General features: G+C 45.5%; 1 protein-coding gene across 1 annotated transcript; it reads right to left on the bottom strand.

Moving 5' to 3' along the window:
* Positions 1 to 17312: 17312 nt before the first annotated feature.
* LOC144497553 (prostaglandin F2-alpha receptor-like) lies at positions 17313 to 61532 on the bottom strand. Its single transcript, XM_078218973.1, has 3 exons — positions 61463 to 61532; positions 53819 to 54654; positions 17313 to 17615 (listed from the first exon to the last, which is right to left on the bottom strand). Exons 2-3 carry the CDS (start codon positions 54623 to 54625, stop codon positions 17313 to 17315), a joined length of 1110 nt encoding a protein of 369 aa, XP_078075099.1. The 5' UTR covers positions 54626 to 54654; positions 61463 to 61532.
* Positions 61533 to 72089: the final 10557 nt, after the last annotated feature.

Below are 72089 nucleotides of genomic sequence, written 5' to 3'. Positions count from 1 at the left end.
CGGGGATAGTACCCACTGCACCACAAGACCCCCATGTCCCTGGTCTAGGAATGAGAAAAGTCACTGAGGGTTATTCCGCACTCGATCGCTATCCAGTGACCCTTGCTAGAAAGTGTGCGTTACACTGGAATAAAAGGAGGCCATTCAGCCCCTCAAGCAAGCTGCACCATTCATAATCGGATCAGTCTAATTCACCTACCTTTACCCCTTTTATACCATTACCTAAAACAAATCTCAGTCTTGAAAGCTGTTCATACAGGTTCGGAAAATCTAAATAAAATAAACATTAAAGCTCAAATTCTCCCAGCATCTTCAGTCTATTTAACGGGGGAGAGGCAGGTGGGAGGTAGTTTTAAGAGATTTCCACTATCCTTTGTGCAAAAAAGCGCTTCCTAATTTCTCAATATGCACGAAGTTGCTATTTATTTTTATTTGTTGAACTGAGTTCTTGCTGGGCCATCCCTGAGGGCATTTTAGGAGCCAACCACAGTGCTGTGGCTTTGGAGTCACATGTAGGCCAGACCATGTAAGGACAGCAGATTTCCTTCCCGACAGGACATCAGTGAACCAGATGGGTTTTTACAGTTAATGGTTTCATTGTCATCATTAGACTTTTAATTCCTGATTTTTATGTTGAGTACAAATTTCACCATCTGCCGTGGTGGGATTCGAGCCCAGGTCCCCAGAACGTCGCTCTGAGTCTCTGGGTTACCGGTCCAGTAACAATACCACTACACCACTGCCTTCCCATAGGCCATACCATTAACAGGAAGAAGGTTACACTTATACGCTGGAATACACAATGATAGGCTGGTCTTCTCTGCACCAAAATGCTGATCTGAAACCGTGTGAAGAGGCAATCTTCTGGCTCTGAAGCAGAAATCAGCAAGCTAGAAATCATAGAAACGCTACAGTGCAGAAGGAGGCCATTCGGCCCATCAAGTCTGCACCGACCACAATCCCACCCAGGCCCTACCCCCACATATTTACCCGCTAATCCCTCTAACCTACACATCTTAGGATTCTAAGGGGCAATTTTTAACCTGGCCAATCAACCTAACCCGCACATCTTTGGACTGTGGGAGGAAACCGGAGCACCCGGAGGAAACCCACACAGACACGAGGAGAATGTGCAAACTCCACACAGACAGTGACCCGAGCCAGGAATCAAACCTGGCACCCTGGAGCTGTGAAGCAGCAGTGCTAACCACTGTGCTACCGCGCCGCAGAGGGTTTTGTCATTTCAACATCAATGCGTAATGACGCAGAAAATATTTCTGCTCCAGCGACATGCCCCATTCGAGGATGAGGAAACTAACTGAGCGCACATCTATGGGTGGCACGGTGGCACAATGGTTAGCACTGCTGCCTCACAGTGCCAGGAACCCCAGTTCAATTCCTGGCTTGGGTCACTGTCTGTGCAGAGTCTGCACATTCTCCCCGTGTCTGCGTGGGTTTCCTGCGGGTGCTCCGGTTTCCTCCCACACTCCAAAAAAAATACACAGGTTGGGTGGATTGGTCAAGCTAAATTGCCCCTTACTGTCAGAAGAATTAGTAGGATAAACATGTGGGGTTACGGGGATAGGGCCTGAGTGGGATTGTTGTCAGTGCAGACTCAATGGGCCGAATGGTTTCCTTCTGCACTGTAGGTATTCTATAATTCTCTGTTAAATTCTCCCTCAGTGTACCTGAACAGGCGCTGGAGTGTGGCAACTAAGCGATTTTGCAGTAACATCATTGCTGTGTTAACGTAAGCCTACTTGTGACACTAATAAATAAACTTTAAAATTCTTTAAGGATCTAAGGGTTTGCAGAGGCAACAGGCAAGTGTGTAATATCAGAGACTGCAGACAGATGTTAGGTTGCATGTTTCCCAAACCATGTGTCTCTCAGCTTCCATAGCATTGTAAACCAAATGAACTTTTAAAGTTATTTTTTCTTGGAAGAGAATACCTTGAAAAAAGATTAAAAACAAAGTTTTGGAATGCCAGAGACCAGAAGCGACCTTTCTGTGGCAACCGCAGTAACTGATCAGGGAAATAACAAACTAGTCCGATTTATTGGAACTGAAGACCAGCAGAAAAGGCTTCAGGCACTGTATGGAGTCCTGCACTGAAGTGGTCAACTGTAACAGCAAAAATAAAAGAATGTAAAGGTTGTCACATCGTGGGCTAGTTAACGAGTTCGTGGAAGCTTTAATAGATAGGTTAAAAGCAAATTACTGCCGATGCTGGAATCTGAAACCTAAGAGAAAATGCTGGAAAATCTCTGCAGGTCTGGCAGCAGCTGTAAGGAGAGAAAAGAGCTGATGTTTCGAGTCCAGATGGTCCTTTGTCAGAACTCCCACAAAGGGCCATCCGGACTCGAAACGTCAGATCTTTTCTCTCCTTACAGATGCTGCCAGACCTGCTGAGATTTTCCAGCATTTTCTCTTTATGTTTATTAGACAGGTGTTGCTTGCTTACATTCCAGGATGGAAGAGAAAGAAAATCTCCCAAGTGCTCCTGAATATGTCACCATGTAATCATGTGATACACTACACAGAGACGCATTGGTTCACAAGACATAACACATAGCACTCAGAACAATCAGAAGAACACTCATAAAATCAGAAGAATGAGGGGAGATCTTATAGAAACAAATAAAATTATGAAGAGAATAGATAAAATGGAAGCAGGAAGGTTGTTTCCTCTGTCAGGTGAAACTAGAACTAGGGGGCATGGCCTCAAAATAAGGGGGAGCAGATTTAGGACTGAGTTGAGGAGGAACTTCTTCACCCAAAGGTTTGTGAATCAGTGGAATTCCCTGCCCAGTGAAGCAGTTGAGGCTACCTCATTGAATGTTTTTAAGGCGAGGATAGATAAATTTTTGAACAGTAAAGGAATTAAGGGTTATGGTGAGCGGGCGGGTAAGTGGAGCCGAGTCCACGAAAAGATCAGCCATGATCTTATTGAATGGCGGAGCAGGTTCGAGGGGCCAGATGGCCTACTCCTGCTCCTAGTTCTTATGTTCTAACACATCAAATGTTCTTATTCCTTGTGCACTTTTTGACACTCTCAATGTAAATGGTCAATGACGCTGTCAATGTGTAATGTTGTTTTGCATGAATAAAAGAAATGGGAACCAGAAGCATAAACATTTTCTCTTTCACGATGTGCCTAATTCCAGCCCGCAAAATATGTGCTTGTAATTTTGTGCATTGTGCAACAATCCCATATATTGCCATGAGACTACCATATGCAATTCGGACACCAAGTGAGTTGCAAATTAGGTTCACATGAGAATTTGGTGCACCAGTAAAAGTCTCAGTTAATTAAGTGAGCAATTAAGTTGAGTTACCTATATAACGTAAGTAACAATGGCAGGATAGGTGCTTTGTTGTAGCTGGTGAGTGGGGTTTATCTTTGAATACTAAGGTGATCCAGGACAAACACATCTATAGAAAGTGTAAGGAGCTACAGGCCTTCTGGATCACATTCATTGATCTCGAAGCTGAACTGAAGACACTGCGCAACATTAGGGAGGGGGAGGATTACCAGGCCATTTTGTTCCTAAAGGCAGCCACACCTTTTAGGATAGGGTCCTCTGCTTTGGCCAACAGTGCGGGGCAGGAGGATGTGACTATGAGTGAGGCAGGTGAAGGGATCGAGTGGACAGTATTCGAGGAGCCTCATATTTTGTGGGTTTCAAACAGGTTTGAGGTGCTGACAAACTGTGTGGATGAAAGCAAGATCTGCAAGGTGGGTGGACAGGCTGGCCATGGCATCAGCTCTACAAGGTCTTGTCTCTAAAGAATTAAATCTGGTTAAATCTAAAGACTTAAAACTTATCAGCAGTCCACCTCTTTGCCAAAGAGTGTACAGGGATGGGATTTACGAGTTAGTGATGCAGAATACTGTGAGAAGCAATACAAGTTCTAAATTATATCGAAGTTAGAAGTACCAAGCATGCAAGTCACAGTAGATGAGGCCATCAATTATAAGAACAAATATAGCACAGGAACAGGCCCTTCAGTCCTCCAAGCCTGCACGGACCATGCTGCACGACAGAACTAAAACCCCCTACCCTTCCGGGGACCATATCCCTCTATTCCCATCCTATTCATGTATTTGTCAAGACGCCCCTTAAAAGTCACTACCGTATCCACTTCCACTACCTCCCCTGGCAACGAGTCCCAGGCACCCACCACCCTCTGTGTAAAAAACTTGCCTCATACATCTCCTTTAAACCTTGCCCCTCGCACCTTAAACCTATGCCGTCTAGTAATTGACTCTTCCACTCTGGGAAAAAGCTTCTGACTATCCACTCTGTCCATGCTCCTTATAATCTTGCAGACGTCTATCAGGTCGCCCCTCAATCTCTGTCGCTCCAGTGAGAACAAAACAAGTTTCTCCAACCTCTCCTCATAGTTAATGCAATATCAGGCAACATCCTGGTAAATCTTTTCTCTACCCTCTCCAAAGCCTCCACATCCTTCTGGTAGTGTGGCGACCAGAATTGAACACTATATTCCAAGTACGGCCTAGCTAAGGTTCTATAAAGCTACAACATGACTTGCCAATTTTTAAACTCAATGCCCCGGCCAATGAAGGCAAGCATGCTGTATGCCTTCTTGACTACCTTCTCCACCTGCGTTGCCACTTTCAGTGACCTGTGTACCTGTATACCAGATCCCTCTTAAGGGTTCTGCCATTTACTGTATATTTCCTATCTGTATTAGACCTTCCAAAATACATTACCTCACATTTGTCCATATTAAACTCCATCTGCCACCTCGCCACCCAAGTCTCCAACCGATCTATACCCTGCTGTATCCTCTCATCGCTATCTGCAAATCCACCAACCTTAAACATAATAACTTAATAACATATAACTTAAACAGTTCTTTAGAAAATATAAAAATATGCATTTTCTTTTAAATAAAGAGACATGCTGTCAAAGCTTTTCATCTTTCACTCATCAGGACAGATGCAAAATACAAAATTTCAAAGGGAGAATAATTTATACTACATAGTACAGGAAGCCATTCAAGCTGGGTGGGTGGGGAGAAACAGCAATGTAGTGATAGTAGTGAACAGTATAGTGAGCAGGGTGGACACTATTCTCTGCAGCAGAAAAACGAGAGTCCAGAAGGCTGTGATGCCTGCCTGGTGCCAGGGTTCGGGACATCTGCTCAGGGCTGGACATAACTTGCACTGGGAGGGAGGAGGATCCATTCGTCGTGATCCATTTAAGTACTAACAACATAGACAGGGCAAGGAGAGAATCTCTGCATAATCAGTGTAAGATGCTAGGTGCCAAATCAAGGCAGGTGACCATAATCTGGGAAATGAGGTTCATAGAATAGCAGGAAGGGACAGAGATGTAAAATCTAAGAATACACTCATAACTGGATGCTACAAAAATAACAAAAGGACAAAACTAAAGGCCCTGTATCTGAATGCTCATAGCGCTCATAATAAAGTAAATGAACTGATAGTGAACACTGGAGTAAATATTTGCACTGGAGTGCTACTTTGGCCTGCAGTAGCGCGTTTAAGTTGGAGTTTGGTAACTGAGGAAGTTCGGTGAGGAGGGAGCAAGATTTGATTTGATTTGATTTATTATTGTCGCATGTATTAGTATACAGTGAAAAGTATTGTTTCTTGCGTGCTATTCAGACAAAACATACTGTTCATAGAGAAGGAAACGAGAGAGTGCAGAATGTACAGTCATAGCTAGGGTGTGAGGTAGGTCCATTCAAAAGTCTGACAGCAGCAGGGAAGAAGCTGTTCTTGAGTCGGCTGTTACGTGACCTCAGACTTTTGTATCTTTTTCCCAATGAAAGAAAGCGGAAGAGAGAATGTCCAAGATGTGTGGGGTCCTTAATTATGCTGGCTGCTTTGCTGAGGCAACGGGAAGTGTAGACAGAGTCAATGGATGGGAGGCTGGTTTGTGTGATGGATTGGGCTACATTCACAATCTTTTGTAGTTCCTTGTGGTCTTGGGCAGAGCAGGAGCCATACCAAGCTGTGATACAACCAGAAAGAATGCTTTCTATGGTGCATCTGTAAAAGTTGGTGAGAGTCATAGCTGACATGCCAAATTTCCTTAATCTTCTGAGAAAGTAGAGGTGTTGGTGGGCTTTCTTAACTATAGTGCCAGCATGGGAGGACCAGGACAGGTTGTTGGTGATCTGGACACTAAAAACCTGAAGCCCTCGACTCTTTCTACTCCGTGGTGAGCGGCAGCCTTGAAACGGGGGACCATTATTTCTGTCTCCATATTCACAAAGGAAAGGGATGATATGGATAAAATAATCCAAGAGCAGTGAGAAATCTTGGATAAAATAACCACGAGAGAGGAAGTGTTAGAGGATTTGGAATCCTTGAAAGTGGATATGTCGCCAGGGCACCTGGGTGTCAAATAAACCTGTTGGACTTTAACCTGGTGTTGTTAGACATCTTACTGTGTTTACCCCCATCCAACGCCGGCATCTCCACATCATGTCTTTGAGTTGCCATGGACAAGATGGGTCGATTGGCCACCTTCTATGCTGTATCAGTTCAATGGTTCTATGATCTGATAGCCATTTTGGATCAAGGGATATGGGGGTGGGGAAGGCGGAATCAGGGTGTTGAATTTGATGATCAGCCGTGATCATAATGAATGGCAGAGCAGGCTCGAAGGGCCGAATGGCCTACTTCTGCTTCTATTTTCTATGTATATTTAGAGACATGACTATCGGATGATAAGGTTTAAGTCCTGAATATTGAGGGTATATGATGTTGAAGAAAATAGGAAGCTAGGTAAAGGTGGAGGGATTGCACTGTTAATCAAGGGTGGCACTGGTGTCGTAGGGATTACCTTAGTTCAGGAGATCAAGTTGGAGAATTGATCTTTTTTTATTCATTCATGGGATGTGGGCCTGGCTGGGCCAGCATTTGTTGTCCATCCCTGAGGGCAATTAAGAGACAGCCACATTGCTGTGGATCTGGGGTCACATGTAGGCCAGACCAGGTAAGGACATAAGATGGGTTTTTACAACAATTAACAATGGTTTCATGGTCATCAGTAGATTCTTAACCAAATTTCACCCTCTACTACGGTGGGATTCAAACCTGGGTCCCCAGCGCATTACCCTGAGTCGCTGGATTACTATTCCAGCAGCAATACCACTGCACCACTGCCTCTCATTTAGGTGGAGATGAGGAATGGTAGGGGAAAGAAGTCTCAACAGGGAGTGGTCTACAGGCCCCCGAACAGTAACCACAATGTAGGGCAAATAATGCGAGAAAAAATATTGGGAGCCTGTGATAAAGGGACAGCAATAATCATGGGAGATTTCAATCTACATATAAACTGGAAGAATCAAATTGGCAATAGCAGCCTGGATGAAGAGTTCATCGACTGGTGTCCAAGACGGTTTCTAAGAGAAGCTCATTCTGGAATCAAATGTAGAGCAGGTTATATTAAACTTGGTATTGTGCACCGTATATGGACTAATGAATGACCTCAGAGTAAAGGTAGCAGCGACCACAATATGATTGAATTTTACATCCAGTTTGAAAGGGAGAAGAGTGGGTCTAAGACAAGTATTTTAAACATAAATAAGGGTAACCATGTGGGCATGAAAACTGAGCTAGCTGAAGTGAACTGGGCCATTAAGCTGTGGAAGAGAGAAGCAGTTGTTACATTTAAGGGGATATTTCAGAATACTCAGAATAGCTATATTCCGACCAGAAAGAAAAATTCTGAGGATCCATCATCATGGTCAGCTAAAGAAATATGGAGAGCATCAAACTGAAGGATATCACTGCATAAGGACGAGTGGCAAAGGAGCTCAGTTGGAATTTTAGGATTACTGCCATAGAATGTTTACAGTGCAGAAGGAGGCCATTTGGCCAACTCTCTGAAACAGCATCTCACCCAGGCCCACCACCCGAGGCTGGAATTGAAATCAGGTCCCTGGCATTGTGAGATAGAAGTGCTACCCACTGTGCCACCGTGCCGCCCTTATCTCCTCTCATTCTTGATTCATCCACCAGAGGAAATAATTTTATTGTACTTGTATTAGCGAATTCTTTTAACATTTTATCCCCACATGTAAATCACTCTTCAATCTACTTGGTTGATGTCTGGTTAGAGATTGACTGCAGGATCCTCTGCTGAAACTCACTGGGCGAAACTGTCACCTTCACTGTTTGAGCAGTAAAATGACAGAGTGGATGCCCACCTGGTGTGGTGTCCACCCGGTATAGTACCTATCCAGTATAGTACCCACCCAGTATAGTACCCGCCCAGTATAGTACCCACCCAGTATAGTACCCACCCAGTATAGTACCCACCCAGTATAGTACCCACCCAGTATAGTATCTACCCAGTATAGTACCCACCCAGTATAGTACCCACCCAGTATAGTACCTGCCTAGTATAGTACCTGCCCAGTAGAACACCCCCCCAGTATAGTACCCATCCAGTATAGTATCTACCCAGTATAGTACCCACCCAGTATAGTACCCACCCAGTATAGTACCTGCCCAGTATAGTACCTGCCCAGTAGAACACCCCCCCAGTATAGTACCCACCCAGTATAGTACCCGCCCAGTATTGTATCCACCCAGTATAGTCCCCGCCCAGTATAGTACCCATCCAGTATAGTACCCACCCGATATAGTACCCCCCCCCATATAGTACCCACCCAGTATAGTACCTACCCGGTATAATACCCACCCGGTATAGTACCCACCCAGTATAGTACCCATCCAGTCTAGTACCCACCTGATATAGTACCCACCCAGTATAGTACCCACCCAGTATAGTACCTACTCAGTATAGTACCCACCCGGTATAGTACCCACCCAGTGTAGAACCTACCCAGTATAGTACCCACCCGGCATAGTGCCCATCCAGTATAGTACCCACCCGATATAGTACCCATCCAGTATAGTACCCACCCGATATAGTACCCATCCAGTATAGTACCCACCCGATATAGTACCCATCCAGTATAGTACCCACCCGATATAGTACCCATCCAGTATAGTACCCACCCGATATAGTACCTATCCAGTATAGTACCCACCCGATATAGTACCCATCCAGTATAGTACCCACCCGGCATAGTACCCATTCAGTATAGTACCCACCCGGCATAGTACCCATTCAGTATAGTACCCACCCGGCATAGTACCCATCCAGTATAGTACCCACCCATATAGTACCCATCCAGTATAGTACCCACCCGGCATAGTACCCATCCAGTATAGTACCCACCCGGCATAGTACCCATCCAGTATAGTACCCACCCGATATAGTACCCATCCAGTATAGTACCCACCCAATATAGTACCTATCCAGTATAGTACCCACCTGATATAGTACCCATCCAGTATAGTACCCACCCGATATAGTACCCATCCAGTATAGTACCCACCTGATATAGTACCTATCCAGTATAGTACCCACCCAATATAGTACCCATCCAGTATAGTACCCACCCGATATAGTACCCATCCAGTATAGTACCCACCCAATATAGTACCTATCCAATATAGTACCCACCTGATATAGTACCCATCCAGTATAGTACCCACCTGATATAGTACCCTTCCAGTATAGTACCTGCCCAGTAGAACACCCGCCCAGTATGGTGCCCACTCAGTATAGTACCTGCCCAGTATAGTACCCACCCAGTATACTACCCACCCAATATAGTACCCTTCCAGTATAGTACCTGCCCAGTAGAATACCCGCCCGGTATAGTACCCACTCAGTATAGTACCTGCACAGTATAGTACCTGCCCAGTAGAACACCCGCCCAGTATAGAACCCACCCAGTATAGTAGCCACTCAGAATTGTACCCACCCGGTATAGTACCCACCCGATATAGTACCCATCCAGTATCGTACCCACCCGATATAGTACCCATCTAGTATCGTACCCACCCGATATAGTACCCATCCAGTATCGTACCCACCCGATATAGTACCTATCCAGTATAGTACCCACCCAGTGTAGAACCTACCCAGTATAGTACCCACCCGGCATAGTACCCATCCAGTATAGTACCCACCCGATATAGTGCCCATCCAGTATAGTACCCAGCCGATATAGTACCCATCCAGTATAGTACCCACCCGATATAGTACCCATCCAGTATAGTACCCACCCGGCATAGTACCCATCCAGTATAGTACCCAGCCGATATAGTACCCATCCAGTATAGTACCCACCCGATATAGTACCCATCCAGTATAGTACCCAGCCGATATAGTACCCATCCAGTATAGTACCCACCCGGCATAGTACCCATCCAGTATAGTACCCACACGATATAGTACCCATCCAGTATAGTACCCACCCGATATAGTACCCATCCAGTATAGTACCCAGCCGATATAGTACCCATCCAGTATAGTACCCACCCGGCATAGTACCCATCCAGTATAGTACCCACACGATATAGTACCCATCCAGTATAGTACCCACCCGATATAGTACCTATCCAGTATAGTACCCACCCGATATAGTACCTATCCAGTATAGTACCCACCCGGCATAGTACCCATCCAGTATAGTACCCACCCGGCATAGTACCCATCCAGTATAGTACCCACTCAATATAGTACCCATCCAGTAGAGTACCCACCTGATATAGTACCCTTCCAGTATAGCACCCACCCGATATAGTACCTATCCAGTATAGTACCCACCCAATATAGTACCCATCCAGTATAGTACCTGCCCAGTAGAACACCCGCCCAGTATGGTACCCACTCAGTATAGTACCTGCCCAGTATAGTACCCACCCTGTATAGTACCCATCCAGTATACTACCCACCCAATATAGTACCCTTCCAGTATAGTACCCACCCAATATAGTACCCATCCAGTATAGTACCTGCCCAGTAGAATACCCGCCCGGTATAGTACCCACTCAGTATAGTACCTGCCCAGTATAGTACCTGCCCAGTAGAACACCCGCCCAGTATAGAACCCACCCAGTATAGTAGCCACTCAGAATTGTACCCACCCGGTATAGTACCCACCCGATATAGTACCCATCTAGTATCGTACCCACCCGATATAGTACCCATCCAGTATCGTACCCACCTGATATAGTAACCAACCAGTACAGTACCTGCCCAGAAGAACACCCACCCAGTGTAGTACCTACCCAGTAGAGTACCCACCCGGTATAGTACCCACCCGTTATAGTACCCACCCGTTATAGTACCCACCCAGTGTAGTACCTGCTCAGTAGAACACCCACCCAGTGTAGTACATACCCAGTATAGTACCCACCCAGTATAGTGCCCACCCGGTATGGTACCTACTCAGTATAGTACCCACCCAATATAGTACCCACCCGTTATAGTACCCACCCAGCATAGAAAATAGAAAAGCTACAGCACAAACAGGCCCTTCGGCCCACAAGTTGCGCCGAACATGTCCCTACCTACTTGGCTTACCTATAACTCTCTATCTTGCTAGAAGGGCCTGTTTGTGCTGTAGCTTTTCCATGAACTTATCCAAAAGTCTCTTAAAAGACCCTATCGAATCCGCCTCCCCCACTACCGGCAGCCGATTCCATGCACCCACCACCCTCTGAGTGAAAAGATTACCCGAACATCTCCTCTGTACCTACTCCCCAGCACCCTAAACCTGTGACCTCTTGTGGCAACCATTTTAGCCCTGGGTATAAGCCTCTGAGAATCCACTCTATCAATACCCCTCAACATCTTATACACCTCCATCAGGTCACCTCTCATCCTTCGCCTCTCCAAGGAGAAAAGACATGGCTCGCTCAACCTATCCTCATAAGGCATGCCTCCTAATCCAGGCAACAGCCTTGTAAATCTCCTCTGCACCCTTTCTATGGCTTCCACGTCCTTTCTGTAATGAGGTGACCAGAACTGGGCACAGTACTCCAGGTGGGGTCAGAACAGGGTCCTATACAGCTGCAGCATTATCTCCCGATTTCTAAACTCAATTCCTCTATTGATGAAGGCCAGTATTCCATATGTCTTCTTAACCACAGCCTCTTTTGCTGCTTTGAGCCCAATATAGTACCCACCCAGTATAGTACCCACCCAGTATAGTACCTGCCCAGTATAGTGCCTGCCCAGTATAGTACCTGCCCAGTATAGTGCCTGCCCAGTATAGTACCTGCCCAGTATAGTGCCTGCCCAGTATAGTACCTGCCCAGTATAGTGCCTGCCCAGTATAGTACCTGCCCAGTATAGTGCCTGCCCAGTATAGTACCTGCCCAGTATAGTGCCTGCCCAGTATAGTACCTGCCCAGTATAGTGCCTGCCCAGTATAGTACCTGCCCAGTATAGTGCCTGCCCAGTATAGTACCTGCCCAGTATAGTACCTGCCCAGTATAGTGCCTGCCCAGTAGAATACCCAGCCAGTATAGTACCTGCCCAGTATAGTGCCTGCCCAGTAGAATACCCAGCCAGTATAGTACCTGCCCAGTAGAATACCAGCCCAGTACAGTACCCGGCCTGTATAGTATCCACTCAGTATACTACTTGCCCTATTATACCCTCAAATTATGGCAGCTAACCAATGTACTGCCCATCCAGTATAGACCCTGCCTGGTCTAGTGCCGGTCTGGTATAGTGTCTGCTCAGTGGACTGTCCAGTTAGTACAGTGCCTGTCCGGTACAGTCCCCGCCTGTTATAGAGCCTGCCCTGTTTGGTGACCATTTAATATAGTACCACTTGATATACTGCCACCTGGTATGGTACCTGTTTGGTATAGTATCCACCTGGCATGTTGCCTGCCCAATACATTGGCTGGCCAGTATAATACTCACCTAGCAGAGTACCTGCCCAGTATGGTACGCACTCAGTATATTTATCTGGTACAATACCTGTCTGGTATAATATCGGCCCAATATAGTGCCCACCTATATAGTCCAAAAATGTGCGGGTTAGATTGATTGGCCATGCTAAATTGATCCTAGTGTGGGGGGGACTAGCAGGGCAAATGTGTGGGGTTATGGGAATAGGGCCGTATTGTGGTCGGTACAGACTCGATGGGCCGAATGGCCTCCTTCTGTACTGTAGGGATTCTATCGTTCTATGACCTGGTGTAGTATCCAGCCACTGTCATACCCATCTGGTATAGTGCCCATCCAGTGCAGTAGCTACCCAGTATAGTGTCCACCCAGTGTGGCACCCATCCGATGTAGTACCCGCCTGTAATAGTGCCCGTGCAGAATGGTATGCTACCCACCTGGTATACAACCTCTCTGGTATACCGCCCATCCAGCGTAGTAGCTGCCTGGAATAGTGTCCACTTAATATAGTATCCACCCGATATAGTGCCCATCCGTTTTGTATCCACCTGGTGTAGTATGATCTGGTACAGCACAGGCTGGTACAATGCCCATTCAGTATAGTATCCATCCCGTGTAGTACCCACCTGGGATAGCACTGCCCAAAGTACTACCCACCTGTTTCACAGTGCTGTGGAAATATAACAGTTTTATAATGGATGGACAATCTACTCTGTCAGTCTAGTGTCCAAGTGGTGCAGCAAACAATCACTATGCCAGCTCAGACTGGCTACTTGTGGAAGGTACTGGGGATGGTGCAAAACTGGACGTTGGGGAGGGTGCTTGAAACCGGGGGAAAGGTAACCAGTGCCCATGGAACCATACCTGAGCAAGAATCAGTGCCGATCAGCCAAGAGCAGACAAAATAGGTAGCACGGTGGCACAGTGGTTCGCACTTTTGCCTCACAGCGCCAGGGACCCGGGTTCGATTCCTGGCTTGGGCCACTATTTGTGCGGAGTCTGCACATTCTCCCCGTGTCTGCGTGGGTTCCTCCGGGTGCTCCGGTTTCCTCCCATAATCTGACAGACGTGCTGGTTAGGTACATTGGCCATGCTAAAATTCTCCCTCAGTGTTACCCGAACAGGCGCCGGAATGTGGTGACTAGAGGATTTTCACAGTAACTTCATTACAGTGTCAATGTAAGCCTACTTGTGACACTAATAAATAAACTTAAATTGGGTATCCATCAATAATGATCACCATCTCATTCATGTAATCTTTCCTTCAGTAAATGTTATACTCAGGTGGAGGAATGTTCAGGTTAGACCAGCATGCAAGACCTTAACAATAAGAATGGACAATCTGTAGATTGTTTCCAGGTAACTTGGAAATATATTTTCATTGTATATAACATTCTGGACAGGCGCGGGGAAATATGAACAGAAATACATCTGAAACGTTCACAATATCAGCCACTTTTAATATAAAAAATAATTCACATTAGCCCTCTATACAGAAGCACTGGAGGGGAAATTGGCCAAGTCCAGCGAAGCAGAACATATCCAAATCAGTTCAGACTGTTCACGATGTGTACACTCGCCCTTCGCACTTGGTTCTGACTCAAAGGCTGTGGGTTCCTGTCCCACTCCAGAGAGCTGAGCGCAAAATCTAAGCTGGCACTCCGGTGCAATACTGAGGGAGTGCCGTTCTGTTGGAGGTGCAGATGAGATGATAACCTCAGCCCGACCTGCCCTCTTGGGTGGGTGTAAAATACCCCGTGATGCTATCTTGCGGGGGAGCAGTAGGGGGGCCGGGGGGGGTTTCTTCTTGCTGTCCTGGGCAATATTTGCCCTTCCAAACCACATCTCTAAAGCGGTTTATCTGGATATAATCTCACTGCAGCTGGCCGTGTGCAGATTGTGGCATTTTCTGTGTCGCAACTTCAAAAAGTACTTCATTTGCTGTAAAGTGCTTTGGAAGGTCAGGAGGTTGTAGAGCTGCAAGCCATTCCATCGAGATTAAAGTCAGACATGACTTGATATGAGTGGCCAACTCAACTCCCACCAGTGGCACTGCCCGGCTTCACCCCTGTTTGTTTAGGCTCAGCCTTTACCTTCACAAAAATAAATAAATACATCCAAACAAGAATATTGAGCGAATATTTACAAAAGAGAAAACAATGCACAATCTGGAACAAATACCGTGTGCCCAATTCTACAAGAGCAGGGATGTCAACAGAGAGCGCCATCCCCCCCCCCCCCCCCCCCCCCCCCCCGCTCCCCCCACCGGCTAGACACATCAGAAAACTGCGGGTAAACTGACAGTGATGCCCTTACACACAAGAGGAGCTTTCCTTAAAGTTTCAGGGGTGGTTGACTTTCCTTCATTCTTCAACAACTGTTTGGACGAATGGGGCGGCACAGTGGTTGGCACTGCTGCCTCACAGCTCCGGGGACCCAGGTTCAATTCCAGCCTTGGGTTGAAGTTTGCACGTTCGCCCCTTGTTGCGTAGGTTTCCTTTGGATTCTCCAGTTTCCTCCCACAGTCCAAAAATGTGCGGGTCAGGTTGATTGGCCATGCTCAATTGCCCCTTAGTTTCCCAAGATGTGCAGGTTAGATGGATTGGCCATGCTCAATTGCCCCTTAGGGTTCCAAGATGTGTACATCAGGGGGATTAGCGGGGTAAATACGTGGGGTTACAGGGATAGTGCCTGGCTAAGTTGCAGATCGAAGGGCCGAATGGCCATTTGGTGCAGATCGATAGGCTGAATGGCCATTTGGTGCAGATCGATGGGCTGAATGGCCTCCTTCTGCACTGTAGGGATTCTATGACTCAATTTTGCTTTTGCTCTTTCTCCCTCTTGTCTCCTCTCTGCCCAATAGTTTTCTCAGAAAGCATTGACTTTTCTTGGTTGGGTCATGAGCACTGGCCTTTGGAGGTCTGTGTGCTGCCCTCCAGGTGTTGTCCCTCGATGCAGCATGGCACATCATGGAATCACTGCAACCAAAACCCGTCTGAGTGTATCGCATGATCTCAACAAGCAACGTTGGTGGCACAGCCACTGCCTATGGTGTTATCTAAGGCTGTGTGTGGCATGCTTGGGCAGACAAGGTTGATTTTGGACTTAGGGCTCCCAATGCTCTTCATCACGGGGGGCTTTCCTCACCTTGTGCCCAGCTCCATTGTGGACCCGTTGTTGGAGATTGTTTAATGAGCTTCTCCACTACTCGGAAGGCCGAAGTTAAATGAGGTGGCCTTCTTGTTTTAACATAGCGATGTTCACTTGCTTTGAGTTCCTGCCCCACTCCAGGACATGAGCAGATGAAGCTGTTGTGTGGTAACTGTGGCGTGCTGCATTGATAGGGGGGTGGAAATTTTCACATGAAACTGAAGCGCCACCATCTGTTCGGATGGATATAATGAATGCCACTAGCACTGTTTGAAGTAGAACCGACAGGTTTTTCCTACATTACGATCAATATTCTTCCCTTAACCAGCACTGGCAAAACAGATTAATTGGTCATTTATTGAATTTGGCATCACTGGGACCTTTCTGTGGGCAATTGGCTGATGTCTCCATCCATATCGTTTCAAAACTATTCCACTGGTGGTGAAGTGTGTCAGGGGTCCGATAAATGTGAAAAAGCATACGGTAAATCACAGAATTACAGAACAATTACAGCACAGAAGGAGGTCATCCAGCCCAGGCTAACTCCATGTGCCGTTACTTTTGAACAGAAACCAGAAATGATGTCCAGAGGTTTCTGTTTGAAGGTTTCTCTTCCAAAGCCCTGGAACCAGTACAAAAGTGCGCGTACGTTTATGGCAAAATAAATTGGTGTCGGCAGCTCATATGTGCCCGTCTCACAGAGCCAGTTGACATGTTGACCCTTTGGATATGTTATTGCCAACTGTGCAAACACATTACAAAATTAAAAATCACAGGGTTGTCCAATGTTGCTATCTTCACCAACCACAAGGTACCTATCTCATAACCCCAGGGGCCACTTATAAAATGTGAGTTAATGTTTCTGCTCATTAGAATGTACCTTAGGTGGCCTTTCCTAACAGATCTTGGGGTCCTGTTTCACAATTCTCCACTGTATGGAGTTTGCACATTCTCTCTGTGTCTGCGTAGGTTTCCTCCCGGTGCTCCGGTTTCCTCCCACAGTCCAAAGATGTGCGGGCTAGGTTGATTGGCCATTCTAAATTGCCCCTTAGTGTCCCGGGATGCATAGGTTAGAGGGATTAGTGGGTAAATATGTAGGGATATGGGGATAGGGCCTGGGTGGGATTGTTGTCGGTGCAGACTCGATGGGCCGAAAGGCCTCTTTCTGCACTGTAGGATTCTATGATAAGTCTATTTATTAATCAGCTCTTTCCAAACCTCCAGGCCCACAAATTTCAAGTAAATCAAGCCAAGAAGTATGAGTGCCAATGAGGTCAAGCTGTCTGAGGGCTGGATTTGTAGGTCCCATGTGGCCTACCAGTTATGGCTTGGACAGTCCTGATGTAACACGTGCATCAAACTATTAACTATCACTGGCTTTCATTTGTCCTGGATATCTGTGACTGTCTTTTAGCAGAAGAGATTGATCGTTCCAATGCGGCGGTTTTAATGGTGTTCTGGAGTGAGCTACAGTTCCAGCTGTGGAGCCTAATGTCTTCTCTTCCCAAACAGAGGCGAGTAATTTTCCAAATCTTCTTCAGAACTGATTTCCGAAGCAGGATGTAAACCCAGGGATCTAAGATCTGATTCCAGGCTGCCAGTCGCACGCTGAAGAGGAGTAAAGTAGTGGCTTGTGGGTCTGCATTTAAGCTGCCTATCCTTGCCACGATTACCTGAATGAAACAAAAACCCCAAAAAATATTACTTATCAACAGAAACACCAATTAATGTTCAACTATCCATCTCAGTTTCATTCCTCTAGTCAATGTAGACATTTAAAATTCTGAGAGGTTTATAAATCATGAGGGGCGTAGATAAGGTGAATAGCCGAGGTCTTTTCTCCAGGGTAGGGGGAGTCCAAAACAAGAGGGCATAACTTTAAGGTGAGAGGGGAAAGATTTAAAAGGGACCTGAGAGGCAAATTTTCCACACAGAGGGTGGTGCGTACCAATCGACTCAAGAACAGCTTCTTCCCTGCTGCCATCAGACTTTTGAATGGACCTACCTCGCACTAAGTTGATCTTTCCCTCCACCCTAGCTATGACTGTAACACTACATTTTGCACCCTCTCCTTTCCTTCTCTATGAACGGTATGCTTTGTCTGCAAGAAACAATACTTTTCACTGTATACTAGTACATGTGACAACAATAAATCAAATCAAAGTATATGGAATGAGCTGCCAGAGTGGGTGGCAGAGACGGGCACAATTACAGCATTTAAAAGACATTTGGACAGGTACATGGATGGGAAAGGTTTAGAGGGATGTGGGCCAAATGTAGGCAAATGAGACTAGTTCTGTTTAGGAAGCCTGGTCAGCATGGACAAGTAGGGCTGAAGGTCCGTGCTGTATATCTCGATGACTCTACTAAATTAAGGGATTTTGAAATCACAATTTGGAATATTCGGAGTGTAAGCCAACGTACTGTTTACCTTTTTAATGTATGATCACTTTTTAACTATGTAACCGTCTCCATATTTCTTTTATGTTAATCAATGTTGTGATGTTGACCCCTGTGTGTGAGGTGGAGTCTGTTTCATTGTGGTGACAGGGAACATCGAGATAAAAGATACAGTGGCTGAAGATACGTAAAGAACTGGACTGAACTGAATTGGGGGCTCAAAACACAAAGCATCTGTCCAGTTTTGGTCTCCTTATTTGAGGAAGGATGTGGTGGCATTGGAGGCAGTTCAGAGGAGGTCCATCACAGTGATTCCGGGAATGAAAGGGTTGAGGTGTGAGGAGAGGTTAAACAGTTTGGGTTTATACTCGCTGGGGTTTAGAAGGATGAGAGGGGATCTGATTGGGGTAATTAAAATTTTAAAAGGGATTGATAAAGTAAATGGAGACCAAATGTTCCCTCTTATGGACAATCTAAAACAAGAGGTCACAGGTATAGTTTGAGAGGCGGTAGGTTTAAAACTGAGATGAGGAGGAGCTACTTCTCGCAGAGGGTGGTGAATTTGTGGAACTCGCTGCCCCATAGCGCGGTGGAGCCTGAATCGTTGAATGGTTTCAAGAAGGAGATAGACATAGTTCTAATTTTTAAAAAGGGATAAAGGGACATAGGGAAGAGGAGGGGAGGTGGATTTGAGACCAGGGAGAGATCAGCCATGATCTGATTGAATGGCGGAGCAGGCTCGAAGGGCTGAATTTGCCGATTTCTGCTCCTGTGTTCCTATAATGGTCAATTTAGTCAAGTCAAAGGTTTGTTTGCATCAACAGAGCTCCACAGAGCGACTTAAGCTGCAGGAGGACTTGTATCAGGGGAGATAAGCAGACAGATTAAGGGCAGTAAATGTCACGCTATCTCCTAGTTTTAAGATTGATAACAGTGTCAGAGATAACAAAGCAAAGTCAAACTGACTTCAGTATTTCAGCGTGACCTTCAAATGGGACCTACCAGGGAACATCTGTGAAGACATGTTTCTAAGACATGGAAATGAGCACTGATGTAATCGAAAACACATTAAATGGAACAAAGAACGGGTTTTATACCTTATATAGCAAAGTATAAAAGTCCAATAGAACCATCGAGGTTGCAGCGGATGGGGAAATGTTGCGAATTGCTCAGAGAACACACATAGAGGACTTTGTTGTCGGATTGACCAGTAAGACAGATCTCCGTACGTGAGGAACTAAGATAATGCTGTGAATATGTACTTGCAATAATTCTTGTCCACCAGTTAAGGGCAAAACAACATTTATTAAGGGAAAAGCACATTTATTTACAGGTAAAGGCCACACAGAGGCTTGTGGCCTTGTGGCGGCAGCCAGTTCCTCAGATGGTTCTGGTTACCTGGGTGAACCACCCTACCTGGTCCCTGATTGGTTTCCCAGACGATGTGTGATACAAAGTCATATATGCAAATTTGCTAACATAAAGTTAGGCGGCATTGTAGCATAAGATTACAAAGGGATCTTGATAGACTAGGTGAGTGGGCAAAACTGTGGCAGATGGATTTCAATCTAAGCAAGTGTGAGGTTATCCATTTTGGACTGAAAAAGATTAGATCAGGTTACTTTCTAGATGGTGTGAAGTTAAATACAGTAGATTTCCAAAGAGACATAGAAGAAGATAGGAGCAGGAGGAGGCCATTTGGCCCTTCGAGCCTGCCCCACCGTTCATCATGATCATAGCTGATCATCCAACTCAATAGCCCAATCCTGCTTTATCCTTTGATCCCATTCGCCCCAAGTGCGATATCCAGCCGCCTCTTGAATATATTCAATGTTTTGGCATCAACTACTTCCTGTGGTAATGAATTCCACAGGCTCACCACTCTTTGGGTGAAGAAATGTCTCCTCATCTCCGTCCTAAATGGTCTACCTTGAATCCTCAGACTGTGACCCCTGGTTCTGGACTCCCCCTCAATCGGGAACATCCTTCCTGCATCTCCCCTGCCTAGACCTGTTAGAATTTTATAAGTCTCTATGAGATCCCCCCCTCATTCGTCTGAACTCCAGCAAAAACAATCCTAACCTAGTCAATCTCTCCTCATGCACCAGTCCCGCCATCCCCGGAATCAGCCTGGTAAACATTCGCTGCACTCCCTTGAGAGCAAGAACATCCTTCCTTGGAAAAAGGGAGACTTAGGAGTTCAGGTGCATAGATCTTTAAGATGCCACAAACAGGTACTGAAAATAATCAAGCAGGCGAATGGAATGCTGGCCTTTGTATCGAGAGGAATGGAGTATATAGATGCAGAAGTTATGCTGCAGCTATACAAAACCTTGGTTAGATCCTATTTGGAGTAACTCAGCAGATGTAGACACCACACCTTTGGAAGTGTATATTGGCCTTGGAGGGAGCACAGCATAGGTTTATAAGAATGATAGCTGGACTTCAGGGGTTTAATTATGAGGAAGATTAATTTTATTTATTAGCGTCATAAGAAGGCTTACATTGTCACTGCAATGAAGTTACTGTGAAAATCCCCTAGTCACCACACTCTGGCGCCTGTTCGAGTACACTGAGGGAGAATTTAGCATGGCCAATGCACCTAACCAGCACGTCTTTCAGACTCTGGGAGGAAACCGGAGCACCCGGAGGCAATCCATGCAGACACAGGGAGAACGTGCAGACTCCGCACACACAGTGACCCAAGCTGGGAATCGAACCCGGATCCCTGGCGCTTTGAGGCAGCAGTGCTAACCACTGTGCCACCGTGCCACCATAATTCAAATTAGGCTTGTTTTCTCTAGAATTTAGAAGGTTAAGGGGTGATCTGATTGAAGTCTTCAAAATACTAACAGAAAAGAAAGGGTGGATAAAGATAAACTATTTCCACTGGTTGGAGATTCTAGAACTAGTGGGCATGGTCTAAAAATTAGGACAGGACAGTTCAGGAAAGATGTTAGGAAGCACTTCAACGCACATAGGGTGGTAAACATTTGGAACTCTCTTCCACGAAGGGCAGTTGATGCTAGATCAGTTGCTAATTTTAAATTTGAGATAGATACATTTTTGTTAAGCAAAGACGTTTAGGATACGGGCCAAAGGCAGGTATATGGTGTTCCTTCACTGTCCTGACACTCCCTCCAAACAGCACTGTGGGTGTACCTGCACCACATGGACTGCAGTGGTTTAAGTAGGCGGCTCACCACCACTTTCTCCTGGGTAATGATAAATAAATAGACAAATCACCTCTCATTCTTTTAAAATCAAATCAATTTAAGTTCAACCTTTCCTCACAAGGCAAACCCTCTCATCCCAGGAATCAACTGCATTAACCCTCTCTGAACTATCTCCAACGCAAGTATATCCTTCCTCAAATAAGAGGACCAAATATTGTCAGCAACATTATTGGAGCTGGTCTCACCAAACACCTGTACAGGTGTAGCGAGATTTCCATGATTATATGCTCCTTGTAATAAGGCCTGACATTCCATTTTCGCTTTCTGATCACCTGCTGTACCTGCATGCTAACATTTTGCGATTCACGTGTCAATGATTTATTCCTAACAACAAAATGCAAAACAAATATTGGGCCAATTGTTTGAGTGAACCAGATTGAAGATAGGTTCAGATTCCAGCCTTGTGTAAATATGGACAGAGAAACATCTTGGCTTCCCCTGCCATGAGAATGGAGCAGGTGTCTCCAAACCTATAGAACTGGACCTGCCAGCATTTAAAAACTTACTTTTCAAATGTCTAGGAGACAGTCTGAACAGGCTTGGAATCATAGAATCCCTACACTGCAGAAGGAGGCAGTTTGGCCCATCGATAACAATTTTTAGAATATAACCAATGATAGCATTGGATCTGTTATAATGTAACCAATGGTAACATGCTGTGAAGGTCAGCTGACCAGCTGACCCCAGTAGACAATGTAGCCAATGACAAAATGATGTGGTGGTCAGCTGACCATCTGACCCAGTATAAATAAGAAGCAGATGGGAATTGTGGGGAGCTTGTATGGCCCAGGGTGAGGCCTCAAGTGCTGGAGTAATGAAGTTGCTTTATTTTTTCTTTGATTTTATTTTCTGAAGTAGGTTCCTTTCATTGCTTGCAACTGAAGAATTCCTTCAGCTGGATGAACAACAATCCCACCCAGGCCCTATTCCCGTAACCCCACACATTTACCCTGCTTGTCCCCCTAACACCAACGGTTGATTTAGCATGGCCAATCCACTTAATCCACACATCTTTGAAGTGTGGGAAACCCAGATGAAAGGCACACAGACACGGGGAGAACGTGCAAACTCCGCACAGATAGTGACCGGAGGCTGGAATTGAACCCGGGTCCCTGGTGCTGTGAGGCAACAGTGCCAACCACCGTGCCTCTGTGCCACCTATTTGCTCACTAAGAGACCTGACCTTTGTGCAGGCCACAATTTTACAGTGTCCCAGAGAAGATTGAGCTGGAAATCAATTGGGATGGCAGGGCCTGACGCACCCTTTGCCACCACTGGCATTTTGCTGACAAGGAGGCAGGAGGCAGATGGCATAGCCAGTCTAATTGAGGCCTTTGAGTAAAGGCCACTTAGGAATCTCTTCCTACCTGATTTTATTTGCCATATAGAGAGGCCACCAGGTCATATAGTCTTTTTTTCCTTCTACATCTGAAGAATGGTAAACTGGGGTCTCGGGGTTGAGGGGGGGCCTTCCTGATCATGCACCTTATGACCTGCGTAGGATACTCTGTCAGAGAGTCAGTGCAGACTCGATGGGCCAAATGGCCCCTTCTGCACTGTGGGGATTCTATGGTTCTATGACCTCATGCCAACCAGGATGGGCAAAAAAAAAAATTCATTAGGGATGGAATTTTATGGCCGCACTTGCCCGAAGGTTGGAAAACCCCGCCCAAGATCAACGGACCTTTGCATGGTCCATGTCCTGCCTGCTACAATTACTGCGGCAGGCGGGATGGTAAAATTCCATCCTAGAAGTTGAAATAAGTGAGAATGCCATGGATTCCTTGCCCTGGGAATAATTGATTGATTTATCGGTATCAGCTTTGGTTCAGTGGTAGCAGTCTCACCTCTGAGTTCAGAGGTCCAACTCCAGTAGGCCTGAGCGAATTGTCTAGGCCGAGGCACCAGTGCAATACTGAGGGAGTGTTGCATTGCTGAAGGTGCCATCTTTTGAGTGAGATAATAAACAGCTTTCTTCGGTAAAATCATAAGATCCCACAGCACTATTTGTAGAAGTGGTACATTAGTCCCAACATCAGTAAAATTAATTCTTTGTTATTTGCAGGACCTTGTTGTGCATAAATTGGCTGCACCCCATTTTGTTTTGACTTCAATGGGGTGTTAGAGTCATAGAGGTTTACAGCATGGAAACAGGCCCTTCGGCCCAACTTGTCCATATTTATAAGTTTATTTATTAGTATCACAAGTAGTCTTACATTAACACTGCAATGAAGTTACTGAGAAAATCCCCCAGTCGCCACACTCCGGCGCCTGTTCCGGTACACTGAGGGAGAATTTAGCATGGCCAACGCACCCTAACCAGCACGTCTTTGGATTGTGCGAGGAAACCGGAGCACCCGGAGGAAACCCGCGCAGAGACGGGGAGAACGTGCAAAACTCCACATAGATAGTGACCCAAACCGGGAATCGAACCCGGGTCCCTGGCGCTGTGAGGCAGCAGTGCTAGTCACTGTGATGCAATTGGCAACCTGTTAGTTTCCTGCCAAGGCCCTGTGCTCTTATTCAAACATTAATTTCAAGTTGTAATCTTTAACTACTCTCTGAGGAGTTCAGCCTAAGAAGTTTGCAAGCCCTTAAAATTACTTGTGTGTGCCAGTGCACGTCAGCTGGTGTTTTTTGACAGTGGCACCTTGTATCTGTGCTCCACTTTACCCAGGAGCGATCCCACAGGAGAACCATGAACATTTAAGGCAGATCACCGCCTTCCTGTCTACAATGGAATGCTGGGGAATGCGATTAGCTAAGTGCCCGCCTTTGTCAAAGCAGCAATTTCAAGAGAATGTACAAATAATTGAATTTCTGATGATAGGTGACTGATATGAAATGTTTGCTGTTTCTCCCTCTGCTGATGTTGTCTGACCTGCTGAGTATTTCTATTTTTACATCATAACATTTTGAATAAGTAAACATAAAGCCATCCTAACAAGCTTGCCTGCTTTACAAATGCAGATTAAACAATCATCTCCTGTTCATCACAATATAAACCTGTTAGGTGAGCTTCACACTCCACCCTGAGACTGATAGATGTGGATTGCAGCTGTGTCTGGTGGCACGATCTATCAGGGTTATATCATGGGCATTGCATTCCAGGTCTCGCACTGAATTCAGCCATGCATGCATATAGAAATATTTGCGTCATCTTGTAAGCACGGTGAACCAGTCACATCAATAGTCTCAGCTAAGTGGGGTTGGCGATGGCCTAGTGGTATTATCGCTGGACTATTAATCCAAAAACTCAGCTGATGTTCTGGGGACCCGGGTTCGAATCCCGCCACGGCACAGGGTGGAATTTGAATTCAATGAAAAATATCTGGAATTAAAAGTCTGCCGATGACCGTGAAACCATTGTCAATTGTTGGAAAAACCCATCTGGTTAGGGAAGGAAATCTGCCGTCCTTACCTGGTCTGGCCTACGTGTGACTCCAGAGCCACAGCAACTGCCCTCTGAAATGGCCCAGCAAGCTACTCAGTTCAAGGGCAACTAGAGATGGGCAATAAACCAGCCAGCGATGCCCATGTCCCACAAATAAAAAATCTGACCTTTCCCAAGAAATGATGTTCATACTGCTGACTGAATTGGCTAACCTCGATCCATAGAGACCGAACTGGAAGGAAGAGGTACAATTGCTACCTCTTACCACCTAATTGCTGTCACTGAGGCCTATACTGTTCAATATTGAATACGACCTTCCTTTCGGATGCAGGACTCATTCCCTCCACAACCAAAGGGACCAAATTGAGGTGTTCTCGAATTTCTAGGCCATTGTTTAAAGTAAAATAATAATCATGTTCTTTTGGAAACCTCGTACAATTTTGCTGAAAATTGTGAAAATGAATCAGTGTGATCCAGCAACAAGACAGCATTAAACTTAAACAGAGCTAACATTAAGAGACTAAGCAGCTGTAAGTGTGAAACAAAAAGAGAAAACACTTGAAAATCTCAGCAGGTCTGACAGCATTTGTGGAGAGTGTATCGAGCCAATGTTTTGAGTTCCATTAGCTCTATTCTCTCTACACAGATGCTGTCAGACCTAGAATCGTCAGATCCCTCCAGTGCAAGCGACTCAAGAACAGCTTCTTCCCTGCTGCTGTCAGACTTTTAAATGGAACAGGTTCAAAGGGCCGAATGGCCTCCTCCTCCTCCTATTTTCTATGTTTCATCTTTGGACTTTGGGAGAAAACCGGAGCACCCGGAGGGAACCCGCGCAAATACGGGGAGAATGAGCAAACTCCACACAGATAGTGACCCAAGGCTGGAATTGAACCCAGGTCCCTGAGGCAGCAGTGTTACCCACTGTGCCACCATGCCACCCACCTGCTGAGATTGTCCAGCATTTTCTGTTTTTGTTTCAGATTCCAACATCCGCAGTAATTTGCTTTTAACCAGCTGTAGTGCCAAGGCAGTTTGTAAATTGGCAATCATTAGAAATGGGCCAAATTTCCTATCAGTGGAACCAAAGGAGGCTTTCACTGAACTTTTCTGTTCACTGAACTTTTCTGAACTGGGGCGGCACAGTAGCACAGTGGTTAGCACTGCTGCTTCACAGCTCCAGGGTCCTGGGTTCGATTCCCGGCTCGGGTCACTGTCTGTGTGGAGTTTGCACATTCTCCTCGTGTCTGCGTGGGTTTCCTCCGGGTACTCCGGTTTCCTCCCACAGTCCAAAGATGTGCGGGTTAGGTTGATTGGCCAGGTTAAAAATTGTCCCTGAGATGTGTAGTTAGAGGGATTAGCGGGATAGGGCCTGGGTGGGGTTGTGGTCGGTGCAGACTCGATGGGCCGAATGGCCTCCTTCTGCACTGTAGGGTTTCTATGTTTCTATGTTTTAGAACAAACTGCAAGTTGCGATTTGGGATCGCAAAGTAGAGGGGCGGCACGGTAGCACAGTGGTTAGCACTGTTGCTTCACAGCTCCAGGGTCCCGGGTTCGATTCCCAGCTCGGGTCACTGTCTGTGTGGAGTTTGCACATTCTCCTCGTGTCTGCGTGGGTTTCCTCCGGGTGCTCCGGTTTCCTCCCACATCCAAAGATGTGCAGGTTAGGTTGATTGGCCAGGTTAAAAATTGCCCCTTAGAATCCTAGGATGCGTAGATTAGTGGGTAAATATGTGGGGGTAGGGTCTGGGTGGGATTGTGGTCGGTGCAGACACGATGGGCCGAATGGCCTCCTTCTGCACTGTAGGGTCTCTATGATTTCTATGAAATGTTTTGCTGCAATAGTACAGGGCATTGGTGAGTATTGTGTGCAGGTTTGGTGTCCTTATCTAAGGAAGGATGTCCTTGCTATAGAGGGAGTACAGCGAAGGTTTACCAGGCTGATTCCTGGGATGGCAGGTCTGTCATATGAGGAGAGACTAAGTCGGTTAGGATTATATTCACTGGAGTTTAGAAAAGTGAGAGGTGATCTCATAGAAACTTATAAAATTCTAACAGGGTTAGACAGGGTAGATTCAGAAAGAATGTCCCCGATGGTGGGGGAGTCCGGAACTAGGTGTCATAGTTTGAGGATAAGGGTTAAATCTTTTAGAACTGAGGTGAGGAGAAATTTCTTCACCCAGAGGGTGGTGAATGTGTGGAATTCACTACCACAGAAAGTAGTTGAGACCAAAATGTTGTCTGATTTCAAGAAGAAATGAGATATAGCTCTTGGGGTTAAAGGGATCAAGGAATATGGGAGGAAGAGGGATCAGGATATTGAATTCGATGATCAGCCATGATCAAGATGAATGGTGGAGCAGGCTCGAAGGGCTGAATGGCCTCCTCCTGCTTCCAGTTTCTATGAAAGGAAATTATTCAAACAGTCATATGAATATCTGAAGCAAGAAATAGTCTGAACAATGGTGTGCATTTGTTCAAATTTAAGTGACCATTAAACTTAAAGAAAAGGCGGATATTTGCACATAGACAGGTGACAGGTCAGAAGATTGGTAAGAACATAAAGAACAGCAAAGAATGACAAAAAAATGATAAGGAAGAAAGCTAGCCAGTTTCTAACAAGGGATAGCAAGAGATTCTATAGATAATTAAATAAGGAAAGAGTTAACAAAGTGAATGTTGGTTCTATCGAAAGTGCGTCTGGGATATTGCAGGGCTATGGTGGATGAACTAACCAGGTACCTGCATCGGTCTCCATTGTAGAGGGCACAAGTAACATCCCCTTGTGGGAGAATCTTGGACAAGAGGGCATAGTCTCAGAGTAAGGGGTCACCCATTTAAGACAGCGATGAGGAAGAGTGTAATACATTGGTGGAATCTTTTACTGCAGAGGGCTGTGGAGGCTGGGTCATCAGATATGTTCAAGGCTGAGATGAACAGATTTCTAATCAATAAGGGAATGGAGAGTTCGGGGGACAAGGCGGGAAAGTGCAGTTGAGGATTATCACATCAGATCAATCATGATCTCATTGAATGGCGGAGAGGCTCGATGGGCTGAAAGGCCTATTTCTGCTACGTCTTATGGTTTTATTGTTGTAAACCAGAAAGTAGAAGGGAGGGAGGGCCACAGGATAATGACAATCACCAAGGAAGTGGTTTTGTGCAAATGGCTGGGTCTGCGGCCGACACATTTGGGTAGTGAAGAAGGCTTTTGGCATGCTGGCCTTCATCAGTCAGGGCATTGAGTATAGAAGTTAGGAAGTTATGTTGCAGTTGTACAGGACATCAGTGAGGCCACATCTGGAGTATTGTGTTCAGTTTTGGTCGCCTTGCTATAGGAAAGATGTTATTAAACTGGAGACAGTGCAGAAGAGCTTTACAAGGATGTTGCCAGGACTCAAGGGATTGGGTTATAGGGAGAGATTGGACAGGCTTGGACTCTTTTCTTTGCAGCATGGGAGACTGAGGGGTGATCTTGTAGAGGTGTATAAGGTCATGAGAGGCATGGATAGGGTGAATGCACTCAGTCTTTTTCTCAGAGTTGGGGAATCGAGAACTAGAGGGCATAGGTTTAAGTTAAGAGGGGAAAGAATTAATGGGAACCTGAGGAGCAACTTTTTTACACAGAGGGTGGTGCGTGTGTGGAATGAGCTGCCGGAGGAAGTGGTTGAGGCAGGGACATTGACAACATTTAAAAGGTATTTGGACAGATACATGATCGGAAAGGTTTAGGGGGATATGGACCAAATGCAGGTAAATAGGGTTAGCTTAGATGGGCATTTTGGTCAGCATGGACCCGTTTGGGCCGAAGGGCCTGTCTCCGTGCCGTAGATTCTATGATTCCTCAGTCCAGATGGACTTTGCCCTAAATCTTGAAAGAAGTGACTTGGATGAAGGGACTGAAGGTATCGTTGTAAATTTGAAGATGACAGGAAGGTAGGAAAGTAACTTGCCAGGAGGACATAAGAAGGCTACAAAGGGACATTGCGAGGATACGTGAATGGGCAAAGACCTGGCAAATGGAATATAATGTGGTCAAATGTGAAATTCTCCATTTTGACATGAAGAATAATAAAGAAGCGTATTATCTAAATAGTGAGAGATTGCAGATCTCTGAGATTCAGAGGGATCTTAGAATCTTAGAAACCCTACAGCACAGAAAGAGGCCATTCAGCCCATCGAGTCTGCACTGACCACAATCCCACCCAGGCCCTACCCCCATATCACTACATATTTTACCCACTAATCCCTCTAACCTACGCATCCCAGGACACCAAGGGCAATTTTAGCATGGCCAATCAACCTAACCCGCACATCTTTGGACTGTGGGAGGAAACCGGAGCACCCGGAGGAAACCCACGCAGACACGAGGAGAATGTGCAAACTCCACACAGACAGTGACCCAAGCCGGGAATCGAACTCAGGTCCCTGGAGCTGTGAAGCAGCAGTGCTAACCACTGTGCTACCGTGCCGCCCGTGTCCTAGTGCATGAATCACAAAAAGTAGTATACAAGTACAGCAAGTAATCAGTAAAGCTAATAAAATGTTATTGTTTATTGTGAGAGGAATTGTTTTCAAAGGTAGGGAGGGTATGCTTTAGTTGTACAGGGCGTTGGTGAAACCACATCTGGAATACTGTTCTTTAAGAAGTGTTGTAAGTGCATCAGAAGCAGTTCAGAGAAGGTTTACTAGACTAATACCAGAAATGGGCGGGTTGTCTTATTAGGAAAGGTTGGGGAGGTTAGGGATTGTCGCCACTGGAGTTTAGAAGATTAAGAGGAAACTTGAGCGAAACCTTGAAGATCCTGAGGGGTGGATGTGGAGAGGGCATTTCCTCTGGTCAGAAAATCTACAACTAGTTGTAGATTTTTTAAAAAAATTGAAACCAGAGACAAGGAGAATATTTTCCTCTCAGTAGCTCTGAGTCATAGAACCACAGAATCATAGAATTCTTACAGTGCAGAAGGAGGCCATTCGGCCCATTGAGTCTGCATCAGCTCTCCAAAAGAGCATTTTTATCCCCCTGCCCTATCTCTGTAGCCCCGCACATTCACCATAGCCAATCCACCTAACCTACACATCTTTGGACACTAAGGGGCAATTTAGCATGGCCAATCCCCCTAACTTACACATCTTTGGACACTAAGATGCAATTTAACATGGCCAATGCACCCAACCTACACATCTTTGAAACTAAGGGGCAATTTAGCATGGCCAATCCACATAACCTACATGTCTTTGGACACTAAGGAGCAATTTAGCATGGCCAATCCACCTAACCTTCACATCTTTGGACACCAAGGGGCAATTTAGCATGGCCAATCCCCCTAACCTACGCATCTTTGGAGTGTGGGAGGAAACCAGAGCACCCGGAGGAAGACCATGCAGACACTGGGCGCACGTGCAGACTCCACACAGGCACCCAAGCCGAGAATCCGAACCCGGGTCCCTGGCAGCTGTGCTAACCACTGTATTACTGTGCATTCAGGGTGTGAAGTGATCAAATCAGCCACTCTATAGATTTGCAGAAACAGATAAGATTAAGATGTTGTAATCAAAGGGAGATGTTGCGCCAATCACTAGCACAGATGTGATCTTTATAAGAGACATGCACTTAGGGACAGACCGAAGAACTTACAAGACAAGCATGTGTGGGGTGGATTATTTGCACAGACAGGAACATGTTCCTCTGAGTTTCTGTTATTCTTTCATGGAATGTGGGCATCACTGGCAGGCCTAGTAGTTGTTGCTCATCCCTAATTGCCCTTGAACAGAGTGGCTTGCTAGGGCAGTTAACACTGCCGTGGACCCAGAGTCGCGGGTAGGCCAAACCAGGTAAGGATGGCAGATTTCCTTCCCCGAAAGGCATTAGTGAAGCAGATGGGTTTTTACAACAATCAACGATCATCATAGAAACCCTACAGTACAGAAAGAGGCCATTCGGCCCATCGAGTCTGCACCGACCACAATCCCACCCTGGCCCTACCCCCATATCCCTACATATTTACCCACTAATCCCTCCAACCTACGCATTTCAGGACACTAAGGGCAATTTTTAGCATGGCCAATCAACCTAACCCGCACATCTTTGGACTGTGGGAGGAAACCAGAGTACCCGGAGGAAACCCACGCAGACACGAGGAGAATGTGCAAACTCCACACAGACAGTGACCCAATCCGGGAATCGAACCCAGGTCCCTGGAGCTGTGAAGCAGCAGTGCTAACCACTGTGCTACCGTGCCGATAGTTTCCTGACCACCATTACTGAGACTTGATTTCAATTCCAGATTTTATGAATTGAATTTCCATTCTAGCACTCTTGAACCCATGTCCTCAGGAATGGCACAGTGGCACAGTGGTTAACACTGCTGCCTCACAGCACCAGGGATCCGGGTTCAACTCTGGCCTTGAGTGATTGTCTATGTGGAGTTTGCATGCTCTCCCTGTGTCTGCGTGGGTTTCTTCCGGGTACTCTGGTTTCCTCCCACAGTCCAAAGATGTGCGGGTTAGGTAGATTGGCCATGCTAAATTACTCCTTAGTGTCAGGGGGATTAGCAGGGTTAATATGTGGGCTTACGGGGATAGGGCCTGGGTGGGAGTATTGTCAGTGCAGGCTTGATGGGCCAAATGGCCTCCTTTTGCACTGTAGGGATTCTATGATTTAACCTGGGCCTCTCGATTACAAGTCTAAGTGGCATTGCTGTTATCTACTGTTTGAAATGAACACAAGTCAAGGTAAACAGTGTATATGGATGGTGGTTAAATGGAAGGGAGTTAGAGGACACTGTGCATGAGTTCTGTTTGGAATTAAAGGGAACAGTGTACTGATGTTTGTCTGTTATCTATGCTACAATAAACAGTCAAAAGAACATTGAGTTGTAACTGAGAAATGAACCCCAGGCAGGTTCAGGTTGGAACCTAGAATAAGAGTACAAGATGAAAGATGCTGGTTCACCTACCTCCCACACACATATAAATTCACGATGTACAACGTCCAGAGAAAACCCTATTTAGCTGATTAGCATACAAGACTAAAATGTGCAGCAAGCATTTCAGTGGTATTCTTTTATCTACTCCTTTAGCAAAGATTATAATCTATTTTTTAGAAACGATAGCACAAAAATGGAGAGGCTTTTCATGTATTGAGTTTGAAAGTCTGTTTCTACAAAACTATAGAATCATAGAATCCCTACAGTGCAGAAGGAGGTCATTTGGCCCATCGAGCCTGCACTGACCACAATCCCACTCATCCCCATAACCTCAGGTATTTACCCTACTAATCCTCCTAATATTAAAGGGAAATTTAGCGTGGCCAATTAACCGAGCCCACACATCCAAGCCACTCACCATCCTGACTTGGAAATATATCGCCGTTCCTTCACAATCGTTGGGTCAAAATCCTGGAATTTCCTCCCTAATGGGTGTGTGAGTCAACCCACAGCACCATGGACCTCAGCAATTCAAGAAGACAGCACACCACCACCTTCTCAAGGGCAACTAGGGATGGGCAATAAATGCAGGCCTAACCAGCGATGCCCATGTCCACGAATGAATAAAAAAAAATGGATCACCCAGAGGCACTGGGTGTGTCATCATGGGTTATTTACCCCATCTCTGCAGTGAAACTTGAACCCACTATCTTCTGATCCAATTTTCCCTGGTTTTCTGCCTAACCTTTACCCCTCAGTCACCACAACTAAGACCATCAGAATGTACAAAATGGGAGTTAGATTAGGCCATTCGGCCCTTCAAGCCTGCTCCACTATTCAACAAGATCATCTTCTTCAGAGCCATCTTCCCCACAGTACCCCTAAACCCTTAACCTCCTTAGAACCCAAAATTGTACTGATTTCTGTCTCAAACACAGCCATTGACTGAGCTTCCAATGCACTTTAGATTCCAAAGATTCACAATCCTTCAAATGAAATAATTTCTCCTCACCTCAAACCTAAATGGCAGACCATTTAATCTGAGGGTTGGTGTGACCCTGTGTTATAGGATCTGCAGCCGGGGGAACATTTTCACAGCACTCACCTCAGCATCTTCCTTCAGGCACCTGAAGAACTTCAGCTGGTATGTTGTGTCCAGTTTTGGACACCACAATTTCAGATGGATGTGAAACACATTATTTTGATTTGATTGGATCTGATTTATTATTGTCACATGTATCGGGATACAGTGAAAAGTATTGTTTTTTGCACGCTATACAGACACAGACACACACCAGGGTCTCAATTAATTGTCTCACCAAAAGTATAAGAATGGCAGATGGAGCTTAGTTTAGTTAAATGCGAGATGATGCATTTTGGTTGATCGAACCAGGGCAGGATTCAGTTAATGGTAGGGCGTTGGGGAGAGTTACAGAACAAAGAGATCGAGGGGTACATGTTCATAGCTCCTTGAAAGTGGAGTCACAGGTGGACAAAGTGGTGAAGAAGGTATTCGGCATGCTTGGTTTCATTGGTCAAAACATTGAATACAGGAGTTAGGACGTCTTGCTGAAGTTGTACAAGACATTGGTAAGGCCACACTTGGAATACTGTGCGCAATTCTGGTCACCCTATTATAGAAAGGATATTATTAAACTAGAAAGAGAGCAGGAAAGATTTATTAGGATGCTACCGGGACTTGATGGTTTGAGTTATGAGGAGAGGCTGGATAGACTGGGACTTTTTCCTCTGGAGCATAGGAGGCTGAGGGGTGATCTTATAGAAGTCTATAAAATAATGAGGGGCACAGATCAGCTAGATAGTCAATATCTTTTCCCAAAGGTAGGAGAGTCTAAAACTAGAGGGCACAGGTTTAAGGTGAAAGGGGAGAGATACAAAAGGGTCCAGAGGGACAATTTTTTCACACAGAAGGTGGTGAGTGTTTGGAACAAGCTGCCAGAGATAGTAGTAGAGGCAGGTACAATTTTGTCTTTTAAAAAGCATTTAGACAGTTACATGGGTAAGATGCGTCTGGAGGGATACAGGCCAAACGTGGGCAATTGGGACTAGCTTAGTGGTTAAAAAAAGGGGCGGCATGGACAAGTTGGGCCAAAGGCCCTGTTTCCATGCTGTAAACCTCTATGACTCTATGGCTCTCTGACTCACGCTAGTGCCACAGCACTGTAGTGACAATATGTATAAGTCTCTTTGATGGAGCATAACCTATTGACCTGGAGACAAGCAAACTACAATTAAACCACTTAGAACCATAGAAAATTACAGCTCAGAAACAGGACTTTTGGCCCTTCTTGTCTGTGCCGAACCACTTTTTGCCTAGTCCCACTGACCTGCACTTGGACCATATCCCTCCACACCCCTCTCATCCATGAACCCGTCCAGGTTTTTCTTAAATGTTAAAAGTGACCCCACATTTACCACTTTATCCGGCAGCTCATTCCACACTCCCACCACTCTCTGCGTGTAAAAGCCCCCCCTAATATTCCCTTTAAACTTTTCTCCTTTCACCCTTAACCCATGCCCTCTGGTTTTTTTCTCCCCCAGACTCAGCGGAAAAAGCCTGCTTGCATTCACTCTACCTATACCCATCAAAATCTTATACACCTCTATCAAATCTCCCCTCAATCTTCTACGCTCCAGGGAATAAAGTCCCAACCTATTCAATCTCTCTCTGTAACTCAGCTTCTCAAGTCCTGGCAACATCCTTGTGAACCTTCTCTGCACTCTTTCAACCTTATTTACATCCTTCCTGTAACTAGGTGACCAAAACTGTACACAATACTCCAAATTCGGCCTCACCAATCAATGCCTTATATAACCTTACCATAACACTCCAACTTTTATACTCGATACTCCGATTTATAAAGGCCAATGTACCAAAGGCACTCTTTACGACCCTATCCACCTTGACGTCACTTTTAGGGAATTCTGTACCTGTATTCCCAGATCCCTCTGTTCAACTGCACTCTTCAGAGTCCTACCATTTACCCTGTACGTTCTACTTTGGTTTGTCCTTCCAATGTGCAATATCTCACACTTGTCTGTGTTAAATTCCATTTGCCATTTTTCAGCCCATTTTTCTAGTTGGTCCAAATCCCTCTGCAAGCTTTCAAAAACCTTCCTCACTGTCCACTACACCTCCAATCTTTGTATCATCAGCAAACTTGCTGATCCAATTTACCACATTATCATCCAGATCATTGATATAGATGACAAACAACAATGGACCCAACACCGATCCCTGCGGCACACCACTAGTAAGAAGTCTCACAACACCAGGTTAAAGTCCAACAGGTTTATTTGGTATCCTATCCACTCCATCTGACGAAGGAGCAGTGCTCCAAAAGCTTATGGTATTTGCTACCAAATAAACCTGTTGGACTTTAACCTGGTGTTGTGAGACTTCTTACTGTTCTTACCCCAGTCCAACGCCGGCATCTCCACATCATGCACACCACTAGTCACAGGCCTCCACTCAGAGAAGCAATCCTCCACAATCACTCTCTGGCTTCTTCCATTGAGCCAGTGTCTAATCCAATTTACTACCTCCCCATGTATACCTAGCGACTGAACCTTCCTAACTAACCTCCCATGAGAGACTTTGTCAAAGGCCTTGCTGAAATCCAGGTAGACAACATCCACCGCCTTCTCTTCATCCACTTTCCTGGTAACCTCCTCAAAAAACTCTAATAGATTGGTCAAACATGACCTACCACGCACAAAGCCATGTTGACTCTCCCTGATAAGTCCCTGTCCATCCAAACATTTGTAGATCCTATCCCTTATCACACCTTCCAATAACTTGCCCACCACCGACGTCAAACCTACTGGCCTATAATTTCCCGGATTTCTTTTGGAATCTTTTTTAAACAACGGAACAACATGAGCCACTCTCCAATCATCCGGCACCTCCCCCATGAATACTGACATTTTAAATATGTCTGCCAGGGCCCCTGCAAGTTCAACACTAGCTTCCCTCAAGGTCCATGGGAATACACTGTCCGGTCCTGGGGATTTATCCACTCTGATTTGCCTCAAGACAGCGAGCACCTCCTCCCCTTTAATCTGTAAAGGTTCCATGACCTCCCTACCTGTTTGCCCTATTTCCGTAGACTCCATGCCCGTTTCCTCAGCAAAGAACAAAGAACAAAGAACAATACAGCACAGGAACAGGCCCTTCGGCCCTCCAAGCCCGCGCCGCTCCCCGGTCCAGGATTGAATCCTGAATCCAGGATCCCCGCCCAATTTTCCAGCCTATCTACATACCAATATCCTATCCACCGAGCTGTCCCTCACAGCTACGATGCTTTGTTCATTACAACCTATTAACTCACCCCCACCCCCCCATTCCAGACCATGTGATCTCCAGGGAGAGGCGAAAACCCAGAGTGAAAAACCCCAGGGCCAATATGGGGAAAAGAAAATCTGGGAAATTCCTCTCCGACCCCCTGAGGCGATCGAAACGAGTCCAGGAGATCACAATGGCCCCGATCGGAAAATGCTTCCCAACCCTAGTCATTTCCACTTCCACGAACACCATATGAATTCCCTGCCCCCGAGACAGGTTCCCAACTATCCGCAGTCTCACTCTGTACTGGCACCAGCAAGATGATCGTAGAATGAAGCCTTGAAACGAGAAACCAGGAACAATTAGCCCGCGCCGCTCCCTGGTCCAAACTAGACCACTCTTTTGTATCCCTCCATTCCCACTCCGTTCATATAGCTGTCTAGATAAGTCTTAAACGTTCCCAGTGTGTCCGCCTCCACCACCTTGCCCGGCAACACATTCCAGGCCCCCACGACCCTCTGTGTGAAATATGTCCTTCTGATATCTGTGTTAAACCTCCCCCCCTTCACCTTGAACCTATGACCCCTCGTGAACGTCACCACCGACCCGGGGAAAAGCTTCCCACCGTTCACCCTATCTATGCCTTTCATAATTTTATACACCTCTATTAAGTCTCCCCTCATCCTCCGTCTTTCCAAGGAGAACAACCCCAGTTTCCCCAATCTCTCCTCATAACCAAGCCCCTCCATACCAGGCAACATCCTGGTAAACCTCCTCTGTACTCTCTCCAAAGCCTCCACGTCCTTCTGGTAGTGTGGCGACCAGAACTGGACGCAGTATTCCAAATGCGGCCGAACCAACGTTCTATACATCTGCAACATCAGACCCCAACTTTTATACTCTATGCCCCGTCCTATAAAGGCAAGCATGCCATATGCCTTCTTCACCACCTTCTCCACCTGTGATGTCACCTTCAAAGATCTGTGGACTTGCACACCCAGGTCCCTCTGCGTCTCTACACCCTTTATGGTTCTTCCATTTATCGTGTAGCTCCTCCCTACATTATTCCCACCAAAATGCATCACTTCGCATTTATCAGGATTGAACTCCATCTGCCATTTCCTTGCCCAAATTTCCAGCCTATCTATATCCTTCTGTAGCCTCTGACAATGTTCCTCACTATCTGCAAGTCCTGCCAGTTTTGTGTCGTCCGCAAACTTACTGATCACCCCAGTTACTCCTTCTTCCAGATCATTTATATAAATCACAAACAGCAGAGGTCCCAATACAGAGCCCTGCGGAACACCACTAGTCACAGGCCTCCAGCCGGAAAAAGACCCTTCCACTACCACCCTCTGTCTTCTATGACCAAGCCAGTTCTCCACCCATCTAGCCACCTCCCCCTTTATCCCATGGGATCCAACCTTTTTCACTAGCCTACCATGAGGGACTTTGTCAAATGCTTTACTAAAGTCCATATAGACAACATCCACGGCCCTTCCTTCGTCAACCATTTTGGTCACTTCTTCAAAAAACACCACCAGGTTCGTGAGGCATGACCTCCCCCTCACAAAACCATGTTGACTATCGTTAATGAGTTTATTCCTTTCTAAATGCGCATACATCCTATCTTTAAGAATCTTCTCCAACAACTTCCCCACCACGGACGTCAAGCTCACCGGCCTATAATTACCCGGGTTATCCTTCCTACCCTTCTTAAATAACGGGACCACATTGGCTATCCTCCAATCCTCTGGCAAATACTTGATAACAAATAATCACATCAACTACAAAAAGTGTTTATAAAGAGAAAAAGATTTGCATTTAGATAGCATCCTTTGTGATCTCAAATGAAGAGTGAGTGAGTGAGTTTATGTGTGTGGGTCAGTGTATGTGGGTGACACAGTGTGATTGTGTGTGTGTGTGTGTGCACATGTGTGTGTGTATGCGCGTGTGTGCGTGCGCGGGTGTGTGTGTGTGTGTGTGTGTGTGTGCATACATAGAGAAGGAAAGGAGAGAGTGCAGAATGTAGTGTTACAGTCATAGCTCGGGTGTAGAGAAAGATTAACTTAATGTGAGGTAGGTCTATTCAAAAGTCTGACAGCAGCAGGGAAGAAGCTGTTCTTGAGTCGGTTGGTCCGTGACCTCAGGCTTTTGTATCCTTTTCCCGATGGAAGAAGGTGGAAGAGAGGATGTCCGGGCTGTGTGGAGTCCTTGATTATCACATCCCATGAAAGAATTAACAGAATCTCAGCTGGGGATCTAAATGCATGGCCAAATTGCAAACAGTTGGGTTCAGCCTGAGACAGCGGCCAAGGAGGGGAGTGAAGTTGGTGGCTAAGGTTCGTACTGGGGACCAAGCAGTACTCTCCAGGTTACTGTGACCACACACACACACACACACACACTCCCCCACCTCCTCCCTAACACAGAGTCCCATGGAAACTGTCCACACTCGTGTGCCGAAAGCGCAAGCCACAACCTGACACCTGGCCTGCCTCCCCCAAAGCCTCCTATCCTTGAGGTTCAGTTTATAAATACAACATCATCTTCATGTCAACACAATGGCTCGATCCTTTTGTGCCACAACTTTGAAAGGGTGTCTGCTTTGAATCAGGGTGATAAGCTAAACAGTGGCCTGTCAACATCCCTTATGTCTTCCTTTGGCTACAGTGATAAATTGGGCATCTTCACTGTAAACAGCAACCATCTAAGCAGCCAATGTTTTAGTCATTTGCAAGTTTTGCTGAATTAATAGGCCTTACAATAATAATAGGTTGACATGACCCCTTATATTACAATACGTATATTCTCTGCCAAGCAACAATGAGTCAGAAATAGAGGGACCAGCTGCGTTTTTCTAGAATCTTTGTAGCTCATTGCCTCCCAATTTCTGACAAAGTGTCAACACCAAGGACCGGTGGCACAGTGGTTAGCACTGATGCCTCACAGCGCCAGGGACCCGGGTTCCGTTCCCAGCCAGGGTGACTGTCTGTGCAGAGTCAGCACGTCCTCCCCATGTCTGCGTGTGTTTCCTCCGGTTTCCTTCCACAGTCCGAAAGACGTGCTGGTTAGGGTGCCTTGGCCGCGCTAAATTCTCCCTCAGTGTAACCCGAACAGGCACCGGAGTGTGACGACATGGGGATTTTCACAGTAACTTCATTGCAGTGTTAATATAAGCCTCCTTGTGACACTAATAAATAAACTTTAAACGTGAAGCCTTCTTCCCTGCTTTGTGGACACTGACAGGCCCACTGAATATTTACAGCTTTTTCAGTTCAAGTCTGGAGTTTTTCCGTTTCTGTTTATGTAAAGATGCTGATTGCTTGTTTCCTGGGACCTCTGCCAACAGCCGCTTCTCGAACACCGAGGGACATTTATTGACATTAGAGGCAACAAGAGCAACTTACATTTAAACAGCACCTTTAATGCAGTAACCGACCCTTCGCAGGAGCAACATCAACTAAAGCCCTCTCCAAGTTTATGAGTGCTGGGTCGCTAACTGTTACAGAAAAGCAGTTCGCAACCAGTTTCTTTTTAACCAAGTTGCCACCCTGCATCCATGATTTGAGTCCTGATTCTGCTTTCAGAGGTGGCACGGTGGCACAGTGGTTAACACTGTTGCCTCACAGTGCCAGGGACCCAGGTTCAATTCCAGCCTCGGGTCACCGTCTGTGTGGAGTCTGCACATTCTCCCGGTGTCTACGTGGCTTTCCTGCGGGTGCTCCGGCTTCCTCCCACAGTCCAAAGGTGTGCAGGTTAGATTGATTGGCCATGTTAAATTGACCCTAGTGTCAGAGGGATTAACCGAGTAAATGTGTGGGGTTGTGGGGATAGGGCCTGGCTGGGATGGTGGTCGGTACAGTCTCGATGGGTCAAATGGCCTTCTTCTGTACTGTAGGGATTCTATGATTCTATGAGGAGAGTTCATTAAATCCACGGAACTACAGGAGTTTCACCACAAGAAGAACCTATGGCCCATTGTCCCTCTGCCAGTATCAGATCTTCACATTGGGCTGTCAATCCTAATCCTATTTCCCTGAACGTGCGCAGAAGTGGTGAGTGAATAAACATCCAGGAATTTGCAGAGTTAACCGGTTAGCCAATGACACATTATCACTGACCTTAAGGAGGCACAAAATACTCCAATATGACTCATGAGAAAGCGCTTATCTGTACAGGGTTTATGGAGGTCCTGAGGGAGCTCTATGCTGTCAGACACAAGTAGGCTTACTTTAACACGATGATGAATTTACCATGAAAATCCCCTCGTCGCCACACTCCGGCACTTGTTCGGGTACACTGAGAGAGAATTTAGCATGGCCAATGCACCTAATCAGCGTGTCTTTCCGACTGTGGGAGGAAACCGGAGTACCCGGAGGAAGCCCACGCAGACACGGGAAGAATGTACAGACTCCGCAGAGATTGTGGTCCAAGCCAGGAATCGAACCCAAGTCCCTGGCGTTGTAAGGCAGCAGTGCTAACCACTTGCCACCCAAGTTAAGTTGAGCTCCCCCATTAATCCCATCATGTGGATGTCAATTTATTATTGAAAGGGTTTCCTCCGGGTGCTCCAGTTTCCTCCCACAGTCCAAAGGTGTGCAGGCTAGGTGGATTGGTCATGCTAAATTGCCCCTTGGTGTTCCAAGATGTGTAGATTAGATGGATTAGTCATGGTAAATGTGTGGGGATAGGGGATAGGGCGGGGGAAGATACTCTGGGTAAGATGCTCTTTCAGAGAGTCAGAGCAGACTCAATGGGCCAAATGGCCTCTTCTGCACTGTAGAGATTCTATGATTCTATGAGGTGCCTTCTTCCTTTTGGGAAATAGGTGTAAGGACTCCTGAGCTGATTATGTATGCACCTTCCATAGCCAACAAGTTCTGTCTGGACATAAACCCAGAGTATCTGGTCCAGAGGTAGGGACGCTGCCACTGAGCCACAAGACCTCCCAGATGTCAACAATCCCAGGCACTATTGGGCAAAGGGAATGGGAGATCACCTGGAGTCCGGGCCAACATTCATCCCTTAACATCACTCAAACAGGTTATCTGGTCATTATCCCAATGCTGCTTGTTTAGTGCAATATGGCTGCTGCCATTCTTCAATTTATAGAATCCTACACTGCAGAAGGAGGCCATTTGGCCCAGAGAGTCTGCATCGACCACAATCCCACCCAGACCCTCTCCCCATAACCCCATGCATTTACCCTAGCTAATCCCCCTAACACCAAAGGCCAATTTAGCATGGCCAATCCACCTAACCCGCACATCTTTGGACTGTGGGAGGAAACCGGAGCACTCTGAAGAAACCCACACAGGCACGGGGAGAATGTGCAAACTCCACAAAGACAGTGACCTAAGCTGGAAATCGAACCCAGGTCCCTGATGCTGTGATGCAGTGGTGCTAACCACTGCGCCACTGTGAACATGCCTCCCTTCTGACTTTATGATGCCGCCCATAACACATTAACACAGTGACTGCACTTAAAAAGCACTTCATTAGCTGTACAGCGCTTCGGGACAACGTTGGGTTGCGAAAGATGCTCTCTGAAATGCAAATTCCTTCGCTTCTCTGTAACTTTATATGGGGACTCTGAAACTTGGCGTGGGTTTCCATGTTAGACCACAGGAAAACACTCTAATGATCAAGCAGACAAGAACTGATGTTATCAAACAAAATAGGCTGAATAAAAAACCCAGATAGCTTTTATAGTTTAACATTTCTTTAAAGTGGTCTTCCATCTCTTCAATGCGATGCATTAGATAATATTAAGATAAAAGTCAGATAGAGAGTTGCCAATTTACAGAAATGAATTGGGTCAAGTCCCAATTCACTCTTCTTTAACCCCCAAAAAATTGCATTTCAGAAGCTTGCGTAAAATGACCTGTTATGTGCTTTATTGAATGGCTGCTGAGTTCATGTCATTTTACTATTTTGGACTTTTTAAAGGATTGCTTGCTTTGATGTATTTTGGCATTACACCATTAAAATATCACAAAGTGTTTATCACAGTGAAATACTCGGTGAAGCATTGTGAATGGATACTGGAGCGTTTATCTACCGCCAGCCACATGGTCAATTGACGGCTAATCTGCTGTCTTTGCTGGTATTGATTGAAGGAACAATGTCGGTCTTTCTCCCAATCATACCCATGGGACCTTTTAACCGTTCTGCCTTAAAAGGCAGATCCGAGCTCAGCTCAAAAGCTCATGCGGAGAGGGATGAAAAGACGGAATATGCCTCACTCCGGGCTCAAAATATCACATCATCTGGGAAGAATTAGTCACCCTGAAAATTTATTTACACTGTGCATCAGAGAGGGTGTGGAAACAGATTCAAAAGTCATGCTCAGAAGCAAACTGAAAACAAAGCTATGATAATAGAATCCCTACTGTGCGGGAGGAGGCCATTCGGCCCATTAAGTCTGCACTGGCTCTCTGAAAGAGCATCTTATCCTGGCCCACCCCCTGCCCTATCCCCGTAATCCCGCACATTTATCCCACTAATCCTAATCTTAACCTACACACCTTTGGACATTAAAGGGCAATTTAGCCTGGCCAAACCACCTAACCTGCGCATCTTTGCAGGGCTATGGGGAAAGAGCAGGGCATGGGGCCTAGTCCTTTCAAAGAGGCACAATGGCCAAAAGGACGCCTTCTATGGAGCCTGTATGGTTGTGTGTGCACTTCAGCATTCATTCCCCAGTCAAATATCACTGTCATAGCTGCAAAAACAGGTCAAAGGCTAGAATTCCTGCAGCAAGTAACGCACCTCCCAACCCCCCAAAGCCTGTGCACCATCTACAAGACACAAGTCAAGAGTGTGATGGAATACTCCCCACTTGCCTGGATGGGTGCAGCTCCAACAACACTCAAGAAGCTCGACACCATCCAAGACAAGGCAGCCCACTTGATCGCAATAAGCATTCACTCCGCCCACCACCAACGCGCAGTGGCAGCAATGTGTACATGATTCAGTGCAGCAACTCCCTAAGGCTCCTTTCACTGTACCTTTCAAACCTGCAACCTCTAATACCAAGGAGGACAAGGGCAGTAGATGGATGGGAACACCATCACAAGTTCCCACCAAGCCACACACCATCTTGATTTGAAACTGGATCACCATTCCTTCATTGTCGCTGGGTCAGAATCCTGGAATGCCCTCTCTAACAGCACTGTGGATGTACCTACACCACATGGACTGTAGCGGTACAAGTATACTGCTCAACACTTCCTTCTCAAGAATGTTAAGGGCTAAGCAATGAATGCTGGCCTAGACAGCAATGCTTGTATCCCATGGAAGAATAAAATAGAGAAAGCAGAGACATCCAGGCATATTTGGGTGGCACGGTGGCACAGTGGTTCGCACTCTTGCCTCACAGCTCCGGGGACCTGGGTCCAATTCCAGCCTTGGGCCACTGTCTGTGTGGAGCTTGCATGTCCTTCCCGTGTCTGCGTGGGTTTCCCCCGGGTGCTCCGGATTCCTCCCACAGTCCAAGCGTGTGCAAGTTTGGTGGATTGGCCATGCTAAATTGCCCCTCAGTGTCCCAAAATGTGCAGATTAGATGGGATCAGCAGGGTAAATGTGTGGGATTACAGTGATAGGGTGGGGGTTGGGCCTGGGAACGCTACTGTTTTAGAGAACTGTTGAAGATTTGATGGGCCAAATGGCCTCTTCTGCACTGTAAGGATTCTATGATTAAGCTTTGTAATATTGTGTAGACTATAGAATCGATCTTTTGTGATGTGATGACAGAGCTCTTGCCCTAACTGACTGCCATGGCTCAGCAGTAAAATTCTTGTCTTCTTCATCCAAGTCCTACATCAGATGTTGGACTGCAAAATCCAGGAACATATTCCAGTGCAATGCTGATGGAGTGCTGCCTCACAGCTCAGTCATTAAACTGAGGATCTGTCTGCCCTCGCAGGGATATAACAGGTCCCGATCATTACAAGAGGAGGAGTTATTCTGGTCAATATTTATCCCTTTAGTACATTGTTAAAACGTCGTTGGGGCGAATTTTCCCATTCCGCCCACCACAGGAGTCTTACTGGGCGAGGGATAGAATATGGAAAGTCCCTTTGACCCCGCTTTCAGGGTGAGCATGGCCAGAAAATCATAGAATCACTACAGTGCAGAAGGAGACCATTCAGCCCATCGAGTCTGCGCCGACCACAATCCCACCCAGGCCCTATCCCTTTCACCCCATGCATTTACCCCAGCTAGTCCCTCTGATACTAAGGGGCAATTTAGCATGGCCAATCCCCCTAACCCACACATCTTTGGACTGTGGGAGGAAACCGGAGCACCCGGAGGAAACCCACGCAGACACGGGGACAACGTACAGACTCCACACAGACAGTGACCCAAGCCGGGAATCGAACCTGGGTCCCTGGCACCGTGAGGCAGCAGAGCTAACCTCTGTGCCACCATGCCACCCATTGTTTGAGATCACAATATGCTAGAATTTATTTTCAAAGTGGTATAGCTCATTCTGCGATTTAAATCTGAACAAGGAGATCTCCAAAAGTACAACAGGCACCTCAACTATGGTGGATTGGGAAAAAAAATTAAAAGATTTGATGGCAGACAGATAATAGTCTCGTAATTTTAAAAAATGACATGGTCTATAACATTCCTTTAAGGTTCAAAAACCCAACAGGAAGGATGAATCAACTGTGCCAAACAAAAGAAGCTCGCGCCAGATCAAAGGAAGAGGTTCATAAGGTTGACTGAAAAAGTAAGTCTGAGGCTTTGGAGCGAATCAGAATCCAGCGAAGGGGGATGAGAACGAAAGAGGAAGGAGGATAGGAATGTAAGCCAGAGAAAAACATAAACTTAGACTGCAAAACCTTCTTTAGATCTCTGAAAAGGGGAGGATCAGGAATAAATGTGGGTCCATTTCAAGCAGAGACCAGAGAATTTACGATGGAAAACAGGGAAATGGCAGAGAAATGAAACCATTACTTTAGCTGGAATTTTCCCATATTTTTTCAAAGTGTCAGATTGAAAACCAGTGCCACTCTCCAGCTGCACAGCCCAGCCTTCACTCACAGATCTTGACGTTCACTCCAGGTTGGCACAGGGGCCAACCAGTGCCAGGGGCCAGCGCCGGGGGTGGGCCCTTCTGGGCAGCTCCATGGGAGGGATTCCCCTTACGTGCGTTGGAGAGGGCCAATGCCTGTGAGAATGTAGAGTGTCCCTGAGACTGTGGATGGGGGGAAGGGCCGGGGAGGGTGGGGGAGGTCACCCCATTACCTGCAAAGGGGATGAGTGGATGAGAAGGGATTTCCTGATGCCTGAGAAGGGCAGGGGGGTGGGGGGGAGGTGCCCTGTTATTGGCATTGTGGGGGGAGGGGGTGGTGGGGAGAACCCTGGTTACAGGTATGGTGGTGGTGTGGCGGGGGGGGTCGTGCAGGAGGTATAGTCGCCGATGCAGGGGGGATGGGGGGTGCGTGTGAGGAGTGGGGGTTCTAACATTTATGTTGGGCAGGGATGGTGCTGGGGGGGCATTTATTTTGTGTATCCTTTAAAGATGGTTCCCCGATCTCTGTCGAGCTGGCCTTGCCGACTTCATCAGATCCCACCTGGCCAGAGTGAGCGTAAAGTCAACCCTCTCATTTTTCAATGCAAGCTCAAAATCACCCTGTGATGTCCATTTTCACAGAGGAAGATACATAAAATCTCACAGAAATACTTAGAGTATTGTGCGCAGTTTTGGTGTCCTTATCTGAGGAAGGATGTCCTTGCTATAGGCGGAGTGCGGTGAAGGTTTACCAGGCTGATTCCTAAAATGGCAGGTCTGTCATATGTGGATAGACTAGGTCGGTTAGGATTATATTCATTGGAGTTTAGAAGAGTGAGATGGGATCTCATAGAAACTTATAAAATTCTAACAGGGTTAGACAGGGTAGATTCAGAAAGAATGTTCCCGATGATGGGGGAGTCTAGAACTAGGGGGTCATAGTTTGAGGGTAAGGGGTAAACCTTTTAGAACTGAGGTGGGGAGAAATCTCTTCACCCAGAAGATGGCGAATGTGTGGAATTCACTCCCACAGAATGTAGTTGAGGCCAAAACAATGTTTGATTTCAAAAATAAATTAAATATCGCTCTTGGGGCTAAAAGATTAAGGGATATGGGAGGAAGGGGTGGATCAGGATATTGAATTCGATGATCAGCCTCATGATCAAAATGAATGGTGGAGCAGGCTCGAAGGGCCGAATGGCCTCCTCCTGCTTCTAGTTTCTATGACAGGGGACTTGTGAAATGAGGAATTGAAAGAGGTTAGTATTAATAAAGAGGTGGTACTGAATGAATAAGTGGGGTGATAAAAGCCCAAGAACAGATGAGCTACATCCCAGGGTGTTCCAGATAGTGTATGTATTGATGGTTATCTTTCAGAGTTCTATAGATTCTGAAAAGGTTCTCACAAATGTCGCTTATGTAACCCCGCTAGAGGCAGGGAGAAAACAGAGAACTACAGACGTATTAAATTGACAGTAGTCTGTTGTAGAGGGTGAAGAATGTAGTGTTACAGTCATAGCTAGGGTGTAGAGAAAGATCAACTTAATGCAAGGTAAGTCCATTCAAAAGTCTGACAGCAGCAGGGAAGAAACAGTTCTTGAGTCAGTTGGTACGTGACCTCAGACTTTTGTATCTTTTTCTCAAAGGAAGAAGGTGGAAGAGAGAATGTCCGGGGTGCGTGGGGTCCTTAATTATGCTGGCTGCTTTGCCGAGGCAGTGGGAAGTGTAGACAGAGTCAATGGATGGGAGGTTGGTTTGCGTGATGGACTGGGCTACATTCATGACCTTTTTTAGTTTCTTGTGATCTTGGGCAGAGCAGGAGCCATACCAAGCTGTGATACAACCAGAAAGAATGCTTTCTATGGTGCATCTGTAAAAGTTGTTGAGAGTCGTAGCTGACATGCCAAATTTCCTTAGTCTTCTGAGAAAGTAGAGGTGTTGGTGGGCTTTCTTAACTATAGTGTTGCCATGGGGGAACCAGGACAGGTTGTTGGTGATCTGGACACCTAAAAACTTGAAGCTCTTGACCCTTTCTACTTTGTCCCCATTGATGTAGACAGGGGCATGTTCTCCTTTACGCTTCCTGAAGCCGATGCCAATCTCCTTCGTTTTGTTGACATTGAGGGAGAGATTGTTGTTACTGCACCAGTTCACCACATTCTCTACCTCATTCCTGTACTCTGTCTCATCATTGTTTGAGATCTGACCCATTACGGTGGTGTCGTCAGCAAACTTGAAAATCCCCAAAGCCAAAAATACCACAGCGCAAAAGCGAGCAATGTTCTTCAGGCTGCTGTGTTTTGAGAATTAGCATGGCTCTGCATTTCTTTTTGAACAGTAAGAAGTCTCACAACACCAGGTTAAAGTCCAACAGGTTTATTTGGTAGCACAAGCCATAAGCTTTCGCAGCGCTGCTCCTTCATCACTCACCTGATGAAGGGGCAGTGCTCTGAAAGCTTGTGGCTAGGATGCTACCGGGACTTGATAGTTTGAGTTATAAGGAGAGGCTGGACAGACTGGGACTTTTTTCTCTGAGGCGTAGGAGGCTTAGGGGTGATCTTATAGAGGTCTAGAAAATAATGAGGGGCACAGATCAACTAGATGGTCAATATCTTTTCCCAAAGGTAGAGGAGTCCAAAACTAGAGGGCATAGGTTTAAGGTGAGAGGGGAGAGATACAAAAGGGTCCAGAGGGGCAATTTTTTCACACAGAGGGTGGTGAGTGTCTGAAACGAGTTGCCAGATGCAGTAGTAGAGGCAGATACAATTTTATCTCTTAGAAGTGTTTAGACAGTTACATGGGTAAGATGGTTGAAGAGGGATATAGGTCAAACGTGGGCAGTTGGGACTAGCTTAGGGGTTCAAAAAACGGCGGCATGGACAAGTTGGGTCGAAGGGCCTGTTTCCATGCTGTAAACCTCTATGACTGTATAACTAATTTGCAGCCCAGAAGTAGGCCACTCATCCCATCTAATTCATGCTGGTGTTAATGCCCCTTAAGTCATTGCCAAACTGGCCACTTGCTGGTTGCAATGATCGCTTGAGCTTAAAGAACAGTTAATCCCTTTCTTTCGTGAACCCTTTTATTGTGGATTTGTTCACCCGCACGGATCTATTTGTGTAAGCAAATGTGATTCATGTCCTCAAAAGCTCACTCCATGATTTAGCACATGCCAGTACTTAATTTCAACCACACACACAAATGTAAGTGCACCACTGACTCATTTTACTTGACAGAGAACTAGTGGGACCACATCGGGATCATTGTGTACAGCATTGCTCACCTTATTCAAGGATGTAAATGTGTGGGAAGTAGTTCAGGGAAAGTTTTACCAGACTAACACCTGCAATGGGTGGATTGGCTTGTGAGCAAAGACTGGACGGAATGGGGCATGTGTCTGCTGGAGTTTAGAAGAGTAAGTGGAAAGAAGTGAATGTACTGTAGCCAAGTTTGCAGATCACACAAAAATAGGTGGAAAGGCAAGTTGTGAGAGGGATACAAACAGTTCACAAAGAGATATTGATAGGTTAAGTAAGTGGGAAAAAAGTTTGACAAATGGAGTATAATGTGGGGAAAATGTGAAGTTGTTCATTTTGGCAAGGAGAACAAAAGAGTATTATTTAAATGGAGAAAAACTGCAGAAGGCTGCAATACAAAGGGACTTGGAGGTACTTATGCACAAACACAGAAAGCTAGCTCACAGGTACAGCAGGTAATCAAGTAGGGTAATGGAATGTTGGCTCTTATTTCAAGGGGGGTTGAAGTTTAACAGTAGGGAAGTCGAGCTGCAACTGCACAAGGTAGTGGTGAGACCGCATCTGGAGCACCGTGAGCAGTTTTGGTTCCCTTATTTAAGAAAGATATCATTTCATTGGAGGCAGTTCAGAGAAGGATATCCCCGGAATGGAGGGATTGTCTTATGACGAAAGGTTAAACTCATTGGATTTGGAAGAATGAGAGGTAGTCTCAGTGAAACATATGGGATTCTTAAGGGTCTTCACAGGGTAGATGCTGAGAGGATGTTTTCTCTCATGGGAGAGTCTAGGACCAGAGGGCAAAGTCTCAGAATAAAGGGGCGCCAATTTAAGACTGAGGTGAGGAGGAATTTCTTCTCTCAGAGGGTTGTAAGTCTTTGGAACTCTTTACCAGAGAGAGCGGTGGAGGCAGAGTCTTTGTGTACATTTAAGGATCAGAAAGATAGATTTTTGATCAGTAAGGGAATCAAACATTACGGGGAAAGGGCAGGAAAGTGGACGTGTGAAATGTTGAACTGGTCATGATCCTATTGAATGGCGAAGCACTCTGGCATCTGTTCGGGTACACTGAGGGAGAATTTAGCATGGCCAATGCATCTAACCAGCACGTCTTTGGACTGCGGGAGGAAACCGGAGCACCCGGAGGAAACCCACGCAGACACAAGGGGAATGTGCAGATTCTGTACAGACAGTGACCCGAGCCGGGAATCGAACCCGGGTCCCTGGCACTGTGAGGCAGCAGTGCTAACCACTGTGCCACCGTGCTGCCCCGGGTCCCTGGCACTGTGAGGCAGCAGTGCTAACCCACTGTGCCACCGTGCTGCCCCGGGTCCCTGGCACTGTGAGGCAGCGGTGCTAACCACTGTGCCACCGTGCTGCCCCGGGTCCCTGGCACTGTGAGGCAGCAGTGCTAACCACTGTGCCACCGTGCTGCCCCGGGTCCCTGGCACTGTGAGGCAGCAGTGCTAACCACTGTGCCACCGTGCTGCCCCGGGTCCCTGGCACTGTGAGGCAGCAGTGCTAACCCACTGTGCCACCGTGCTGCCCCGGGTCCCTGGCGCTGTGAGGCAGCAGTGCTAACCACTGTGCCACCGTGCTGCCCCGGGTCCCTGGCACTGTGAGGCAGCAGTGCTAACCACTGTGCCACCGTGCTGCCCCGGGTCCCTGGCACTGTGAGGCAGCAGTGCTAACCACTGTGCCACCGTGCTGCCCCGGGTCCCTGGCACTGTGAGGCAGCAGTGCTAACCACTGTGCCACCGTGCTGCCCCGGGTCCCTGGCACTGTGAGGCAGCAGTGCTAACCACTGTGCCACCGTGCTGCCCCTTCAGGACACACATAAATTATTGTGTTTCCTCCACATAACTTTCACATACTGGAGAGGCCCTTCAAGGTTTTTATAAGCATATTTTATTTATACATTCTACATATATATTTATAACATATATATAAAATGTGCATATAATATACATTATATATATATATTTAGAACCATAGAACCATAGAAAATTACAGCTCAGAAACAGGCCTTTTGGCCCTTCTTGTCTGTGCCGAACCATTTTATGCCTAGTCCCACTGACCTGCACTTGGACCATATCCCTCCACACCCCTCTCATCCATGAACCCGTCCAAGTTTTTCTTAAATGTTTAAAGTGACCCCGCATTTACCACTTTATCCGGTAGCTCATTCCACACTCCCACCACTCTCTGCGTGAAGAAGCCCCCCCCTAATATTCCCTTTAAACTTTTCTCCTTTCACCCTTAACCCATGCCCTCTGGTTTTTTTCTCCCCTAGCCTCAGCGGAAAAAGCCTGCTTGCATTCACTCTATCTATACCCATCAAAATCTTATACACCTCTATCAAATCTCCCCTCAATCTTCTATGCTCCAGGGGATAAAGTCCCAACCTATTCAATCTCTCTCTGTAACTCAGCTTCTCAAGTCCCGGCAACATCCTTGTGAACCTTCTCTGCACTCTTTCAACCTGTAACTCGGTGACCAAAACTGTACACAATACTCCAGATTCGGCCTCACCAATGCCCTATATAACCTTACCTTAACACTCCAACTTTTATACTCGATACTCTGATTTATAAAGGCCAATGTACCAAAGGCACTCTTTACGACCCTATCCACCTGTGACGTCACTTTTAGGGAATTCTGTACCTGTATTCCCAGATCCCTCTGTTCAACTGCGCTCTTCAGAGTCCTACCATTTACCCTGTACGTTCTACTTTGGTTTGTCCTTCCAAAGTGCAATATCTCACACTTGTCTGCGTTAAATTCCATTTGCCATTTTTGAGCCCATTTTTCTAGTTGGTCCAAATCCCTCCGCAAGCTTTGAAAACCTTCCTCACTGTCCACTACACCTCCAATCTTTGTATCATCAGCAAACTTGCTGATCCAATTTACCACATTTACCACATTTACCCAATTTACCACATTATCATCCAGATCATTGATTTATATACACCACTGCAGCCAAATGTGCAGCTGAGAAATAGAAAGGTAGGAAACTCAGGTAATGTGTTATTGGAGATAACAAGATTGTTATTGGAACAAATAGGACTGAACCCTGAAAACATGTTAAAGATTGTCACAAACTCAGGAACCAAAGGCACAAGCTCATGGACAGAAGAACAAAGAAGGACAAAGACTTTCAATGAAATTTCTTTACCGTATGGAATACACTGCCTGAGGGAGTCAGCAAAAGCAGTTGCATGTAAATTGGATCAATATTTCAGCAAGTGGGCAATTGAGGGGACGGACACATCTAATAATTCAGTCCCTTTAGGTGGAGTTAGTAGCATATTGGTACTGTCGCTGCCGTAGTAATCCAGAGCCAGGGTGAATGCTCTGGGGACATAGGTTCAAATTCTACCATGATGGAATTTGAATTCAATACCTCCGGGATATAAAGCTAGTCTCAATATTGGCAACACTCGCCGGTTAGGTTGATTGGCCATGATAAAAAAATTGCCCTTAGTGTCCTGAGATGCATAGGCTAGAGGGGTTAGTGGCTAAATATGTAGGGATGTGGGGGTAGGGCCTGGGTGGGATTGTGGTCGGTGCAGACTCGATGGGCCGAATGGCCTCTTTCTGTACTGTAGGGTTTCTTTCTTTCTATGATTGTTGTAAAATCCCACCTATATTTCAGGGAAGGAAATCTGTCGTCCTTGCCTGGTTTGGCCCTACGGGCAACTCCAGACCCACAGTATTGTGGTTGACTCTTAAATGCCCTCTGAACTGGCCCAGCCACCCAGTCAGTTCAAGGGCAATTAGAAATAGGCAACAAATGCCATTAACAAATGGGGCGGCACGGTGGCACAGTGGTGAGCACTTGCTTCACAGCGCCAGGGACCTGGGTTAGATTTCTGGCTTGGGTCACTGTCTGTGTGGAGTTTGCACGTTCTCCCCAAGTCTGCGTGGGTTTCCTCTGGGTGCTCTGTTTTCCTCCCACATTCTGAAAGACATGCTGGTTAGGTGCATTGACCTGAACAGGCGCCGGAGTGTGGCGGCTCGGGGAGTTTCACAGTAATTTCATTGCAGTGTTAATGTAAGCCTTACTTGTGACTAATAAATAAATGAAATGCTGGCCTTGCCAGTGACACCCAAATCCCATGGAAGAATTTTGAAAAAGTTACTTCCCTGTGCTAAGACATTGGGCGGAATTTTCCAGCCCCGCTCACCCTCCCAAGGTCAATGGTCATTTCCATGTCCTTGACCCGCCTGCTACGATTCTCGTGGCGGGTGAGACGGGGACATTCAGAGTATTGAGCTACCTAAATTAAGAACCTTAAATCTAATCAGCAACCAAAAAAACTGCAGTCTTTTCTGACATTGCAACTTTCCTATTGTTCCTGTATTCATGTGCCCTCAACTGTATTAATTGCGGACATGGCGATATGATGATATGTAAGAAATGACTCCGTGATTATACAGAATTATACCAAATTATTTAAAGTAAAGTTTAAGATAATGACAATGAATTTACTTTGCCAATTGTGATTATGTCATTTAATTATGATTTTGCCATTTAAGCAAATTTGAAGTTCAACATATACTCATATAACGAGCGGCGAAATATCAGCATAAATTACCAGTTAATATTTATGGATTGTGTACTGGTTTATAAGTTTCTATTCGCTTCTACACGTTATTATTTGTTAATCCAATTTCCAGTTTTCATTGCCAAAAGGATTTACAAGTGTAAAGACAAAGTTTTTAAAGTTTATTTATTAGTGTTATGGCTCTTGCGTTGGGGGTGGCATTGTGCCAAAGTGGTTAGCACTGCTGCCTCACAGTTCCAGGGACCTGGGTTCAATTCCTGGCTTGGGTCACTGTCTGTGTGGAGTCTGCACATTCTCCCTGTGTCTGCATGGGTTTCCTCCAGCTGCTCCGGTTTCCTCCCACAGGCTAAAGTTGTGCAGGTTAGGCGCGTTGGCCATGCTAAATTGCCCCTTAGTATTCCAGGATGTGTAGGTAGAGGGATTAGCGGGGTATATAGATGGGGTTACGGGGATAGGGCCTAGGTAGGATTGTCCGAATGGCCTTCTTCTGCACTGTGGGGTTTCTATGGTTCTACGGTGTCACAAGTAGGCTTACATTAACACTGCAATGAAACTACTGTGAAAATTCCTGAGTTGCCACACTCTGGTGCCTGTTCGGCTACACCGAGGGAGAATTTAGCATGGCCAATGCACAAAAAAACGTCTTTCTGGCTATTAACACAGTGGACAGGTAAATTTTACACATTAGAATTAATCAATGATGGTAAATATTTAGAAACAAGCATTTGGTAATACAAACAGATGATATAAGTGAGATTGCTTACCAGGAATGGACCCCAACAAATGCAGGAGACACACATGATTGTCACTAACTGGACCAACATTTCTACATGGTGGGATTTTCCTTGTCTGTGGGGTTTGCTCTTGACTCGAGCTCTCACCAGAGTCACGCCACTGATGGTATTGCACAGGAAGGAAATACCAAGGGCAGTCAATCCAAAAGAAGAGAATAGGAGCAGAATTCCTTTTTCTATCCCAGATTTAATGTTGCTTGTTTTCAGAAAACACCAGGTGTGAGTGCACTGAACTTCGTATGTCCCAAAGCCAGTGAAGGGGAGTAAAGCGATGCAGAGTGCAAACAGCCATGTACCACCCAGGATAAACTTGGCATGTTGGGCGGTCAGCTTGGCCGAATGTAGAAGAGGTTGTGTGATGCCCAAGCACCGCTCAATTGCCATGACGCTTCCCAGGAACAAGGCTGAAAGGCCAAAGAAAACCATGCAGGTTCCTAGAAATGGACAGAGTCGCTCTGAGGAGTCAATCTTTTCCCAGTCCTTCTCCAGCGCATACACCCTGATTGTTATGGCTCCATTGATGACGTGCCCCAAGCAGTCGGTGAAAACCAGTCCACTGGCAAACAGCAGGAAGGACGCCCTCCATTTCTGTCTGAACCTCTTGTAGGTTTTCACAAGAATGGCCAAGGCGACACAATTCGATAGCACCCCGATGGTCATGAATACGATTGGAATGTGAACCGCTCCCAGTTGAGTGACACAAGTATCGTTGGTCGCATTGGGCGTTGGTTCGGCCGTGTTGTTACTGGTGTTAGACATTGTGCAGGAGAGGCCCATTCATGATATCTCCTGCCCAGTACGCTGGCCTGCAATCAAGGCAAGGTATTAAGCAAGAGCTCCTCTCCACCATGGACTCACAGGAGACGAAATTAGACATAGGCAATGACCATAAACTACCAGCGTCACAGTGAAGAGGCAAAGACTATGGCTTTGCTTCTCCCAATCAAATTTCACCCTTACACTTCGAAAAAATAGCACAATAAAGTTGATAAATAAACTTACTGCATATTCACCATTGATATCGATCTCTCTATATATATATAATAGTATTAGTATAGGGTTAGGGTTATATATAGCATTAGTATCAGGTTAGGGTTAGGGTTATATATAGTCTGCGTATAGGGTTAGGGTTATATGCAGTATCAGTATAAGGTTAGGGTTATATATAGTATCAGTATAAGGCTAGGGTTAGGGTTATATATAGTATCATAGAACATAGAAAAAATACAGCACAAACAGGCCCTGCGGCCCACAAGTTGCGCCGGTCATGTCCCTAGCTATCTAGTCTTATATATAGGCTTACCTATAACCCTCAATCCTATTAAGTTCCATGTACTCATCCAGAAGTCTCTTAAAAGACCCTATCGAGTTTGCCTCCACCACCACTGACGCCGGCCGCTTCCACTCACTCACCACCCTCTGAGTGAAAAACTTACCCCTGACATCTCCTCTGTACCTACTCCCCAGCACCTTAAACCCGTGTCCTCTTGTAGCAGCCATTTCAGCCCTGGGAAAAAGCCTCTGAGAATTCACCCGATCTATACCTCTCAACATCTTGTACACCTCTATCAGGTCACCTCTCATCCTTCGTCTCTCCAAGGAGAAAAAACCGAGCTCCCTCAACCTATCCTCATAAGGCATGCCAACCAATCCAGGCAACATCCTTGTAAATCTTCTCTGCACCCTTTCAATAATTTCCACATCCCTCCTGTAATGAGGCGACCAGAACTGAGCACAGTACTCTAAGTGGGGTCTGACGAGGGTCTTATATAGCTGCATCATTATCTCCCGACTCCTAAACTCAATCCCTCGATTGATGAAGGCCAGCACATCATACGCCTTCTTAAGCACCTCCTCTATTTGCAAGGCCGATTTAAGAGTCCTATGGACCCGGACCCCAAGGTCCTTCTGATCCTCTACACTGCTAAGAGTCTTACCCTTGATATTATACTCCTTCATCCCATTTGACCTGCCAAAATGGACCACTACACACTTATCCGGGTTGAAGTCCATCTGCCTCTTCTCCACCCAGTCTTGTATCCTATCTATGTCACGCTGCAGCTTCTGACATCCCTCCAAACTATCCACAACACCACCAACCTTCGTGTCGTCGGCAAACTTACCAACCCATCCCTCCACTTCCTCATCCAGATCATTTATGAAAATGACAAACATCAAGGGTCCCAGAACATATCCCTGGGGCACTCCACTGGTGACCGACCTCCATTCAGAAAAAGACCCATCTACAACCACTCTCTGCCTTCTGCAGGCAATCCAGTTCTGGATCCACAAGGCAACAGCCCCTTGGATCCCATGCACTCTCACTTTCTCGAGAAGTCTTGCATGGGGGACCTTATCGAATGCCTTGCTGAAGTCCATGTAAACCTGATGCGCTATCAATAAGGCGAAAGACTACCGATATGCCAATATAAGTGTAGGCTTTTATTCACAACAGAATCAGGAGCAGATCCCAACAAATTACCGACCTGGACTGAACAAGGGGGAGGAGACAGCCACCTTTATACTAGGTGCTGAGGGGAGGAACCAAACTGGAAGGGGATGTGTCCAGGTATGACAAACACACACAACGGTGGTCCATATAGGACAAAGGCACAACTGAGGTCCACCACAAAACCACATCTACCCCTTTTCCTTCGTCAATGTGTTTAATCACATTTTCAAAGAACTCCACCAGGCTCATAAGGCACGATTCGCCTTTGACAAAGCTGTGCTGACTACTTTTGAGCATACTAAACTTCTCTAAATGTTCATAAATTCTGTCCCTCAGGAACTTCTCCATCAACTTACCAACCACTGAGGTTAGACTCACCGGTCGGTAATTTCCTGGGCTATCCCTATTCCCTTTCTTGAATATAGGAACCACATCCACAGTCCTCCAATCCTCCGGAACCTCTCCCGTCTCCATCGATGATGCAAAGATCATCGCCAGAGGCTCTGCAATCTCTTCCCTCGCCTCCCACAGTAACCTGGGGTACATCCCATCCAGTCCCGGTGACTTATCTATCTTGATACTATTCAAAATTTCCAACACATCCTCTTTCTTAATGTCCACATACTCAATCTTTTCAGTCCGCCTCAATCCTGTAGTACAACCACCCAGGTCTTTTTCCACCGTGAATACCGAGGTAAAGTATTCATTAAGCACCTCTACTATTTCTTCCGGTTCTGTACAGACTTTCTCACCTTCACATCCCATCCTTTTACTCTTCACATATTTATAGAACACCTTAGGGTTCTCCTTAATCTTACCGACCAAGGCCTTCTCGTGACCCCTTCTGGTTTTCCTAACTTCTTTCTTAAGTCCTTCCCTACAAGCCGTATACTCATCTAGATCCCTATCATCGCCTAGCTCTCTGATCCTTTTCTATGCTTCCCTTTTCTTTTTGACGAGGTTCAGCGCAGCTTTCATGCACCACGGTTCCCGTAACCTACCAAAACCTCCCTGTCTCATCGGAACGTTGTCATGCAGAACTCCAGACAAACATTCCTTGAAAAACCCTCCCTCCATTCCTATTCCATTCCATTCCTATCAGTAGAGGGTTAAAGTTATATCTGGTACAGTATTAGTATAAGGTTAGGGTTATATATAGTCTGAGTATAGGGTTAGGGTTATATATAGTATTAGTATAAGGTGAGGGTTGGCGTTATATATATTAGTATCGGGTTAGGGTCACATATAGTATTAGTATAGGGTTAGGGTTAGGGGTTTATACAGTTTTGGTATAGGGTTAGGGTTATATATAGTATTAGCATAAGGTTAGGGCTATATATAGTAATAGTACAGCATTAGGGTTATATATAGTATTAGTATAGGGTTAGGGTTATATATAGTATTAGTTTAGGGTTAGGGTTATATATAGTACTAGTATAGGGTTAGGGTTAGGGTTATATGCAGTTTTGGTATAAGGTTAGGGTTATATATAGTATTAGTATAAGGTTAGGGTTATACATAGTATTAGTATCGGGTTAGGGTTATATATCATACTAGTATAGGGTTATATACAGTTTTGGTATAGGGTTAGGGTTATATGTAGTATTAGTATAAGGTTAGGGTTATATGTAGTATTAGTATAGGGTTAGGGTTACATATAGTATTAGTATAAGGTTAGGGTTATATGTAGTATTAGCATAGGGTTAGGGTTACATATAGTATTAGTATAAGGTTAGGGTTATATGTAGTATTAGTGTAGGGTTAGGGTTCTATATAGTATCAGTATCAGGTTAGGGTTATATGTCGTATTAGCATAAGGTTAGGGTTATATATAGTATTAGTATAATGTTAGGGTTATATGTAGTATTAGTGTAGGGTTAGGGTTCTATATAGTATCAGTATCAGGTTAGGGTTATATGTCGTATTAGCATAAGGTTAGGGTTATATATAGTATTAGTATAGGGTTAGGGTTAGGGTTATATACAGTTTTGGTATAAGGTTAGCGTTATATATAGTATTAGTATAAGGTTAGGGTTATATATAGTATTAGTATACGGTTAGGATTATATATAGTATTAGTATAGGGTTATACATAGTATTAGTATCGGGTTAGGGTTATATATAGTACTAGTATAGGGTTATATACAGTTTTGGTATCGGGTTAGAGTTATATGTAGTATTATTATAAGGTTAGGGTTATATGTAGTATTCGTATAGGGTTAGGGTTACATATAGTATTAGTATAAGGTTAGGGTTATATGTAGTATTAGTATAGGGTTAGGGTTACATATAGTATTAGTATACGGTTAGGGTTACATATAGTATTAGTATAGGGTTAGGGTTATATATAGTATTAGCATAAGGTTAGGGTTATATATAGTATTAGTATACGGTTAGGATTATATATAGTATTAGTATAGGGTTATACATAGTATTAGTATCGGGTTAGGGTTATATATAGTACTAGTATAGGGTTATATACAGTTTTGGTATCGGGTTAGAGTTATATGTAGTATTATTATAAGGTTAGGGTTATATGTAGTATTCGTATAGGGTTAGGGTTACATATAGTATTAGTATAAGGTTAGGGTTATATGTAGTATTAGTATAGGGTTAGGGTTACATATAGTATTAGTATACGGTTAGGGTTACATATAGTATTAGTATAGGGTTAGGGTTATATATAGTATTAGCATAAGGTTAGGGTTATATATAGTATTAGTATAGGGTTAGGGTTATATGTAGTAGTAGTATAGGGTTAGCGTTACATATAGTATTAGTATAGGGTTAGGGTTATATATAGTATTAGTATAAGGTTAGGGTTATATATAGTATTAGTATAGGGTTAGGGTTATATATAGTATTAGTATAGGGTTAGGATTATATATAGTATTAGTATAAGGTTAGGGTTATATATAGTATTAGTATAGGGTTAGGATTATATATAGTATTAGTATAGGGTTAGGGTTATATATAGTATTAGCATAAGGTTAGGGTTATATATAGTATTAGTATAAGGTTAGGGTTATATATAGTATTAGTATAGGGTTAGGATTATATATAGTATTAGTATAGGGTTAGGGTTATATATAGTACTAGTATAGGGTTAGGGTTATATACAGTTTTGGTATCAGGTCAGGGTTATATATAGTATTAGTATAAGGTTAGGGTTATATATAGTATTAGTATAAGGTTAGGTTATATATAGTATTAGTATATGGTTAGGGTTATACATAGTATATAGTACATATACATATACATAGTATCATATATGTAGTATACATAGCATCATGGGCAGCACGGTAGCACAATGGTTAGCACTGCTGCTTCACAGCTCCAGGATCCCGGGTTCGATTCCCGGCTCGGGTCACTATCTGTGTGGAGTTTGCACATTCTCCTCGTGTCTGTGTGGGTTTCCTCCGGGTGCTCTGGTTTCCTCCCACAGTCCAAAGATGTGTGGGTTAGGTTGATTGGCCAGGTTAAAAAAATTGCCCCTTAGAGTCCTGGGATGCGTAGGTTAGAGGGATTAGTGGGTAAAATATGTGGGGGTAGGGCCTGGGTGAGATTGTGGTCGGTGCAGACTCGATGGGCCGAATGGCCTCCTTCTGCATTGTAGGGTTTGTATGATTTCTATGAGTACTAGTATCGGGTTAGGGTTATATATAGTACTAGTATAGGGTTATATACAGTTTTGGTTTAGGGTTATATGTAGTATCAGTATAAGGTTAGGGTTATATGTAGTATTAGTATAGGGTTAGGGTTACATATAGTATTAGCATAAGGTTAGGGTTATATATAGTATCAGTATAAGGTTAGGGTTATATGTAGTATTAGTATAGGGTTAGGCTTATATGTAGTATTAATATAAGGTTCGGGTTATATATAGTGTTAGTATGGGGTTCGGGTTATATGTAGTATTAGTATAAGGTTAGGGTTAGGATTAGTACTATATATAAATATATTATATATATATAGGACTGGTTACCCGAATCACCACAGCTAACCCATGCCTGGGTACATGCCTAGGGTTTTCGATTCATGCAATAATGATACCCCGAAAATATGAATTTATGTGAACCAACAATCATCAAGGGGAAAGGTAATCAGATCCAGAACAATTCTGAACTGAACAATAAGAAATTAAATTGACTGTGAAGGAAATAAACAAGCAGGCAAGCGTGAAATGGTAAATATTCAATTTGAAATACTTTTTCCAAGAACAGAAACACAGGCTGCGGGTTTTTAAACAATAGCTCAGCCTATCTGTCAATGTGAATTCAAAACAGATCTAGACCAAGCTACCATCTAGTTAGCAATGTTTGGGTTTAAAAGACAGGGTTTTATTTTTATCATAGAATCTCTACAGTGCAGAAGGAGGCCATTCGGCCCATCAAGTCTGCACTGACCACAGTCCCACCCAGGCCCTCTCCCCATAACTCCTCACATTTACCCTGCTAATGCCCTGACACTAGGGTGAATTTAGTCTGGCCAATCAACCTAATTCACACATCTCTAATTTTCTATTATTTTGCTGGAAATACAGAGATGAGGGTGTGTAATTGTATATGTGTCTGTGTGTGTTCTTGTCTGTGTGCTTCTGTGAGTGTGTTTCTGTGCATGTGTGTGGGTTTCTCTGTGACTATGTGTTTGTGTGTGTTCTCTGTGTCTGTTTGTGCTTCTGTGTGTTTGTGTGTGTGTGATTCTCTGTGTGTTTGTGTCTCTGCGTGTGTGTGTGTGTCTCTGGGTGTGTGTGCGTGTGTGTTACCCTGGTTTGGACAGAATTCTCTCGGTCCTCAGTGCGGATTCTGGGGAAATTTCACAGGCACAAGTGAACGCTTTTCTCAGAGACAGAGAGTTGGACAGCCACGTCCACACACTCTCGCTGGTCGCAACAGGACAATAGTAACAAGGTCCGGCGCCCCGGGTGAATGTGTGTGTGGTTTTAACAGAAACCAGTTTTAAAACAGATGTCACTCATGACTAAATCGGGACATAAAGACATTCGCTTATTTTAAATCAATTTCCTGCACAAATTATTCTCCTAAAGCTAATTTAAAATGACTCGCCAACCTTGTTCATATTAATCTTTCTGAGGACACCGCCTGATATGTTTTACAACTTATTTCAACTTTCTAAAACTTGTACAACAGAAAAGGACTTACTTTTACATTGCGTACGGGCTGACAGATCGGAGAGGGCAGCTCAGTGGCATTTGCAAGCGCTGTCTGCTCCCAGCATGTTCAGGACCTGTCACCCAGACTCTCATTTCCTTTGGAGGATGTGCCCAACACCGCAGCCAACAAATTGCAAAGACCGCCCCGTTACCCTGGTGACTGCTTAACCCCGACACTTGTTCGAGCCAAATTGGGTACTGGGAGTACAGAAAGAACAAAGATTTACTTTTAATATCCGCGAGGCATTGAGAGACACTGAAGCTTCCAGTAAACCTGCAGCACCAGCTCAACATAGAACCATAGAAAATAGATGCAGGAGGAGACCATTCAGCCCTTCCAACCTGCTCCACTATTCATTATGATCATGTCTGATCATCCAAATCAATAACCTGATCCCGCCTCCACCCTTTGAGGAAGCGATGGCCCAGTGGCTTTATTGCTAGACTATTAATCCAGAAACTCAGCTAATGTTCTGGGGACCCGGGTTCAAATCCCACCATAGCAGGTGGCGAAATTTGAATTCAATTTTTAAAAATCGGGTATTAAGGATCTGGTGACCATGAAACCATTGCCAATTGTCAGGAATAATCCATCTGGTTCACTAGTGTCTTTTAGGGAAGGAAATCTGCCATCCTTACCTGGTCTGGCCTACATGTGACTCCAGAGCCACAGCAATGTGATTAACTCTCAACTGCCCACCAAGGGCAACTAGGGATGGGCAATAAAATGCTGGCCCAGCCAGAGATGCCCATGTCCCATGAATGAATTTTTAAAAAACCCATATGCTTTGCTTCCCTTCAGCCCACAAGCTATATCTAACTGCTTCTTGAAAACATGCTGGGGGCAATCTTACCAAAAAAATTCTAAGTGCCAAAGAAGTGTGAAACTGAGAGAGAATCACACCCATTTTTTGGGCGAGCTCCCAGATGCAATCATATGGCACTTAGAAAAGAAAAGAGGCAAAATCCGATTCTCACCAGTAGGGGATTGTGCAGAGCCTATTCTCAACGGGAAGTTGGCTGAAGACTCTAGGGGAGCTATTGTGCAGGCGCCCCGATATCTTATTGCACTGTGTACAAGTGTGCACCACAGCCCTGTATAACTGCAGCAAGACATTCTTTTCCTATACTCAAATCCTCTCGCTATGAAGGTTAACATACCATTTGTCCTTTTCTCCGCCTGCTGCACCTGTTTATTTACCTTCAGCGACTGGTGTATGAGGACACCCAGGTGTGGTTGCCCATCCTCCTCTCTAAAGACTTCCACCCACCCTCTCCAACCACAGTTTGGACACATCAAGGCGCCACAAACAGCAATGTAATAAATGACCAGGTAATCGTTACAGTGAATTTTGGCTGAAGGAATAATATTGGTCAAGGTTCCAGGAAAACTCCTCTGTGCATCTGCAAAATAACACAGCGTGGGTTCGTTTAGATCCAACTGGGAGAGTAGAAGGATATCGTGAATTTAGCTTCCCAACTGAAAGACAGCACCTCAACATTGCGAGGCTCCCTCAGCAGTGCACTGGTGAGTTAGCCCTTCATTTTTAGACTCACAAGATCATAGAGGTTCCCAGCACAGGGAGAGGCCTTTCGGCCCATCATGTTTTCCAGGTCTCTGAAAGAAGGCAAGTATGCTTACAGCATCAGAACCTCCACCACATGTCGGGCAAGGAGCCAGGTGACCGGTCCCATCCCGAGCAGAACAGCAATCAAACAATCAAACTCTGCGCTGTTGGCGTCAAACTGATACACACCAACCGCCCAATAACCTTACCCCTCCATCCCCACTTGTTGTTAGTGCATGCATGTTGCAGCTTGGAGCTATGGTTTTTATTTGATTTATTATTGGCATACAGTGAGAAGTATTGCTTCTTGTGCACTATACAGACAAAGCATACCGTACATAGAGTACATAGAGAAGGAAAGGAGAGGGTGCAGAGTGTAGTGTTACAGTTATAGCTGCCATCAGACTTTTGAATGGACCTGTAATACTTCCTGCAAAATTATTTCCTTTGGTGATGCTCATTACTTCGCATTAAGTTGATCTTTCTCTACACCCTAGCTATGACTGCAACATTACATTCTGCACTCTCTCCTTTCCTTCATGGAATCCCCACAGTGCAGAAGGAAGCCTTTTGGCCCATCGCATCTGCACCAACCACAATCCCACCCTAAACTCTCCCATGAACGGTATGCTTTGTCTGTATAGCACACAAGAAACAATACTTTTCACTGTATGCTAATACGTGTTACAATAATAAATCAAATCAAAATCAAATCAAATATAGCTAGGGTGCAGAGAAAGATCAGCTTAATGCAAGGTGGGTCCATTCAAAGGTCTGATGGCAGCAGGAAAGAAGCCGTTCTTGAGTCAGTTGGTACATAAACTCAGACTTTTGTATCTTTTGCTAGACGGAAGAAGGTTAATGATGATAGAGCCACCAACTTTCTTCCCATCACACGTCCAACCAGGAATCTCTCCCACTCTAGATGTTGACATGTATTGCAGGATTTTCAGGTCGATACTTAATGTCTTTAACTGCCTAACCAACACACTTCTTGCGATCATTGAGTCTTGGAGTGGGTCGTGAAACCAGATCTTCTGGTTGAAAGGCCAGGATACTAACATCTGGGCCATGTTGACCACAATGGTGAAATTATAAAGGGATCCAACAAGGTCAGGCAAAATTTAAATTCCATTCTGCTTTCAAATTTGGGATCTTTAAAAGGGAAGAACTTATTTTCTTTGATATAGAGATCTCTGAAACCAGATGGCTAGTACATAGAATCATACAGCATAGAAGAGGCCCTTCAGCCCATTGAGTCTGCACCGACTCATAGAAATTCCTCAGCGGAATCTGAGGAAAAAGGGAAATATGAATGTGAAGCCAGCTTGCTGTGCTCAGTGCCAGATGTGAGAGGTCGTGGAGTCGCCTAACCTCCCAGAGGTGCATATCTGCGCTGGGTGCATCGAGCTGCGGCTCCTAAGGGACCGAGTTAGGGAACTGGAGCTGCAGCTCGAGGACGTTCGTCTGGTCAGGGAAAATGAGGAGGTGATAGATAGGAGTTATAGGCAGGTGGTCACACCGGGGCCACAAGGATCAGGCGAGTGGGTCACGGTCAGGAAAGGGAAGAGTCAGGTGGTTCAGAGTACTCCAGTGGTTGTGCCCCTTAAGAATAAGTACTCTTGTTTGAGTACTGTTGGGGGGGACAGCCCACTTGGGGGAAGCAGCAGTGGTCGTGCCTCCGGCGCGGAGTCCAGCCCTGTAGCAAAAAAAGGTAAGGAAAGGAGCAGGAAGGCAGTGGTGATTGGGGACTCCACAGTGAGGGGGTCAGACAGACGTTTCTGTGGAAGAAGTCGAGAAACGCGGATGGTGGTTTGCCTCCCTGAAGCCGGGATCAGGGATGTTTCCGACAGGGTCCAAGAAATCCTTAAGTGGAAGGGAGAGGAGCCAGAGGTCGTGGTGCATACTGGTACTGCCGACGTGGGCAGGAAAGGGGAAGGGGTTATGAAAAGAGAATATAGGGGGTTAGGTAGGGAGTTAAGTAAAAGGAACGCTAAGGTAGTAATCTCAGGATTGCTACCTGTGCCACAAGACAGTGAGGGAAGGAATGGAATAAGGTGGAGGATGAATGAGTGGCTGAGGGATTGGAGCAGGGAGCAGGGATTCAGGTTCCTGGATCATTGGGACCTCTTTAGGGGCAGTTGCGACCTGTACAAAAAGGACAAGTTTCACTTAAATCCCAGGGGGACCAATATCCTGGCGGGAAGGTTTGCTAAGGTTACTGGGGACGGTTTAAACTAGAATGGTTGGGGGGTGGGAATCAAAATGTGGTGACTGGGGAAGAGGAGGTTAGAGTAAAAATAAGAGAGGCTGGTCGGCAGTGTGAGAGGGAGGATAGGCAGGTGAAGGGGAAGGGGAGCTCTCAGACCGAAGGGTTGAGGTGTGTTTATTTTAACGCAAGGAGTATAGTGAACAAAATGGATGAGCTTAGAGCGTGGATCGCTGCTTGGAAGTGTGATGTGGTGGTCATTACAGAGACTTCTTTATCTCAGGGTCAGGACTGAGTACTTCAAAGTGCCGGGTTTCAGATGTTTCAGGAGGGACAGGGAAGAAAGCAAAAGAGGTGGGGGAGTGGCACTGTTGATCAGGGATAGTGTCATGGCTGTAGAAAAGATGGATGCCACGGAAGGATTGTCTACGGAATCTCTGTGGGTGGAGGTTAGGAACAGGAAGGGGTCGGTAACTTTACTGGGTGTTTTCTATAGGCCGCCCAATAGTAGCAGAGATGTGGAGGAGGAGATTGGGAAGCAGATTCTGGAGAGATGTGATAATAACAGAGTGGTCGTGATGGGAGATTTTAATTTCCCAAATATCAATTGGAATATCCCTAGGGTAAGGGGTTTAGATGGAGAGGAGTTTGTTAGGTGTGTTCAGGAGAGCTTCCTGACACAGTATGTGGATAAGCCTACAAGCGGAGAGGCTGTGCTTGATTTGATATTAGGGAATGAACCTGGGCAGGTATCAGATCTATCAGTGGGAGAGCATTTTGGGGATAGTGATCATAACTCTATCTCCTTTACACTGGCATTGGAGAGAGATAGGATCAACCGAGCTAGGGAAGTGTTTATCTGGAGTAAGGGCAACTATGATGCTATTAGGCAGGAAATTAGAGGCATAAATTGGAAGGAGGTTTTCTCAGGGAAATGTACGGAAGAAATGTGGCAAATTTTCAAGGAAAATTTGTCTGGAGCTCTGCACAGCAACGTTCCAGTGCGACAGGGGAGTTATGGTAGGTTACATGAACCGTGGTGCACGAAAGCTGTAACGGATTTAGTCAGGAAGAAAAGAAAAGGCTACAAAAGGTTCAGGGAGCTAGGTAATGTTAGAAATCTAGAAGAGTATACGACTAGTAGGAAGGAACTAAAGAGGGAAGAGCCAGGAGGGGACATGAGAAGGCCTTGGCAGACAGGATAAAGGAAAACCCCAAGGCATTCTACAAGTATGTGAAGAGCAAGAGGATAAGATGTGAAGGAGTAGGAACTATCAAATGTGACGGTGGGAAAGTCTGTATTGAACCGGTTGAAATAGCAGAGGTACTCAATGAATACTTTGCTTCAGTATTCACAGTAGAAAAGGATCTTGGTAGTTGCAGTGCAGACTTGCAGTGGACTGAGAAGATTGAGCATGTAGGCATTAGGAAAGAGGATGTGTTGGAGCTGTTGAAAAGCATCAAGTTAGATAAATTGCCGGGACCAGATGGGATGTACCCCAGGTTACTGTGGGAGGTGAGGGAAGAGATTGCTGATCCTCTGGCGATGATCTTTGCATCGTCAATGGAGACAGGAGAGGTTCCGGAGGATTGGAGGATGGCGGATGTGGTTCCGTTATTCAAGAAAGGGAGAAGAGATAGCCCAGGAAATTATAGACCGGTGAGTCTAACCTCAGTGGTAGGTAAGTTGATGGAGAAGATCCTGAGAGGCAGGATTTATGAACGTTTGGAAAGGAATAGTATGATCAGAAGTAGCCAGCACGGCTTTGTCTGAGGCAGATCATGCCTTACGAGTTTGATTGAGTTTTTTGAAGATGTAACTAGACACTTAGACGTGGGAAGAGCGTTAGATGTGGTTCATATGGATTTCAGTAAGACGTTTGATTAGGTGCCCCATGCAAGGCTTATGGAGAAAGTGAAGGGGCATGGGATACAAGGGGACATTGCTTTGTGGATTCAGAACTGACTTGCCCACTGAAGGCAAAGAGTGGTTGTAGATGGGTCTTTTTCAGAGTGGAGGTCGGTCACCAGTGGGGTGCCCCAGGGATCTGTTCTGGGACCCTTGCTCTTTGTGATTTTTATAAATGACCTGGATGAGGAAGTGGAAGGATGGGTTGGCAAGTTTGCTAATGACACAAAGATTGGAGGTGTTGTGGATAGTGTAGAGGGATGTCAGCAGTTGCAACAAGACATAGATAAGATGCAAGACTGGGCGGAGAAGTGGCAGATGGACTTCAACCTGGATACGTGTGTGGTGGTTCATTTTGGCAGGTCGAATAGGATGAAAGAATATAATATTAAGGGTAAGACGCTTGGCAGTGTGGAAGAACAGAGGGACCTTGGGGTCTGGGTTCATAGGACGCTCAAAGCGGCGTCGCAAGTAGAGGCTGTGGTTAAGAAGGTGTATGGAATACTGGCCTTCATCAATAGAGGAATTTAGTTTAGAAATCGGGAGATAATGCTGCAGCTGTATAGGACCCTGGTCAGACCCCACCTGGAGTACTGTGCCCAGTTCTGGTCGCCTCATTACAGAAAGGATGTGGAAGCCATAGAACGGGTGCAGAGGAGATTTACGAGGATGTTGCCGGGATTAAGTGGTATGCCTTATGAGGATAGGTTGAGAGAGCTAGGTCTATTCTCCTTGGAGAGGCGAAGGATGAGAGGTGACCTGATAGAGATGTATAAGATGTTGAGAAGTATTGTTAGAGTGGATTCTCAGAGGCTTTTACCCATGGCTGAAATGGTTGTCACGAGAGGCCACAGGTTTAGGGTGCTGGGGAGTAGGTATAGAGGAGATGTGAGGGGTAAGTTTTTCACTCAGAGGGTGGTGGGTGCGTGGAATCGGCTGCCGATAGTGGTGGTGGAAGAGGATTCGATTGAGTCTTTTAAGAGACTTTTGGGTAGGTTCATGGAGGTTAGTAAGATAGAGGGTTATAGAAGAGCCTAGAAGGTAAGGAAATTGCTCGGCGCAACTTGTGGGCCAAAGGGCCTGTTTGTGCTGTAGCTTTTCTATGTTCTGTGTTCTAAATACTTGAACTCCTACCTAATCCCATCTGCCAGCATTTGGCCCATAGCCCTGGATCTTAGGATGTGCCAAGTGCTCATCCAAAGTAAGGAGGAAGATATAAGTGGGGCCAAAGAGAATTAATTTCCCTGTATTTAGAATTTCTCATGTGTACAACAGTACTTTGAAAATCAATCAGTTCAATTTTTCCATGGTCAATAATTGAGTTATTCTTAATAAGGTAATACTTCCTGTAAAAATATTTCCTTTGGTGATGCTTATTACTAACAGATTGTACCAGGGGAACACTTCATAGCAGCTACTTCCAGTGGAATCGAAACAGAACTTTCCTTGTATTAATGAAAGAATTCATTGGATTGACGTATCCTTTTGACTAGTGTGTCGCCTCATTCATATTTTTTATGACTTGTAGAAAAGAGACTGTGGAGATTTCTAGGAACTGGCCAAAGATTCATAGAATCCTGACATTGCTGAAAGAAGCCATTCAGCCCATCAAGTCTGCACCAACTCTCTTACAGATCATCTCACCCATGCCCTATTCCCGTAACCCCACATATTTACCCTGCTAACACCCCTAACCTACACATTTTGGGGCACTAGAGGGCAATTCAGCATGGCCAATCCACCTAACCTGCACATCTTTGGACTGGAGAGCAGAAGCAGACAAAGGAAGTTATCAGGCTAAGAAAGGGTCAAGAGAAACTGGTCTACAGTTCAATAAGGCACGGTGGCACAGTGGGTTAGCACTGCTGACTCACAGCGCCAGGGACCCAGGCTTGATTCCTGGCTTGGGTCACTGTCTGTGCGGAGTCTACACGTTCTCCTCATGTCTGCGTGGGTTTCCTCCGGGTGCTCCAGTTTCCTCCTGCAGTTTGAAAGATGTGCTGGTTAGATCCATTGGCCATGCTAAATTTTCCCTCAGTGTACCCGAACAGGCGCTGGAGTGTGGTAACTATGGGATTTACACAGTAACTGCATTGCAGTGTTAATGCAAGCCTACTTGTGACACTAATAAATAAATTTAAAATTTAAGGACAAGTAATAGATCAAAGAAGGACAACAATGGCAAAAATGATAGAGAGATGGAAAGACATTAAAAATAACGTACAGAGAGTATTGTCATCCTTTTTCAAGCAGGGTCCATAATAAGAGTTAAATAATGCATTAAGAACACCTTCATATGTGTCTGCAATAAGGGCATGCTAAAACTGTTAAGTCAACATTTTCTCATCAGTTTGGTAGAACTAATGATATAGAGATAAGTGGATGCATACAAATTAGCAAAGAGAAGACCTTTCACCAACTAGACAAAGTCAAGAACAAGGGCACATGAGAATATCACCACCCCTAAGCTCTCCCCGTGCCCCCACACCACAAGCCACACGTGGTCCCAGACCTGGAAATATATTACTGTTCCCTCATTGACCCTCATCAAAATCCTGAACCTTCGCAACACACACTGCAGTTGCTCACAAAGGTCACACACAAGCACCTTCTCAAGGGAAGCTGTGATGTAGTGTTATTCTCACTAAATTAGTAATCCAGAGATCCAGGTTTACATTCTAGGCACCCAGGTTCAAATCCCACCACGGAAGATGGTGGAATTTGAATTCAATAAAAATCTGGAATGAAAATTCAATAGGGTCTCTTAAGAGACTCCTGGATGAGTACATGGAGCTTAATAGGATGGAGGGTTATAGGTAGGTCTAGAAGGTAGGGATGTGTTCGGCACAACTTGTGGGCCGAAGGGCCTGTTTGTGCTGTAGTTCTTCTATGTTCTATGTTCTATGTAAAGCCTAATGATGATCACAAAACCACAATTGATTGCCGTAAATTCCATCTGATTCACTAATGTCCTTTAGAAAAGGAAATTGGCCATCCCTTCCTAATCCAAAGGTAAAGTCGCCTCAGTCCCAGATGACCATAGGCTGCTCTCCCCTTTGAGGGGGCAGGGAGAGCTGACTGGTGGTGATTTAACCTAAGGGTCACCACACCTCAGGCGAGGGGCAAGGTTGAGAAGGTGGGGCCTGCACTGTAGGGATTCTATGATTCTATGAATGTGACAGCTTGGCCTCTTCAAGGGTGATTGTTCATGGGTCACATGACCCTCCCAGGGTCTATCAAAATGGAGCGCATGAATCTCAGCCTCTTGGAGGTTAGGGTGAGGGTCTGGGTAGGTGCAATCTGCAGTGTGAGCACAGGGCTCAGTGGGACTCGACCTGTATCTACACTGAGCTTGTTTGTATTTAGCTTTAACTATCTGTAATGACTTTTATCAAGTTTTCAGGTGTCCAGATCACCAACAACCTGTCCTGGTCCCCCAATGCTGACACTATAGTTAAGAAAGCCCACCAACGCCTCTACTTTCTCAGAAGACTAAGGAAATTTGGCATGTCACCAACTTTTACAGATGCACCATAGAAAACATTCTTCCCGGTTGTACCACAGCTTGGTTTGGCTCCTGCTCTGCCCAAGACCACAAGGAACTACAACTGCCTCAGCAAAGCAGCCAGCATAATTAAGGACCCTACGCACCCCAGACGTTCCCTCTTCCACCTTCTCCCTTCGGGAAAAAGATATAAAAGCCTGAGGTCACGTACCAACTGACTCAAGAACAGCTTCTTCCCTGCTGCTGTCAGACTTTTGAATGGACTTACCTTGCATTAAGTTGATCTTTCTCTACACCCTAGCTATGACTGTAACACTATATTCTGCACTCTCTTGTTTCCTTCTCTATGAACGGTATGCTTTGTATAGCGCGCAAGAAACAATACTTTTCACTGTATGTTAATACATGTGACAATAATAAATCAAATCAAATCAAAATCAAAGCAATTGAGGTTGGCCTGTTAGAATATGAACCCCCTGATTAAAGGCCAACTGGGGTGCATTATTAGAACATAGAACATAGAACAGTACAGCACAGAACAGGCCCTTCGGCCCACGATGTTGTGCCGAGCTTTATGTGAAACCAAGATCAAGCTATCCCACTCCCTATCATCCTGGTGTGTTCCATGTGCCTATCCAATAACCGCTTAAATGTTCCTAAAGTGTCTGACTCCACTATCACTGCAGGCAGTCCATTCCACACCCCAACCACCTGATTACATTCGCGGCCAGGTGTCCCTGGAGAGGGAGCATGCGGTGTCCACGGGCGTAGTTGACGCCTTCCGCGCCCGCTGGGCACCACAGGGGCTAGGGTGTATCATCGACCCCGACAATCACCTTTTGATTTAATGTTTTAAGTGTTTAACAAGATACGCACTGGACTCCAACCCTTAGCCCTGACCAAACTTTGGCAAGGCTGAGGACCTATACAGGGGAACCACTGAAAGTGATGGGTACAACCCATGTGCCAGTTGCTTACGGGAAGCAATTAGTTAGGCTCCCATTAATGGTAGTGGAAGGTTCGGGACCTATTAGGGCAAAATTGGCTAAAAGAGGTCCAGCTAGATTGGACAAATATCTTCCAGCTGGAAAATGGTCGCCTGAGTGAGGCCCTGAACAAATATCTGGAGATTTTTCGGGAAGGCCGAGGAACAATCAAAGGAATCAAGGCAAAATTGCCCGTCGACCCGGAGCCTGTCCCAAAGTTTTGCAAAGCCCGACTGGTACCTTTTGCGTTCAGGGAAAAGGTTGATTCTTAAATCAAAAGATTACTGCACGAAGGAATAATAAAACCGGTCCAGTTCGCAGAATGGGCGGCACCTGTGGTTCCTATCTTAAAGCTGGATGGCTCAGTGCACCTTTGCTGCGATTTCAAACAGATGATAAATCGTTACTCTCAGCTCGACAAATACCCAATTCCCAGGAT

Source organism: Mustelus asterias, chromosome 8, assembly GCF_964213995.1.
Source record: "Mustelus asterias chromosome 8, sMusAst1.hap1.1, whole genome shotgun sequence".
Lineage (NCBI taxonomy): Eukaryota > Metazoa > Chordata > Chondrichthyes > Carcharhiniformes > Triakidae > Mustelus > Mustelus asterias.
This window is presented reverse-complemented; position numbering and strand designations above follow the sequence as displayed.

Bases quoted from the DNA above. Each gene is read 5' to 3' on its own strand.
- LOC144497553 (XM_078218973.1), bottom strand. From the start codon at position 54,625: ATGGGCCTCTCCTGCACAATGTCTAACACCAGTAACAACACGGCCGAA. The intron at 17,616-53,818 runs GTAAGCAATCTC...TGTTTCATTCAG, and splicing joins TTTGTTGGGGTCCATTCCTG to GTAATCGTGGCAAGGATAGG.